The following is a 71,734-nucleotide window of genomic DNA, read 5'->3' on the forward strand; positions in this document are numbered from 1 at the left end:
TGTCAATATATACAAGGAAATTTACATCCTTTCAACCTAAATGACTTATCTATTTGTCTCTTCTTCCTTTTATTAACTGTAAAGAAAAAGAGAAAGAAAGAGAAACAACAATTGCCAGGATTGTTCGTAATCAGATTTTAGCTAGCTTGTGTACATATAAATAACCAAGTAAATATTTGACAACCCCAACAAACAAACAATGAGATAAAGTAGGAAGTTGTCATACTATATTGTACCAGCTTCCAATTTTAAATTTTACGTATATATATATAAGGAAGAAGGTAATGAACTTTAGTAGATGTTATTTTTTTTTCATTTGGTATATTCCTAACGAGTGCGACATGCATGTTAATAGTATCTGAAGAAAAACAAAAAAAAAAAGTACTTTATTGGTGCACAACAGCTTGAGCTATCATGGAGAGGAAAAGTAAGGAGGCAGGTCTGTGCCTGGATTCATAAAGTTCTCTTGCACAAGCGCCCTGCAAAGTGACGGAGGAAGGTCGGCTGACGGAACCCTGATGCAGGAAAACTCTCCCTCGAATCCGGCACACTCCGGCAGTGGCCTCTGCATCTTCCTTCCCGAGATGCAGTTCCCAGTCACATCAAACCCCACATTCCTGTACCCCAATCTCGAGCACTCCTGGCTAACCCCAGAGAAGAAATTGTAGGAGACAGTGAGGTTGAACAAGCTCTTGATCGAGCAAAGAACATCAGGGAGAAATCCAAAGAACTCATTGTGGGCAACATTGAGCACCTCAATCCCAGAGAGACAAGCCAGTGAGCTGGGCAGCTCTCCCCTCAATGAGTTGAAGCTCAAATCTAAGACCACCATCTGTGTGAAAAGCCCAACTCCTTCTGGTATGCACCCTGTGAACTCATTGTTGAAGAACAGAATCTCCCTGAGCCTTGAACCTATGTAGCCGAAATTGGTGGGCAGGCTGCCACTGAAATTGTTGTTGGCAAGATTGATGACAGAAGCAAATGAGCTCCCCAAACTCATTGGTATCTGACCAGCGAACTCATTGTCGTTGAGAAAGATTGCATCAAGACCAAGAGCGAACAGTTCATAAGGAATGGCCCCAGAAAATCGATTATACCTCAAATCTAGGAAGACCAACCTGGGGAGTCTGAGGACAACAGAGGGGAAAGGGCCTGAAAATTGATTGTTGCTGAGATCCAGTTCCGTGAGGTTGATCAAATCAGAGAAGGTGTCCGGGATTGAGCCGGAGAAGTTGTTGGAGTTGAGGTGGAGGATTGAGAGGTCTGCGAGGTAGGAGAGCTCCTGCACCAAGGTGCCCCCAAGTTGGGCATGGTTCAGATCAATGCTGAAAACAACTTGGTCAGAGGCCATGGGGATTGAGGATGAGCAGAAGACTCCTTTGTAGGTGCAGACGTTTGGGCCTACCCATGTTGTTGTGACGCCGAAAGGGTCACTGATTATTGCAGACTTCCATGACTGCAGGGCCAAGTATGCGTTCGAGGGACTTGGAGTTCGGGTGCGGAGTGCATCAGTTCTGTACTCGTAAGCAAGAAAAGGGGATAGATGGAATTGCAGGAAGACGAAGACAAGCCAGGCTTTGTTCTGCTTCTTCACCATTTTAGAGAGAGAGAGAGAGAGGGGAAGAGAGCACAAGGGACAGTGCTGGTGGGTACACGTAGATAAATTAGAACGAAAATTTCTCTTTCAGTCCGTCTATTTCCTGCTACTTTTAATTCAGTTGTTGTTCTTGAGTTCTTCTTAGGAACTGATCTCGTTGTCAAGAGAATCTCAAACTTGCTAGGGAAAAGTTGCGATATATATATAAAAGCAATCTGAAAAACTAAGTGGAAAATAAAAGCTTAACTTTGTCACTTTAATGGCACAATAAAAGTTTGATATTTTTAGTTCTTTTACATTCACTCAGAAAACCGAGTCCTTTTCCTAAAATTGCCTGACGGAGGTGCCAAACTGAAAATTTCCTGTTAGACTAGGTGGAAGCAATTGTTCGAAACTTTAAAATGGGCAGTGGCATACATGACAGTTGGGTACCACTTTTTAGGATTCCCTTTACAAATTGCATATTTATGCCTAAAATTCAGCACTTGTAGCATAGCAGAGACCAGCAAAGAGAAGATTATTTGTGTAGTTTTTGAGCAGCACCATATTGGTGGATTTAATAATTTAAAACATGTAACAAACTAAAAAATAATAAGATTCGCATTGACCAGCAGTGCATGTTATTTATTATAGCGTTTCCCTTTGTGGAATGTATAATCAATTATGACATGCTGACATGCTGCAATGGTTATTATGTTTCATCATCGCAAGTAGAATGTCATAATACTAAAGTCTGCCTTCATTAATCATAGTTTAAAGGTGGTTTCAAGCCAATCTTTCTCCACTAGCTAACTGCTCTCAGATCGAGTCAAATAAGTACTACATAAATCATAATCCAATTTCCATGTAAAAATTTAACAAGAAGGAAAAATCTCATAATCAATCCTTCAAAACGAAAATTCCTAAAGGTTGATAATAGAAAGAAAACGAAACTATTCTGCTGTAATCAAGGGAGATAGCCACTAATTCTGAATTCGTTATTCAAAAGAGAGCATTTTGAGCAATACCACTATTTAGATCCAAAGGATCCTGGATCCATGTGTGCCCTCTTGATCCTTATACTACATCCTTCTTCCCAAGTCGAATTGTATGGTGACAAGGTTGTGATATGAGCAGATTAGGGACATGGAACAGTAATAGCTTAGGGTTTTGGGAACGACTGGAGATAGAGACTCATTATGTATTATCTAAGTCCAACTTAATTAGATGGCAGTGATCTTACGATTTCCTATTGGATTAAGATTGTAACCTACAGGACCAATGACTTCATCTTATTTTGACCTAGTCTGGGTTGGGCCTAAGGGTGGTTTGTGAATCTTATGGATTATTTCTAGTTGTTTTCTGGGAATATAACTTGCTTGCTGCCCATCTAGGTTGGATCCATAGTTAATTTAATCATTTAGCCAAATGATTAATGTTCAATGTGTTTCTGTGAAAAGAGAAACCACAGTTGGGGTGAGAGATCTGACCACACTGGTTCACAATCTGATTCTCACTTCTCCAGATTTATCAAGCCTGAAGAGCATCATGCTCATGAACACATGCATGTCATAGATGCGGTTTCTTTTTCCCGTATGCTTATCATGGTGTGGAACATGATCAAGTTCAGGTACTCGGCCGATACTAATGCTTTCTTTAATGTGAAAGTTTTCTGAAACTTTGTGATAAAGCTAAATGGGACTAGATTTTCTCCCTCATTTTTCTCTATCACTCTCTCACCTTCCTTCTCTTTCTTCTCTTCTACTACACAACCACCCTCTCCAGCTTAGGTATGTTGGATCCTTATAAAATGGAAACATGAAAAACCAGTTTGACAATGGAACTAAATTTACTATATATACATGCATATGTGTGTGTGTGTGTATATATATATATGGAAGAGAGAGAGGGATGCACAAAGTAGAAGCGCGTGGCATGAGGGACTGTGACTCCTTACCACCTTTCATTCGCTACTGCTTGATACCACATAATATGTATGCCACCATGTGCTGCTTAGTGCGTTCCACTTTTCTCATTTTTTGAAGAATCCACTACATGCTTGAGATCCAAGGCTGTTCTTCCTACCTTTTTCCTATTCACGTCTTTTTCTTCTCCATTATGGTAAACCAAAGTAGTGCAATCTGCATTCGAATATGTCTCCGATACTCTTCATTCAACCTCCACCCTTATTCGATAGAATACAAGTAGCTACTTCGTTATTGACATCTAGTTAAGGGAAGAGTGTGAATCTGACCATAAGGAAAATTAGGGGGCATTTGTTTACTTTAGTTTCACAGATGTGGTAAAACATCGACGTAAAATCTATGGTTTATCAAACTAAGGAACTTCGGTTAGACCTAAGATCCACACTTGAAAATCTTATTTTACCTTTTTGCATTAAGCAAATATGGAATTTAAGATTGGAGGAAGAAGGTCTGATTTTAAATCCAAGCTTGCTTATGTAAATGAGATCTCTGTTAAATCCAATGGACTTTAAGCTTGTTTATGTAAATGAGATCTCTGTTAAATCCAACGGACCTTAAGCAAGAAGGAATGTGCTTGTGAAAAGGACACTTGTGTGTTTGAAGTTAAACGCAGTGTTCAATGTTTGCCATTTTGTCCTTACAAAGGGGATGCTTTTTCATTCTTTTACCCTTTTTCTGGTTTATAGAGGGGCTATGTAACCTTTCCAACACCCAAATTTGCTCAGTCCTGACCATTTATTCTACTTCGTTTGGGAATCTAACTTTACATAGGAACGGGGAGCAGGGGAAAAAAGAAAAGGTAGCAGTAATGGTTCAACACTTGGGCTTTCAAGAAGACAGTAGCAATTCTGAACCTTGTTTGCTTGCCATATTGCTAGAATTTTTACATCTTGAGATAAGTTGAGCTTTATTCCTCAACTTCATCCAGCTGCAGATCGTCTGTCCATGGAAAACAGCAACCTTAAACAGCAGCTCAAGCTCATCTTCAGGAATTACAGGAGCACGAATGGCTCAGATCGAGCTCGCTCACGGTAAGTTCATCCCGTGCTTACATAGCATGCCAGAGTGACTAGAATATAAGTTGTTGACAAAATGGCTTTGTAACTCAAATAAAAATGTTTTAGTTGCAGGCCACAGTATGTGTATGCATGAAAGAGTAGGGAGAGAATAGCCCTAGGCTGCAACTTTTTTGAAAGAAAGGAAGCCCTAGGCTTCAACACCTTCTTGGATGGCAAATGATGACGCTTTCCTTTGCGCACATGCATCCCATAGTTGAGCCCCTCTGGCTTGCAATGCTTTATGACAAGTCGATCCCATGATGGAGACCTACAAGAAAGCATGACCAAGTTCATTACTCCCAAGTCTGCACCACCATTCTTTATGTAATCAGACTAAAAGACCTTGAAGTTGAATGAAATCCAGAATCTCCACATTTGTGGTGCATCTCTTAGCATAATCTGGTACTGGAAAAGCCTGCCAAACCTTAAGAAGAAAAAGAAAGATATGGCAACTAGAAACCTATACTGTTTATGCTTGTTGGGTTGCATCATGGACGATTTCGAATGTGCTATCAATACATTTCTATCTATTGGCCTCTTAGGATTTGTTTGACAAAGAGAACAGTTTGTAACTATTATATAAATCTACTTCAAAGATTGAAATAGATTCATGAAACATCTTAAACTGTCCTAAATTTTAGAGTGTATTCATAGAACCATTACAAACGGTTCTCATTGCCAAACAGCCCCTTAATGAACTGAAGTCGAGTAGTCCAACATATGCAACATTACTTGGACCATGAACCACTTGGTTGCACCATAAACCGCATATTGACAAGCCTATTATACGTTCTGTGCCTACCCACACATCAAAATGGAAGAGGTCGTTTATGTTCCAGAGATGGGTGGTGGGTCCAATATATTATGTGGTCACGTCCTCTGCACTCGGGTGACTCACGCTTTACATCAGCATGTTGCTCGACACAAAAAACAAGGACGCAAAGTGTTCGAATACACATCCGGAGCTCAGTTGATTCAATTCCACTTGGCCATATTTAGTGAAGATCGTTAGGCATGGCTCAGAATGCTCAATCAGCTATCTTTTTTTTTTTCTTTTTTGCAACTATATCCAAGTAAAAGTCCAAAGCTTGTCCTTAAATAAAGGATTCTAACCCATATTGAAATTTGGCCTACCCCATTCACTTCAAAAATCAAGTCATATTAAGTATGTTTCAATTAGTTCGAACGTCCACTGCCTATATCATGAACAAGCCCTGCTTGGATAGATCCCAACTTCTGATGTGAAGCCAATTTGTACCAGGATCATGGACAAAGGTAGGGTTAGAAGCATTAAGTTATTTTTAGGGAGATACATTTGATCCTACCGTCCAGGCTGTGGGGGGTTCATAGAACCTGCTACAGAACCAATAAGTTGTCTAGAAAAGTCTAAAAACGCCGATATCACGGCGGTTGAAGGCGTGGAAAAAACATGACGCAGTATCACGATCGTGCACAGGGGATGTGTCTGTGGGCACGCGGGGGCCTGGAGAAGTGCTTGCGTGAGCTGTAATTCTATCGAATGTAATGTTTATTTGCAAAGTGTGTATGCATTGTCCATGCGTAACAAAACAACAGTAAAGTGTTACCAAAAATAACTTTAGATATGGTAAGTTACGCAAAGGTCAACAGACCAACTGTTTTATCTCACAATGCAAAATTACACCAAAAAATTAAACACACAGTTAGTCCGCAACAAGACCAATGCCCGCATGCAGACAGCTTTGAAAATAATAAGGTATACCAAAGAAATATAAAAAGGAACTACTAACCTTGCTTGAGTATCAGAAAATACAAGATTGAGAAATGAAAAGCAGTAGTAGATCTGTAATCTCGTTATGTCCTAGAACCCGTGTTCAAATGACTGACCGATTGAGAATGGTTGGTTACTGAACTTTAAGTGCCGCTTTGTGAACCATGGTTTCCTTGTGGATTTGATGACAGCTCTTTTCTACAAGATCAAGAAGCTTCTCTAAGTTTGTTGCCCACGAGTTAAGAATGTCATTGCTGTCTTTTGCAGACTGGAAGCTAACTATGCCTGCTGGTCTGTCGATCTTTGCCACAAGGGATTGGGATACAACCATTTCAGACATGTACTTTTCTGCTTCCTGAAATAATAAGGAAAAAAGGAATGATGCATTAGAATCGTATCAACGGCTATCACTTGTATGAACCATGGAGGCAGGCCATCGTTGAAGATTTGGAAAACATGAATGATGCAGGATCAGCACAGAACCAGCTCACAGTCCTGTAAGGTTTATAACCACCCATATAGCATAAGAACATTAAGCCCCAGTTCTAATTGGACTGAGACTCTTTATCACAATCAAGTGAACTTGGTCGAGTCCATATTGTTTTCTACAGGTCATTTACCAAAAAGACCACCACCAATTCCAACTACAGAGACAGAAGGCAGAATGCGTCTCATGGACCCATGACCAATAATTACTAATTAGAACGTTCCGTTCCACTTCCACTTACTCGTTAGTCCAACCTACAGTTTCTTTCATTAGTTAACTTGAGAAGCTATTGGTTGGGTTCTTGCCAAATTCACTGAGAGGCATTTTATTTATTGATAAAAGCTAAATTGACACTTTCTAGAACAGTTGTACTTTTCTAGGTGGTCACATTTTTATGCAGTCATCAAACAAGAGGAAAATGAATTATAAAAGGGAAAAAAGGCAGGGGGCAACCAGAGAAAATGAATACAGACAAAGATATAGTACATCATGCACAAACCTGTGAACTGAGGCACAACAGTTCTGCAAGCCTCTTCACAGTGATTCTCGAATAGTATTTTGAAACCACCAAAATGTTCTGCAAAAAGAGGACATTTTTTAAATAAGTGTTAGGAAGTATCAACTAGTAAATAGCATTTAGATACACAACTGTAACACCTACATGTTCAATAATCCGTTGTCTAAGATCTTCAGCTGCCTTATCCCCCAAAGGCCCACCTAGCATTTCTCTCTCCCGCTCAAATTCAACTTTGTATGTTTCCCAAAGAGTTGTCCAACGGATTACCTCCATTGTCACTAGTTGCTTTAACAGTGCACTTGATTATGAACAGATCCAAGAACAGTGAAAGGTTAGTCATGCATCAACGTAGGTGGAGTAACCAACATGGACAGTGACATAAAAAATCCAGCGGGCAGGAACTCAGCACAGCACTCACCGGAAATTAGGAATCTCAGTCAGATTCTTATCTTCCAATGTAGAGTTAAGAAGACTAGATTGCATTGGGCCATGTGGAGACAATACTAGATACCAACAAATTTTCCTCAAGACCTTCATCAATGAAATAACATAAGACAAAGAATTGCAAAACAACTGCAATTAAGATGTAAAGACAGACCACTTACTGGCATCCATTGAGTTGGGTCTTCTCTGATAGAAGGAATCTCATAGATTGCCTTGTAACTACGGCAAATCTCTAGGTAGTCATTGTGATGGAAATAGTACCTAGCAAGAGAGAAAACAACATGAAGCAAAAGTTTATTCCTCTCTTGCGGAATAAGTAAACAGAAGAAAATTTTTCAACATGCTGTTTCATCTTTCCTGCTTCAGGTTCCACAATATTTTAGCACTTCAATTTCTAAGTAAAATCAGCATAAGATAGATTTAAATACTGCAATTTCCAGAAAGAGCATGTTGTTGCAGTAGCATTTCTAAATATCCGTGAATCCTATATTATTTCCTCCAGAAATCAGAAATGCATACAATCTCCAGTAGACTTCAATGGCACCTGAACATCGCTGTCAAAGTACTTCATTATTTCTCTAGAAGCCAGAAATACATGTGATTCTGTACTAAAAAATGACATCCATAAGGAACCTGACAGCCAAAATATACGATCAAGAACCTAACTGAATAATTAAGGTCTTATGTTTTAACTATACAACCATCGTTGGCATATAAATTCAAGATGCCAAAAAAAAAAAAAAACCCTTGTGGCAACAACATGACGAAGAAACACATGAAATAAGCAAGCCATGTCATGGAACCATGTAAACTCAAGCGAGTTGTACTTCCTACCATAACAGAATCCAACAGATCATCCAATCAGTGAAATTCAGCACAAAGGCAAGATCACAAGATTATATAATGAAACTTAGAACTATGGAAGCACCTACCCCATCTGATAGTCCATGAAATACAATGTAGGTAAGCTAAGAAACCCTAAGTTCCAGGTCACATATGAAAATTGTGCCATTTACCACTCTCATAACCAAATGACTCAGTTTCATTTCCTAGGATTTTGGTTATGGTCTCTCCTGTTCGTATGATCATGAACATTCTCCCTATGCAAAGGCCTAAACTGGATCATAATACATTGAAGTGAATGGTCACATAAAATGAATGTGGTATTCAATAATATGCAGGAAGAGAATTTGGACTCAAGTGCCAAAGAATTTACAGATAGTGAAATAAATAAACAACAAACCCACCATCATATAGCATGCTAACAAGTAATGAAATGGAGATAGAAATATGGAGAAAAGTTGCAACAAAAATAAGAACAATAAACAAAATAAATCCATAAAAAAACACTGCAACATCTTGCCAGAAGCATTGGAATTACAAACTTGCATGAAAAGCAAAAGAGACCATACCGAATCATCAATTCATAGTAAATTCTCTTAAGCTCTAACAGCGAAGGTATGTCTGCAGGAGCCTCCTCAACAATGTTATCGCCTTCTTTTGGCTTCTTCTTCTCCTTTGATGTGTCAGCATCAAATACTCTAGGACTAATTTTCCTGGAGAGAATTTGTGCACGGACATAGTCTTTGCGGTCTAAGCACAAACGCACCTACAGAAACATTATTAGAATTTCAAAAAATGGTTAAAAATGATTAATAATCATTATCAGCATACATTCATAGCCAACGAGAGTTCAAAATACCTGTTCAAGTATGAAAGCTATTTTCTCTGTCTTGGCCATTGCACCAAAAGTTTCCACCTAAAATGCAGTAAGAGCAATAGAACAACAGAACAAGCATAAGGTTCATAGATATTGCAAACAGTCAAACTATCACAACTCCCCAAATAGTAAACCTGTAAGATGATATGTTTTTCTTTCTATTATATACATGAATTATGTCATTGATGAAGATAAAATGTAGCTACTCATTTCAATTCTGGAACTAAATGATGTTCAGGTCCCTACTTACAGCAATTTCTTGCATTAGATCAGCAGCTTCTGCAATAAGTCCTTGTTCTTCTTTGATTTTGGCAAGCCTTTTTATAAGCCTTGCCCTTTCAATCTCAACATAAATCTGTTTCACAGTGCAGCTAAATTTGATGACCATATACAAAGCATGCCACAGTTTATAAACTAACACATAACATCCAAGTAACAGGAGATAGGGAGACCTTTCCAGCTGAGACATTGTTCAATGTCTTGATAAGTTCAATACGAGTTTCAAGATCAGGTGTTTCATCTATATATTGCATTGCTTGCTGCACCATTGCAGTCACAGCCTGCAACCAGCAAATGAAAGCACATATGAGACAATGATGATGGTAATAGTGATGAAATGCACAACAAGATATATAAAATATTATAACCTACAAAAAAATGAGAATTTGAGAATCAAGATGGACAAGAAACAAGTGTTCTATGTAAAAGTGAACACAAATTTAACTGTAAGCATGGAAAGACAAAGTTCTGTTCATGTGTTGTTGATGCTACAACATATTGTAGTCCTCACTATCAGTCTCATCCTAATATCAGTACAGCAGGTGAATTTAACTACAGGTCCTTTTATGGAAAATCACATGGAGATTTGAAGAATACTTAGCAGCTATTCAAGTAAATAAAACCAAATTAACGTTCCAGATAAATACTACAGATGGGAATCCCCTGTACAAGTTTTAAAATTCCTGGAGATATAAAAGTTGCTGAGAACAATAAACCAAAAACATCACAGTGTAGTCATCATTTTATACAGTTGGGACATAAAAAGTGAGGACATATATGATTCTCGCATATCCTGAAAAGCAGTCTACTAGTCACCAATGGTACATGAAAAAAGAAAAATCGCATATACTAGAAAAGAAATCTATAAACCTCTCAGCAACTTCCCCCTTTTCATGACAAGGTCAAGTCAAATGTTCAAGAGAATTATACAAAGCAAATGTACATTTTCCTAGTTCATACTCACTAGGTGATTATATATTTATTCAGCTGAGCATATTTATGCAATGGTTTGGACTCTCTTCAGCAATGGGATAGCGCTAGAAAGTGACAAATCCATGCTTGAATACAATAATAACATTGATGACTAGTTATTAAGGTCAGGCAAAGAAAATAATCTAGCTTGTCTTTGTGCCACTAGTTCCTATCATATATGTCCGAAGAACTGACAAAAGTAATATGACCAACAGATTGCATCCACTAAATACATGAAGTACTTATTCACTCAAATGACAAATTAAAATATTAATATGTAAACTTTCCCTGTGGACATTTGGAAGAACAGATCTCTAGAACTTGGATCAGCTTCTCCAAAGAATTTAATGTTTCTTTTGTTTTTATTTTATTTATCTCCCTATGACAAAACCTATGTTGTCAAGGTGCCTAGGCGCTGCCTGACACCAGATCAGAACTCCAAGACTGATCAGCTTGTACTAGTTTTGTTTTTATTTTATTTATCTCCATATGGAAAATCTATGTTGTCAACGTGCCAAGGCTCTGCCTGGGTACCAGCCAGTGCCTAGGAAAAAAAGGCGGCTGATTTTTTTATTAATTTTTTAGTTATGTTAACTATTACATAATAAACCTATGTACTTAATGACTGAACTGTAAGCTTCTATTCCAGGTGTGCCTATCACCACTAACACGGACATGTGTAGTACAGAAAAGTAAAACATAAAAAACTATTTTGTTCTGTTCTAATTGAATGATTACACTTTGTAAGTAAAGCCAAAAAGTGAAACATGGAAAACTGTTCTGTTCTTGTTTACATGGCAGACTAACAGTACATTTCCAGCTTGTTTACATAATGGGAAGCTGTTCTGTTCTAGCCAATGCCTTAGTTTGATATACAAAATAAGACACGTCATTCTTGTTTACATACTGGACACGATGCTTGCATTTCTTAGATGAGATCCTGTCAGAATCCAATTCCAGACACATACCTAAAACATTCTGACTCTCAAACAACAGGTTCTGTAGATAAAGTACCGCAATAGAAAAACTAAATATGAATTCTGGAGTAACTGTATATCCTGTTATGAATTGAAATCCATTTCAAATAGGGCCTTATAGACTATTTCATTTGAATCATCACAAACAAAAATCGAACCAAATCAGCACATATAATATACATTACAACAGATTGCACATATAACATATAATATACAGTATAACAGATTGTACAAATCAGTACAAATAATATACATTATAACATATTCAACTGCAGATGGAACCACTTTAAAAATTGCTTCAGATTGTACACGTGCATATATAACACATTAATATACAACACTTAATATACATTATTTCAGATTGTACATCTAATATAACATGATACATATAATATAACCCACAGCATATATAATAAAATAACGGTACATACTTTCCCACGAACTAGGTGTGCTGGCGCCTAGTCCAGCCTAGGCACACCTAGGCACCAGCACCACATCCATTTCCCAAGTGAAGGACTTACGCAACAAGTGTGAACTGACGCCTAGGCGATGCCTTAACAACATAGGAGATAGGACAAAACCAAGTTCAAGACAGAACTATCACAACATTAATAACACCATAGACAATGTTTATGTCTTCACTAACAGGAGCAAAAGAAACTATACATAGTAGAAAATGCACATTTTATCTTCACGAGGTATAGACTATAGAGCATTAAAAAGCACTAATCAAATATACCTGCTTAACTTGGCCCCTTCTTTTTGAAAGAAGGACAATCTGATCATTAAGTGTTTTCCATGCACGAGCTTGAAAGCAGAGTTGCACAATATCAATGACTGCTTTCTTAGTTCCAGCAACATCAGCAGCAAGTCTCATCTGCTTTTCTACATTTAAAAGAGACTCTATAGATGCTTCTAGATTTCCGTCCTGTATAGTGTCGAACAAAAAGCATGTGAAAAGTGGTCAAAAGTGAACCAACTGTGAAAAGAAGCAACAAAGAGTTCAATAGGTAGAGGTGGGGAACAAGGCACACTATTTCAATGAAAGAAATACACTTATCAAGATGAATGTGAAATTAAATCCTCTACCACTTTTAACTTGTAAAGGAAAAAAGTGCAAAGCAGTAACGAGAATGTGAGAGCACAATGCCTATGACCAAGAAAAATAAACACAAACATGAAGACCATTCCTTGCAAATTCTTGCGCAGCTCTACCTCAACATGGCATAGGTCTAGTATATCACTACATGGATGCCGTGTGTAAAGAACACAAGGCAGTCCTGTGAAGACATACATACATACATACATATATATATATATATATATATATATGGCACTTCCCTCGTGAGTAGTATTGTCCCAAACGAGGGATTGAGCAACAATGGGCACTTCCTCGTGTGTAGTAGCCTGTTAAGAACGCGGAACTCAGATCCCACCTATAGGTGAAATCAATGGAGACCATTACCCCCATGAAGGTACCTCAATTTCGATAAATGTTATAAGTTGTGTTGCTGAAAGTTACAGTTCCAACACAATCGCAAAGCCCTTATCCGAAAACTATGAGTTTTGCTATGTAAGACAATGTGAAGAAGGCATGCCGAAAAACAGAAAAGAGACTTAAAGATGGTTATCCAACAAAAGAACCACGAAAACAAGAACGCAAGCAGGCAATTACCACTGGGCTTTCTATAGGTCACGAGGCAACCTCAGTACCCAAATCTCACAGGTTGGTTTCATTGTGATCGATGTCTACCTTATGTAAAAGCAAAATCCAAGTTCTACTACAAATGCATGTTGTCTCTTTTCGCTTATTTATTTGGCATTCGAATGTATTTAACGTTTCAAGCGAAGGGCCTGAGAACAAGAACAAAATCTAAAACATCAGAGCAAGTATTCCACCGAAACAAGATGCCGACTAAATCTTAACCTAACCAAATTTCCACAAGCACAACAAATGAGAAACGTATAGCATGGTCATCTATCAGAAAGACCTTTGCGTATTCCAGACACTTGTGAACCCTAGGCATTTCAAGACAACAGGAAACAACCCAACTAGCAAAACTTGTAAATGAGAAAACCCTAAAATTAAGAGTAAAACCCCAAAAATGAAGGTAGTGAAACAGGTGGAAACACTAACACCCACTGTGAGAAACCAGACATAGATCACGATAGAGGAATTTAAGCAGTAACTTAGATCCGATAAACCGCACTAAAAGGAATAATCTTTGCCTGCCGCATCAAATACAAGCAGAGAAAAGAGCGAAATGGAGTCATAACACTGACAGAAAATCAAAAATCTGAACTCACCATTTTCTCCTTTTTCCTCCTAACCCTCTTTGCTTCCCCCTTCGCCCTGCTAGAACCGAGAGAGGGACAGAGAGAGAGAGAGAGAGAGAGAGGGTTTCGTACTTTTAACGTCTTCCTTTTTCTTGCTTCCTAGTTTTCTTTATTCCTCCTTCTCCACCGCGCCTCGTGGTGCAGCGTAAGGCCGCAGGTAAGTTGACGAACGGGTTGGATTTGTTTATGACCCGATACACATGGCCCGAGTCCACATGTTCGGGAGTCTGAGCGGGTCCAACTTCGAGACTGATTTAATAGACCCGTCTAGTATCAAATCTAGAAACATCTTTGAGCGGGTTCAATTTGAATTCAGGATTTGGTTCTGTACGAGAAAGCTGATCCAGATACAAACAATGTAGGGTCACAAATTCTTGGTCCGGTTTATTATGCTTGATCTTTAATACTAAACGAGATCCGATTTAATTCAAATTGGTAACCAGCGGTTGAGGGTGTCAGTCAGCCAGCATTTTACTGGATCCATGGAGACATGGGCCTGGATCCAAATGTTAGGCGACCCTTTCACAAGGACCAAATTCTTCGACATGGGTAAATTGAATCGGATCCAAGTTAAAAATATTTGGTTCCAGTAGATCTAAATCTCGAGGTCATAAATCCCGCCAAACCAAACATGCAATTCGGATCTGAATTGACCATGCCTAGAGGGGTTGTTTTCTATTCGAATTCGTTTAAATCAATATTTTAAGTCGAATCCAATCTAATAACTTTTTTAATCGTAGATCCGACTTTGTTGGCAAGTAGCCGTTCCAAATTTCTCAAATATGAACCAGGTTCGATTTCTTAATTGAATTTTTTTTTTGTTTTTTCACATCTGATTTTTTGGACATCTGATCCAAACGGGATCTATTGATGTACCTAACTGACAAACACAATCTAATTGGATGCAAACGTCTTCTCCCTTCATCTCTCGATAGGAACACGCTACAATGTTTTTTCAATCGATTTCAAAACATTTGCAGGGATTCTAAAAGCCATCGACCGGCATTCAACTATATATGATTGAGGACATGCGGCATTTACGATGAAGCACATATTCCCCTCATAAAAATAACTTTGCTCTTCCAATCTTTGATCAACTTTCATGTACAATTATTTTTCATGAGCAGTTTTGGATTTTCAATAAAAAAAATGAGAGGACCCAAACTAGTAGTAGGCAGACTTCCTTGGACCCAATCCATTGAGTGGAAAAACTGGGGGCGATAGGGCCAGGAGGGGAAATGGCGCGGGTTTCCCGTAACGCTAGAAAAATTTACCCATTCGTAAAAAGTGGGACTCCCTGGGAAAATTTAACTTGGCCAAGGGACCCGTTGAAGACGGTTCGTGAGTCGGGAGTGCTCTCCATCGACGTCGCTTCGGCCTGAGCAGCGCCTTCCATCGAACGTCCGGTGACAGGTAACTCCAACATTCTCCTTCTCAGTGATCATCTTCATCATTGATTTCATGAAATCACGGTGCCGGTCTCTCGACCGCTTCACTGCGCGAAGCTCTCCTTCACCTTCTCGTTGAACGCCCGAAACCGTGCATCCACGCCGGAGAGATGGCGGCGCGGCCGGTGCCGCGGCGGGACCTGGCGGGCTTCTGCCTCCCCGACGACCTATTGATCCTGCAAGGTGGCTCCTGATTCCCGAGTTGTCAAGAGGTCGTTCTGGAAGAAGTAGGACGAGTCGGAGGACAAGCGTCTCTGTTTCATCTATCTTAACTCCTCGAGGAAGCCTTGCGCCTCTGGCCTATGCCCTGGGTCCTCGCCTTTCTCTCGTGGGCCAGAAAGTAGGAGTTATGCAAGACGCCGTGGAAGCCGGAGGGCGGACGTCGCCCTTGTCGGACAGGGAGAAAATGGTTTGATGGCGAAAGTGTTTGTCGGGTTGATGAGCACAGGAAGAGCTTGGGTGTTTCATGTTTACTGCTTGTGCTCGATGTGTCAGATAAGGCAAGCTTGCCATGAGTTGGTGAGAATCACGGCATCCTAGAAGACGAGCAGGTGCGGATGAATTTCACGTCGGGCCTGCCTCTCGGCTTTCCGGCGGCTTTGCATTGGTAGACCCCAAAGCATGTAGCTTCACGTCATTTTGTTATTTCTCTTCTCCGGAATCTGTATACCTAGGGGTTAGGGTAAACAATACACATGCACAACAATCACCGTATATATTAATTTTCGATTTTGATATATCAGTAATTCCTGAATTTATTAATCAAGTAATGGTTTGGATTTCTTATATACTAATTTTCGATTTCGATATATAAACCATGGGCTGCACCAAAATAAAAAAAATCAGTCATCTGTGTTCGATTTTTTTTATTTCATTTAAAGTTATCAAACAAAATTTGTGTGATTATCGTTTGCCAATGTAAATAAATAAAAATGTTTTGGTTGGTTATTTACAACTGTTTTTATTCTATTTTTTTCTTTTAACCATCAAACCCGTAGAAATTTACCAAAGTGATTCATCAAACATACCTCATTTTAGAATGAGGTGAAATTTCTCTTCTTCCATTCGTACCAGGAAATTTTTCCTGTGAAATTTCCCCTCTAAATCGAAATCAAGGGAAAAAATTTCTACCTAGAGGCGGTATAAAAGGGTAACCGAGTGTTTCTCACGCGCGTTGGGTTTGTGCGTAAACCTGGGCGGGGCAGAACTGATCTTTGTAAAACCTTTTTATCGAGAATCAAGACGCTTGCTGCTCTTGTTCGCTCCCACTTCTCGGTCGGCCGCCACCGCCGAAGAGGAAAGCTTTCCCGCGAAAAAGGACGAAATTCCGGCACCTGTTCTTTATATTACTCTGACTGGATCTCCTCCCTCCGTGACATATTCTGGGAAGTAAACGTTAAATTTTGGAAGAGCCCCGATTACCTCCGGTTGCATCCAAAGGTGTTTTGGTGACTGAGCGCACTTTGAATCCATCCGGCAGCGTTAGGAGGATGGAAAGGAAAGAGCCTTTGATTTTCCGGCGATGAGCTACCAGCAACAGAAGGAAAAGGATCGACACGAAGAGGTGCCTGATCGCGTGGCTGGCGCGCTAGGGCTTAGCAACAAGGGACCACGACGAGCACGCTACTGTTTGGGGTGAGTTTTGTTATATGCACGTTAAAATGTGGCCAGCACCGACGGGTAGGCGAAGCATTTGACGATTGTCTGAAAGAAAACTGGTTAAGACAGTGAAGGGGAGAGCATGCAGCTTTCCGAGCGCTGAGAATTTGGTAGAACGACCGGGCACGACTGATGTTTCGAGTAGCATTGACGGACCCAATTAGCTAACCAGATGGACATTTTCCTCTTCGAGAAACAAACAGGATTCCTCTTCAATAAAGTAAAATATTTTGGTTGATTTCGGAAGCAAGCAGTGGAAGGGAAAATTAAACCTCTCTCGTTGTGCTCTTTCTCTCTAAAAGCTCAATGTTCTCCAATCTGCTTGATTCTGGGGTTTCTGATTGGTTTTTCTAATGGCCAATATGTTTGTCTGATATCGGTTACGAACAGCAGATGCTTGTTGGTCAAATATTTCGATTATGTGCATCATTTTCAGTTGAGGTGCAATATTCAGGTAAATTTTGACGATGAGCACGTAAGACTTAAAAATTCTGACAATGAAAACGTATAATTTCAGTTTAAACTCTTAAAAGGTGTGGAATCTGAAGCAGGTTCCGTGTGACATTTGAAATCCATCAACTGCCACCTGTTCTTTCTTTTGCATTTTCAGTAGGAGAGGTTGAGATCATTGTGTTCTCAAAACATTAAGTCTTTCGAATAAGTAATATTCTAAGTTCGTCCACGCCCTAACTTTCACATTGTGGGAAATCCAGTCCTACTTCATCAATATGATCTTTGTGCTTATTACCAGCTTTGGAATATTAAATAATCTGATGATTTGCAAGCCGGTGGGACAGAATGCATGTCATGGCAATTTCTATATGCTAGCTAAAGACCTGCAAAGAAGTTTACAAGAGCCATCTGACTTTGCGTTCCAGTTGTTACTTGTGAGTTAATGTAACATGGTTACGTGACAAGAGGCTGGCGTACCCTCTGGGTACAACTGTTTTTTGGCATAGGTTGCCATAATATTTGGGTACTTTTTGGGTTGGGTTTGGGTCATACTTGACTAGGTCCAAAATTTTAAGCCAAAGGCTTTGACCTTTCACTTTATTTTGTCACTGTTTTTAAGTTTAATTAATGTGATTATATGTACAAATTATTGAACTTGTAAACTATGTTATCTGATGCATTATATATGAACTTTGAACTTTTTTGGCAATTTTGTGGATCATACATGATTATTTATATGTATGTGTGTGTGTGTGTGTGTGTATACATACACATATACATATACATATACATAATTTGCATCTTCTGGTACCCACATCTTTTAACAGTGCCATGTCCAAACCCATGCCACTGCATCTGTATCCTTACCCATGTGGATTACTGTGACAGAGATTTTTGTGCCTGTAGATTCTGTTTGTTAGGTAGATTTTTGGAAATTCCATACTTAAAATTGCATGTTATCAGTTTCATTGTGTTTTTCCAACCTGGTAGGTACGTATATCAGTTGTGATGGGGTGTTCTTCCTTTGGCCCATGGGACACAATTTCCTAACTTGATGCCATAATCCTTCATTTGCACAGTTTGCTGTCTGTGGAAGCTTGTAAAATACAAAGTCAGTGAATGTAAGAGGAGTAGAATGGAGAATTGTAATGCAGCTATAGCATTACAAGTGTGAATAAAAAAAAAAACTAAGGATCAATTCAATTGTGTTGATTTTTTTTTTGTCTAAGAGTGCATTTGGCTCATAATTATGGGGCACAACCAAGAGGGCACATCCACAAAACTCAAGGGCTCTATAAATGTGAGAATATTTACATAAATCTGCTAGTGGCCTGTAGACACTAAAAGACCACGACTCTATATTAAGCTCAGTAACTAACAACAAACACATAGTTTTCGAAAGAACCACCAGAGTGTTTCTTTGAGGAGGAGAGAAAGCTGCTTGACATAACAGTTTGCCTCGGACAACTTTTTTTTTTTTTTTCCTTTTTCAAGGTTCCCAAACAGCTCTTCTAGGAGTAAAAAAATTTAGCTTTCAGGTGATTTCGTTTTGTCTCTGTTGCTCGTTCTCAGTTTGATAATCATTTTTTTGTAATGGTGTCCAGAATTATTGGAAATGGCTTCTACTGTTACCATGCGAGCAAAGTACAAGAGTGCAGTGAAGGATCCAGGAATTCCAGGAGTCCTTGTTATGGTACTTGTTTTATTACTTCTTACTCTGTATTATTGATCTTAATGATGGTTCATTTGTGAATCCTAACCTTGATGTGCGCTGTTTGTTCCTCTTTGTATTAAGGAAACATCAAGGAGAAACACATTATTAATTCTTTTTTAAATAACCAATGTGATGACAAGATGGTCAGAAACTCCTTGTATGAGCAAAAGAGCTTTCATTACAATTACTGGAGCCATTATGTGAAATATACATATGGCATTCAAATAGAGTTGAGCTTGTAATATGCCTATGTGAAGTTGAAAGCCTTCATTTCATTTAACAGAATCAAGACATGTTTATTGAGGTTCTTAGTCTTTGTTGTTTACGAGCATAGATCTTGAAAGGGACCATGCACCATTTAGCTTATTAGACATCATATGCATATGGTTCTGTCTTTCAGATGTTACTGGAGTACAAATTTATACCTGATGTTTGCCCCTTTTACCAAAAGACAGATTTAAAGTGGACCCGTTATCTGCTCTTTCTCAAAGTAGGATAAGGGCATCTTCTTTAAGTTTGGTTTTCTGGTAATATCACCCAAAAAGTTTGGTTCTTGAAATCAGTGTTTCTAGGTGCTTCCGGCTGCTGGAAGATGACTTGCTTAGAATGAACTGATGCATACAGTCTAGAGACTCTGGGTTCTTTCTGCTTCATTCAAATGCTTTTGTTCTGGTTCTTCTTGTATATGCAGTATGCTAACTGGCTGTTGGTGAGACATGCATTATTGAACTTGTGAAGTATGTCAGTTGTCATGGTTGTGTTAGTGCATTAATCAGGAAAAAGTCATGTTCTGGAAAGCCTCCATTGATATTTATTTGCTCTAAATATGATATGCAGTTGGATCCAGTGGTCCTTTCTATTAGAAGAGATAAATTTCTTGCTTCTCAGTATGAGCTGCTGACCATATTATTGACAAAATGCAGACTGAAGACAAAATTGTGTTTACATCGAATGATCGGAGGTCAACTATCAATGAAGAGTTTAGAAATATTAAAGGTAATATACCCCATTAAGCATGAGTTCATTAGTCCATCATACTATTCTATCCGCACATATACTATTATGGCACTATCCCTGCTATTGAACCTCAAGAATTTTCCTACTGGATTATATATATTTCAGTGAATATTTGTTAGGGATGTCTGTTAAATTGTATGTTTTTCCTGTTTCTTTTGCACATGGAATTCTGAAGCCATAGAAATCTGTCCTTCATTATGGAACTCTTTATTTTTTTTCCTGTGCATATTTGTTAATGTTTCTTAAAGGGTTTCTTAAAGGGTACATAGATTGGACCTTTCACAAAGCGTAATTTTTTAATGTCACATAGGTACGGGTACGGGTACGGACCATTTTCAAAAAACTTGGGTGAGGGTGTACAACCGTTTATATATATATATATATATATATATATATAAAACTTACTAAGAAATGGTAAACAAGTAAACAACATAAAAAACATATATCAACATAAACAAGTAAACAACGCACACGATATATACCAATGGCTCTTGCAACAGTGTGTTTAAGAAACCTATGAAAAACTTTAAGCATATAGACAAAATACATATCAATATCAAAGTCATCTACTGCACATATTGCAAAATTGCAATTGGATGAGGAAAATCATTTACCAAACAACTAACCAGGCCCTTAGACAGTCAAATACTTAGCATTGTGGAACTGGAATCTAAGTGCTAAATGCTGAAATGGAACGGGTCAGTTTCAGAAAATAAAATATGAAGCGTCAACAAAAAATGCCCAAATCAGTCAACGGAGAAGTCGCTGAACAGCAGCAGCTGTGTCGCCCTTTGCTGGAGACGTTGCCTCTCGCCGGAAACTGCCGGAAACCGGTTGACGGAGCAGGCAACGTCGCCGGAGAACTCCACATGTGCTGCTGCTGTGGGTACTACATAGAGTCCTTGACAAAATCGAGGGGTTCTTCGTTTTGTTTAAAAGTAAAAAAGAAAAAAAGCAGCCCTAATTTAAAGACGGTTTTGGACTTGGTCAACTTTGACCGAGTCCAAAAATGCCAGATACGTACCCAGCTACGTTGACTTTTCCTGGTACGGTTAAACAAGTACCCGACCCGCACCCAAGTGCGTACCGGTACCCATACCGGTATCGCACCAGCATGGTACTGGTATGTGATTTCAGGATTTCATTTTTCATCGGAATTGGTCGTGTAATTGCTGTCTCATACATGATCCATGATTTTAGATTTAAGATTTTCATGTTCTATGGTTCAGGTCACAAGTTCAGCAAAGAGGGCTCCAAGCAAGCACTTCTAAATCTTACTCAAGATCCAGAAAAGGTGCTTCTCCATCAAGTATCTTATCTTGTGTATGAGGATATGATGCTTTACTTCTTATATATAATTTTGTTCTTGTGATAGGAGTTCTGGCTGTATTTAGTAGATTGTTAGTTCCTGTATAGAGTGGCAGAGATATGTGCCTACAAAAATTTCACCAGTTCATTTTAGGTATCTCATTGATCTTGTTGGTGTTTAGGGTGGAGGATACATTTTTGAGTTTGAAAAGTTTCAAGACAGAGATACCTGTCGAGATTTTGTTGGTAAGCCTCTATAAATAGTACATAGCTTGCTTGTTATATACGTTTTTTTTTCTCTTCATTAGAACAAGTTCCCTTCTTTACCTCTTTAAGGTTTCCTTTGTTTCTTAGCTTCTCGATTTAGGTTATTTCAGGATTCATATTGTGGTTTCTCTAGTGGCTGTTTGGAGAAATTCAATCCCGTTCAAGATACTTTTACTGCAGCTTTTAGATATGCGGTTAGTTGTCCTCTTTGAACAATCACGTAGTTACTTTCACTGCTGCATTTCTTGCATCTTGATGGACTAGTTGTATTTGAAACCACTAAACGATTAGGTTATATTTAAGTAAACTGTGGTTTACATATGATGGCCAGTTACTCTTGAAGCACATGCATGATAGTTAAATGCTGGCATCTAGTATCTAAAGGTGATAATGACATTGGGCAGCTGTTTTCTAGATGCTGTAAAGATAGTCATGGTTTGTGTTCTGATGAGTTTGTTTTCAGCTATAGCATAGAGCTATGAGTGGCAACCATGCATGACAAGAGCTTGGAAGTCAGCATCATATGGGTTTATAGACTTGTAGTGCCTTTGTTCATGGTCGTGTTGGAGCGAGGGCTCCTGCCTATAGCCAATGTGGAAAATGTGCAATTGACGACTGCAAAACAGATAGACAACATCAGGAGGAGAGAGCCCAAAAAAAAAACCGAACGAGCCTAAGCTAGCTTTCTTGTGCTTTGCGAAGCTTTGCTTAAGCTCAAGCTGGGTTTACATAACCGTGCATGTGTCAAGATTCATCTTTGGTCTAGTTTATTGGACAATGTGAATCAAGCCAGGCTTTTGCCAAGCCAAACAACATTCTTGGTCAATGGTTTGGTTTAGAATCTTAAATGCTGCCAAGATAATGAAATTCCTTGTGAAGCGATGCTGGAGAATGCATAGATTGCTGTGTAGACTTATCATATCCTTGGATATAAAAGTGCCCCATCACGATGGTCTTCGATATGTCAAAATATCCTGCATATTTTGACTAGATGGTGATCTTGGGGAATAGCATAGTAGGTCGACTAGTTTCTACATTGACAACAAAGTGCTGTACAATTTTTTAATTAATTTTTAAATGTTCTTTTGTGTACATTTTTTTGATCATTGTGATTCTTGCGTAATTTTTCTGTCATGGTTTGTACACATGAAGCTGCTGTGCTTTTCTCGTAAGGCTTGCAATGGAAGAAAATTTTATGGGAAAACACAGAAAATGGCGAAGAAAAATACTATGTTGAAACTTAAAAGATATTTTTAATCTTCTGAGCAGAGGACTATCATGTCATTACAGCTTAAATGAAATGACTCTTTTATTATTTATAAGGCACAGTATGAAATATATATACTTCTTTACATTTTTCATGAAAAAAGGCTGATTATCGGGTGATCCTTTTTGTTATACTTTGTCTATATTTTTTATTTAATAACTCCACATTTTTCTCAAGAAAATTCTCTAGAAAAACATCACATAGGAACTGTGAGTGCCAGTTCTATGTTTAACAGGTTCTACTTTGTCACATTCTGGGCAGATGATTAGCATGTCAGTCTAGCTCCGAAATGAAGTTCTTTTCTCAATACAGTTAGCATGATTGTCAATTTGAAAATTGTACATATTCTCATCTTGTAGTTCTAAACAGAACTTTTAGGGTGTCTTAATATAACTTATAGATCATGTATCAGATTGTAAGGTAGGTTTCTGTTCTCTTTTTTTCCCTCCACTTTGATGAAATTGTTCCGGACAAACATCACAGTTTACCTGCTTTCTGCTGCTTGAAACTGGAATCCTTCTGAAAAAATTTACGATTCTGGCTTCTGCCCTTCATTCCTGTTAATTTTATTTTTATGGTAACAATCTAAAGACTGTCCGTCTTGGAAGTCATTCTGTTAATCATCATCTCTAAAAATGACTTTGCATACTTTCTGACGTTTATGATAACCTGTTAAAGACATTGATCTCTAGTTGGTCATTGATGGATTTCCTAGTCAAGACAGTTTATTATCCTCATCCAGCCATAGGTTCTAATCTGAGTCTCTGACAACCAAAGAAGGGCTGGATTGCAGAAGTTATAAATAATATGTAAAGCACATTGCTGGTGAAAATGAACATGACGAGAACTCCATTGAGTGGTTGGTTTCTGTTGTCAAATTTGGATGCTAGAAGCAGGTTGGTCAGGGCTTGAAAAAGTAGTTGGGACTAGTCGGTTGACTAAATTAAAATCATTATATACATATAATATATAATATTGGGCATAAACATATGCATGCATGTATGCAAATAATAGTCAAATATATACAGATGTGGGAAAATTAAAAAAAAAAGAAGATGAAACACCTGGACACACATATATGTAAGCAGGAAAGTAAAGTTATCCATGCCATCCAGATAGTCTCAGTTAAACAATATATATAACTTATAACAACAGTGTATATATATACATATCCACAAGTAAATCAAAAGAGATATATATGCAGAACTACATTGTAAGATATATACACATGGAAAATATGTGCACATAAGAGAGAGGGGCAACAGTTAGCTGTTTTTATGGCAGAGACAAGTTTCCGAAATCCTCAAGAATAAAGGGAAAAGTTTCACCCAAATGTGATTGCTGGTGAGTACCTGGGATACATTAATTATTGATCAGTTATCCTTTTGGCCAACTAGTACCTGGTGACTTTGAGGCCAAGGACTAGCTGCTGACCAGCGACTGGGCAGATTGGGGGGCCTAGTCAGACTGATTATTTGCTAATTTGAGAACAAATGAAATTACTTTTGCCTAAAGCTTTATCTGATTGGCAGAAATTTTGTACCCAATCATGGTAGACTTGAGATGATTAATAATTTAATAACGAAGAAATGCAGAAATATGTAGTATTCTACGTTATTGGAAATATAAGGATGTAGAAGTTTCCATTTTGATACTTGCAATTGGGCAGGTAAAACTCTTGGGAAGATCCAATCTGCAGCTGCAAGTGGGCAGGGGGCTAATGCTGTTTCTGAAAGATCTGCTGTTGCAGTCCAGGATGAGCAACTTAGCGCAGAAGAGATGGAGCATAGGATGAAACTACTTAGAGACAACATGTTAGTTATTCAACAAACATGCATTTTCCGAACATTATTGTATGATGTATGGATTTGTGAATTGGAATTTGCTTACTCTCCAGCTTTCCTATCTTTTCCATTTACATTGCAATGCATGAACTCTTCTGTCAATCTTGTTAAGTTGTTGAAAATTTATGTTGCTTCTGGCAGCTTCTTTTAAGGACCTGTTCCTCCTCCTTGCAAAAGATTCTCATTGTCGATAGTTCATGACAAACTTGATTAAGCTAAATAGTGGGTGGTTGTATTATCTGCCTGTTGTAAAGCTAGTGTGAATGTGCGTATAGATGATAGACCAAATAATTTTCATGCTCTTTCTGTTAGGTACTCCTGGTTCATAAGGGCTTTCGCTCATACTGTAAAATTGAGCCTTATGGAAGCCTTCTGCCATTCCAAAGGGCACATAATCAGGTTTAGTTCCTGTGGTAAGTTGTTATGCTAGCTGCCATGCTTGGGTACTATTGCCATAGAACAAATAATCATTACAGTACTGACATGGAAGGGAATACTGAAAAACATGGATACCAAAATAATTTGGCCATTGATTTGCAGAATGACTGTCAGAAAGTTTAGCTGCTAAAATTGATGAGGTGGGAAGTATTTTATAATTTTATTTTCTTTTGGGTCTATTTCTGCAAACCATGGTCAAAACTATTGTTCTAGATTTTTTATCGGTGATACTTTTCTCATGTCATCAAAAAGTTTGTTTCTCTCAAGAAAATCAGAGGAATTCAAAATTTGAAATATGAAAATAAAAAATTATGAAAGTTTGAGTCTTTTACTAATACACATACAAAAACATAGGTAAAGATTCAAAATAGTTACTAAAACGTTTGAACTTTGAACCCTCAAAAACTTGAAATATAAAAAACAAAATTTTCCTGAAAAACACAAAAAATCATAATAATGACCTCTGTTTTGCTTTGGAAATAATTTCATATGTCATTCTTGTTGACTTTTTTCATTTCCCTTATTTCTTCTTCTTTGACGTTATATTTTGAGAAAAAATGCAATGTTTGTGATAATGTTTTGAACTAGTATTTTTTTTAAATTCAAAAGTTTGTTTTTCTTGAGAAAATCTTGGGATATCAAAAACTTAAAAATGTAAAATAAAAATTATGAAAACTTAAAACTTTTCCTATTTCTTACAAAAACATTTTTTTTTAATTTTAAGTACTTATTAAAATGCTAAAAACCTAGAACACTTAAAGTTAAAATATGAAAATTAAAAATTTCTTGAGAAAATGCTAAAATATCACCATAAAATCTGATATTTCTTTTTGGAAATATTTTCAATTATCATTATTTTTGACTTTTTTCCTTTTTCCTTATTATTTATTTTTAACATTATAGTTTGAGAAAAATAACAATATTTTTGACAATGATATATATATATATATATATATATATATATATATATATATATATATATATATATTATGCATGTATGCCTATATGTATATACTATTTATAGATATATTGATCTTCCGAATATGCTATGTCATGCAGGTACTCCTCTTAAGGAGGAGTACCCGTATGGTACGGGTATGGCCCTGGTGCGGTCAACACAGTATCGGGTACGGTCAACGTACCCGGGATCATTTTTGTCCATTCTTGGACTCGGTCAACTTTGACCAGGTCCAAAGTTGCCCAGTTTTTGAGTTGAAAATTAAAAATCCCCCTCTCTTTTCTTGTTTCCTTTTTCACTCTAAACCTTTCTTTTTCATAGTTCATCCCAATTTTTCATTTAAAATCTTCCATACAATGTTTCGAAAATCAATTCCTTTTCTATAACTTGACTCTTCGATAATAGTGTGAGCCATAACCACAGCGATGTCAATATATCTTAAAAGTGTGACCTGTTGCTCTTTCTAATCTTGATGATGCGACGGAGAATCAAGAAAGCTGATATATTTGTATGTTAATTACTTCCATACTGTGTTTTGTGAGTATGTTATTCATTTTGAAATTTTTTGACATACATATATATATATATATGTCTGCGTGTGTGTACGGCCGTACCCCCGCACTCAAATTTTTTGAAAATGGTCCGTACCCGTACCCGCACCCGTATTCGTACCTATGTGACACAGCTAATATGTTTTCTTGTGTACTGAACTAATAATAGGAGACAGTTTTACTACAGAACTTTAACAGACAAGTTTGACTAGGTTGAGGATAATGAGCTTTTGATGTAGTACTTTTGGGTTTTTGTTTATTGTTTTGGGTTTTAGAAATTAAAATTAGAGATCTAAAGTTGGTGTTTAGGAAGTTAGAGTATTTTTTATGCTCTATGACATTGACAACAGTAATCTTAATTGGTGAATCAACCTTTAAACTTGAAAACTACCTCATGAAATTCAATCATTCAATCTTTTGGTTATGTTTAATGTGTTTGTGTTACCGTGCATTTCAATTGTTTTGTTGTTATAAGTTGATAGTCATATAATTTTGATTGAGGACTGTTGCAGTTTTGTTGTCAGTTTGAACAATCAATATTTCATATTATTGGTTCCTTTTTCGTTCTGGGATCACTTAATGCACCTAATCCTGCTTAGTCCTACTCCTGCCTAGCATCTAGGCTGTACTTGTTGTCTAGGCTGCAGTTAGTTCTTGTAGAACATAGTTCAGGATGCATAGCTATATGTTATTTTTGTCTTTTAACAGCTTTTACTCCAAGGTAATTTCTAATTTGATTTCTTTAAATATTTCACAATGAACTCTCACATGGCCCTGTCTGCTTCTTTTGTCAGTTGTCACTATTAGAGGACCTGAGTTTTGTTATTCTATGAAATGGAAAATTACTTACTACACAGATATATGTTTAACTGAACAAATGATCTGTCCAATCATATATAGTAAAAGTTGCTTATTTTGAGTGAGAGAAATTTTGATAGTGCAATTGAGTTTATCCTTTTCTGCAACCAGAGATGGACTTGAGGTATAGGACTGTTTATTTGTGTGTTTTTTTTTAAGGTGTACATTGTGGAGACTTTGGCTTGAACTTGTCTTTTCTCATGTCTGATTTTTCTTCCTATCATCATTTTACAGTGAGCTACAGAAGCTGCATAAACAATTCGTCATTGCTGGTGTTCTGACAGAGGCTGAGTTCTGGGCTACTAGAAAGGTTTAATTTATTTGATCAAGTTACACATTTCTGACTTGGAGAATGTATTGATAATAAATATACCATGGTCCTTTTCTTTTGCTGGTTCCTATTTGTGCAGAATTTGCTTGATCGTGGAACCTATCGGCAACCGAAGCAACGCACTGGTTTTAAAAGTGCCATGCTTGCAGATATTAGGCCATCTACTGATGGTCGGGTACATCTCTTTTTCTTTAAGCAGTTTTGTTATTTTCTTCATTAGTATGCTTCTCTTATGCAGTTGTATATTAATTTAGCTACATTTAGGAAGAAAAGAAATTTTGAAGGTTCCGACTTTTTGAATTTTTTTGCTACGAGTAGGACTTTCAAATGGCTAGGGAATCTGTTTGTATTTTCTTTTCAAAATTCAAGGTCTAAAATTTTTATTTGAAGCTGCCAACAAAATAGTTTTGTCACCATTTCTATGGTTGAAATTTTTATTGAGGCTTTATGGCATTCAAATTACACATATTACTTTGAAGGCTGATGAAGGGGGTGTTTTATATAATGAGCAGAATGAAGAAATTGAGTTTCTAACTTTGCCAATCAGAATTGTTGTTGGTGCAATAGTTGCTAAAAGTGCATGTCTAATAAACTTGTCTGACTAACTTTTCCAGTATGGAGTCGTGTCACAAAAAACACACAAAAAAAACACGATAAATAAAATTGGCGTTTAAAACTAAAAAAAACGTTAAAAATGAAAAAACACTTTTTTTTCATTTTTTTCATATTAATGTCTAACAGTTTTTTCATTTTCTATTTTATTTTTGTTGCAAATCTACTTAATTTTAATGTTTGCATTATTAGTTTCTCACTTATTTTATTTTCCCCTCATTTTTAGTTTTTTTTTTTTAAATTTTTAAAAATTTACCGTATTTTTTCCCTTTTCTTCAAGCTTGCCATATTATACCCGAGAAAAACCTTACCGTTTAAAACTCCAAAACGTTATTTGTGGCTATGGTATGGGCTGAATGCTTAGTATATCTAATGTATGAATTAATGTACCCTAAAATTGTGCATTTTCTCCTGGTCATTTTTGTTTTCCAACTCCTTTATGTTGCCTTTTCAGACAAATAAAGTGACGTTCAACTTGACTGCAGAAATAATTCATCAGGTATTTTTTCATTTAAAGCATTTCTTCACCAGCCATCATTTGGTTATTGATTTTCTATATGGGTTGATTTTGTGTGTTATAGTTATTGTTTCATTTGTTGCTTTGGTTTCTAGCTTTTGGTTCTTAATGCTTAAGGAAAGAAGCAATGCCCAATGTATGAACTTGCATGGAAGATTGTGTTATATTCCTTTTCATAATGTGAGGATTTGTTCTGTTCTTTCACAAACTTATTTATAAAATGTTTGTTTGAATGAAGCAGTCAGATGAATATCCACATCATTAACGTAGACATTATTTTAGTTCTTTCAGCGGGAAACAGTCTCATACCGCTCTAGACCAATCAGTACAAGTAATGACATTTTGACAAAAAGATTTTTTCTTTTGAGGTATATCATCATGGCAGTATTTGGACAAAGGAAATTGTGTTAGAACATGTTCATTTCTAATACATTGATCGTATCGTATCAATTTAATTGCTAAAGAATGTGGCTATTCAGATTTACATGAAATGTGAAATGTAAGAAAAATACGAACTGAATGTATTATCTGAATTTAGATGTCCCTCAATGTCATACAAAGGAAAATGTTATTCTAGTTGCCAGAGACATGATTAACAGGGAACAAGGAACATAAGATTATACACTGCATTGTATGACAATGCAATGCTAAATTTAAGTAGGTTGTAATTTGAAACATTGTGAGAAGGAAAGACTGAGGTCCCTTTGATGCAGACAGATAAATTTGTTATTTTTTCTGAAGATGAAAGCTTGAAGTGATTGCTCCTCTTTCCTCTTTTTTTCCCCCAAATTTACTGTGGCATTTAATGAATTAGTGTTTAATATTTACTGCGCTGTTTTGGCATGCAAAGAAAGTGTTATCTTTGCTGTGGATCTGATGGATCAGCACTCTTTTCAATTTTACAATGTGAAGTTGTGCCTTCTCTTCCTAATTTTGCTTTAACTTGATTTCATGGAAATTGTACAGATCTTCGCTGAAAAACCAGCTGTACATCGGGCTTTTCTAAATTTAGTACCAGGCAAGGTATTGTAACAGTTTCTTGTTGCTTGATGTCATGTAAACTGGATGGCACCACACCCCTGAAGCAAAAGACTACATCTTGTCCGTTTCTTCAATTGGTCGAAGTAGAACTCATTGCATGTGATTTGGCTCATGCTGTTGGTCCAACATATGCTTTTTTTCAGCCAATGAGCTTTACATCTCTCAATGGATTCATAAAACGATGTTTTGTGCTTAACAGATGACAGAAAAAGATTTCTGGACAAAATATTGCAGAGCGGAGTATCTTAATAAAACGAGAAATTCTGTAGCAGCTGCAGCAGAGGCTGCTGAAGATGAGGAGCTTGCTGTCTTCTTGAAGCATGATGATATATTGGCCAATGAAGCTCGTCGGAAGGTGCTTACAATTGTGAAAGAGGATTAATGTTGCCAATCAGTTTTGAAGATATCTTGCGCTATGTTTGTTCTTCTCTCTTAGTCATCAATATAAGTTTGACTAGCATTGAAATTGATGTTTTTGAGGACCACTTCATCTCAGGTTCTTACAGGCCATAATGGTATGAAAATTACAAAATACTTTTTGGGAACCTGGTTGGTTTGCCAAACGAGTACTTGGTCATGGTTTTGGAAATAGGCCTACATGTCTTCATCGTTTTCTGAACCTTTGGCCAATCCTGGTTCTTAGTCTATGTCACATGGGTGTTCCTAAAGAGCTGCTGCACCTGCGTTGACAGAATCAGGTGCTAGTGCTGGTGCAGCTCTGACATGGCACGTCTGCTGCAGTCAAACAGACTAGGCTAAAACTGACCATTTTAGATGCACACCTCACTAAATTATCCCTAGAACAAATGTTTATAGTGACTAAAATGTAAATATAGATAAATGAGGCTATTGAACAGTTACCTGACTAGATAATAGATTTTATATATATATATATATATATCCTTGCTGCACCCACACCTAATTTTTTTTTAAAATTGTCACACCCTCTCATCCGCACCTTCACCTGCACCTCCCAGCCATGTGACATAGTTGTTAGTCCTTCAGTCCCTTGGATGCAACAAATGAACAAAGACTAACATGTTCTCAGGGTCTGACTCGTCCAGCATTTATTCTCCCTAGCTAAGGGTAGAGGTTTCTTGCCAGCATCAATGACTTCAGTTTTCACTCATTAAGTTTCACAGCACGAAATGCTTTGAAGTCTGTTATGATTGACAACCATCTCTTCCAAATATTGGATACGTTTTCCATCTATAGTTATGCAAATCAATGCCATCTGAAACATGCATTTAACTTATTTAAGTCACTGATTTTTGTATATTTCAACCGCTACCACTAAATTCAAGAATGATGAACGATTCTATGGTGCTCATGGATTTTGCTAACAGTGCGATCCTTCATTGCACTAGATCTCTAACTTCTTGGAAAACTTAATGACTTCCTGATCTCTGTGTGTTTCTTCATAATTTAATTTTGGTTCATGTAAAAGATGAATTTCCTTGGACTGTATGATCAGTGAAGAGAATGTAATACATTTCTCTATTGCTACTTATAATTATAAGATGCTGGTACAGTGGTACTCTTCTCTATTTGCTTCACTGTATGTTTGTGGCCCAGATTCGAAGGGTTGATCCAACAGTGGACATGGAAGCTGATATTGGAGATGATTACATGCATCTGCCGGTAATTACAAATTTTTTTCCTACTTTTTCACGTGAAACAGCATATCTTGATATTGTTAATCATTTTGTCCTAATGATGGTAGTAATCAACCACTTCGTGGTTAATGAATAGACGATGAAGCAAACTTTGATTTTGTAAAAGCAGTTTGTCGTTCCTTTATTGAAATTCTTGAATTTCTGTTCAAGTTGGAGAATGGTGGGTTTGGCAGGCTGCTTAGAGCTTGCATTTTTGTGGCTTTTGTTTGTAGTGCCAGAGGTGCCCTCGTTTCTCTTTTTTCCTGTTTGCTGGGGATAAAGAAAAGAGGAAAGAGGATGGGATGGGAGGGACCTTCTGAGGACCAGATTGTTTTGTGGGCCTGCTCGGTGAGAGGTAAACCTCAGGTGAACCCCAGGGACTACACCTAACGAGGATGCCATGGATGGCTCTAGGTTCTCAGTGTCAGTGCAGTCCCACTAATACTGATTCAAGATGCTTTAGAAGTTATTCTCATTCTCTTGTGATAGCTTTGTGTTATTTTCCATGACTGGCAATCTGAATTGGAAAAGGGAAAAATAGCAGATCCAGAAATTTTCACAGCTTAACTTTGTAGCTTTACCCTTTTATGAAGTTCAATTTTTTGCATGTAAGTAGAGGTTTGTAGGTGTTGGGACAGCCAATTAGATAGAGCATACAAGAGTAAGTTTGCATGTGTGTATGTTGCTGTCGCCATCAGTATGTTATTTTGACATATAATTGTTAAAAGCTGCAAGTTAGGCATTTAGAAAGTCATGTTTTTACCATATTTTCATAGTAACCTATGAAAAACTGTGAACAAAAAACTATTACTGCAGCATGAATTACATTTATATGAATCTTTAGGAACTTCTGTTGTGATGTACTTATTGAGTGCAATATTTGCATTTCATTGTAGCTTCTCTAGTACACAGCCACTATTAGAATTCTGTGGGGGATGGACAGTAAAAGGTTCAGCCACGAGCCATTTGTTTTTCTAGTACCATAATTTTTAACATGTCTTGAGGTGTGAAGAAGGTTTAAGTTTGTATATTGTTGAACTTTCTATTGTTAAGGTTCTTAATTTAGACTAATATAAGAATTTTAAGTGAATGATTTAATTCCAAGGGAATATGTGGACATTGTGATTTGCACGTTGGTTGTGTCCTGGTAAGATTTTGCTTGTTTTTGTCTTAACTCTTAAGTAATGTCATCCTGATTTTACTACTGAGATGAAAATGAGGTTAATCATTAATACCTTGCTTTTAAAAATGATTGGACATGACTAGAATATGCCAAGAATATATGAGGCTCTTGGGTGGACGAGATTGTTTTCTTTTTCCGCCTCTGAATCCGCACAATTTGGTTTTCATGTGGTTTGCATTTTAAGAGTTGCATGTTTTTCTGTGACAAGTATTTCTGTTTTCCATGCACAATACTGCAGCAAATTATTGTATCGTATATTTTGATCTTTGCTTGACATATCGTTTTATTCTCCTTGGCCTACAGGGTCATGGGATTCTTCATGATGGCATGGATAACATTGATGGTGCAAATGAATTCTCGAGGACATTACTACAAGACCTTAATCGGCATGCATCTGTTGTACTTGAAGGAAGAATGTTGGGTAGGTTGGTTCAGTTTGTCGGCAATGCAGTCTCATGCTCACTTATTTTTTTTCATGCCTCAAGGCTTAAACTTCTTCCAGCTTCGGGCCATGTCACCTTTTGGAGCCTCTTCTATTTTATGAAGTTGCCTCTGGAAATTGTAGTTGCTATGGGAATGAAAAAACTAAATATATTTTGTCAACTACTTTTAACTATTTTTTGGTCTACACTTTTCAATCGAAGGTGTCTGGAAGTCAGATACAGGTAGCTCAAGACCTCAAAAGGACTAGACTGGACTAGTCAATCCAAGTACACACACAAGCAAACATATGTAGGGATTAGTGAGCTGATCAATGACTAAGCTGACTAATTTGACTAGACTGACAAGTTAGTTACTTATTTGATAAGACAACTTGGTTGAAAATTGACTGAACGACTAGTTGGCAAACTAATCGAGATTTTAACCAAGTTTGCAACTGATCTCGAGGTCTTTGAAAAGTAAATGACCTGACATTGTTAATTGGTTCTGCAAAAGAACTACAGAAAGTAGTTCTTAGGAGAGGGAATTTTGTTCTATACTTCTATTTACCCTTTTCAATAGATTAGAAATAATGGACTTGAGATGCTAACTTGACTTCATATTTTGGTTGATAATGGCTGATGTGTCTTTGTAATTACATCCTTCCACATGTTTCAGCTTTTCAATTTTGGGTGGATATATTCATTGTCTTCTTGTATGTAATGTGTATGTCACTGCAGATGTGGAGCTAAGAGATACAAGGACCGTTGCAGAAGCACTTGCAAGGTCCAAACAGGGTTAGCAGCTTTTTTGTTTTATCTCGTCTAATTCATACCATTCAGAGCAAGAGTGGCTCTTCTCACCTGATGACTCTTTTGCAGCTGAAGTTGCTAATGAAATATCGGAGGAGGAAGCAAACCAAAAACGATTAGAGAGAGTGTTCCAAATGACTGAAATGGATGACCTTCAGGCACCTCATCAACTTCCTTTTGCACCTCTTTGCATCAAGGTGGTGAATAACTGGCAGGTTGTTGGCATGCCTATTTTACAGTAGGGTTTCTAACTCTTATTATTTTAGGACCCACGTGAGTACTTTGAATCTCAACAAGCCAGCACCCTTAAAGCGTTAGGAGAAAGTGGTGCTGATGCCAAAACAAGTGCTTGCAATCTGAGGACAGAGGAAGTCTATGATTCTTTTAGGAAGCATATTTCCCATATGCGAACTGTGGGATTGAAAAATCCAGTTATTCAGCTTGATGTTGCTGCCAAGGTAAGATCCTAAAGAGTAAAGAGAGATTTTTGTGACATGACAACTAAAAATAAAAGTGTATTGGAAAGTGTTGCTGTGTCCTGTGAATCAGTGGCTATCAACTTATGGTAGTATGTATTATCAGGATCTATCTGATCTTATTTCTGAGCCCATTGAAATATGTGATCAGTGAAGTTGCTGTACTGGGATCCCCTTTACAGCACAATTCCACCAAATTTATTTCTTATTACATGGTTTTGAGTTATTTGTTGATTGCATGATGAACTTGATGGCCTATTGCAATTGAACATTCTGTGTTTGCTTATTGTGATGGTTTTCAAATCTTACCATGTAAAGCAAAGAAGGTAATCAATCTGTTCTTTTTTTGGTTTTATAAGTGGGTTTTCTGTTCTCTGAAAATAAGGCTGATAACAGCCAAAAACATATTCCCTCAAAAAGCATCAAAGCCACCACAGAAATATGTAACGAATCAGAACATAATAGCAGTGTCCTCCATCGGGAGATCATCCCTTATTTATATACATCAAAACATAATAAAGAGGGAAGAAAGGCCAAACGAGCTCCAACGGTTCAAAAAGGAACCGTTGGAGCTAATCCAACAGTCAGCTCAAATCTGGTCAAGGTACATTCTTGTCCAGATTGAGGCAGAATAAAAAATACAAAAAAGGACAAAAGAATACAACAGATAGAAGAGCTTCCTTCATAACTCCCGAAACTTCTTTGTAGTGGCTCCCTTCTATGCTATGTTACACGGGTGCGGATGCAGGTTTGGGGTAACGACAATTTTCAAAAAAAGATTTAGGTTTGGGTGCAGTGAGAATTATATATATTTATATTATTTTATATAATTAATTGATTGTTTGATAGCCTTATTTATCTATATTTACATTTAAATCGTTATAAACGTTTTGTATTAGGGCTAGTTTAGTCAAGTACACATTTAACATGGTCAGTTTTGGCCTGCTTCAGCTTACTGCACTGGACGTGCTGTGTCGGATAAGCACAAGCACCAGCACCAGCTGCCCAGCATTGACACTAATGCAGCTGCTGTTCAGGGCCTCAGGCGCACCCGTGTGACATAGATTCCATCCCTCATTTCATACTGAACCTCAAAGGAGCTCTTTGTTAGCACATTCTATCCATATCCAATTCCATTCGTTTCTCTTTATTTGGTTTGAATGTCATTCTGTTAGGTTCTGAACCTGAACAGTCTTATTAGAATAGTATAGGGCACAGGAATAAGGTGTGGGTCGGGTCTTAGGAGCAGGCGACCCATTTTCCCTCTTATATTAAAGGACTGATACTGTATTAGGATGAGGATGTTAGTGACATGGATCTTCTCTTGTGTTGGGAGAGTTTTTTGGCCCTAATTAAGAGGTGAATTAGGTCGAGTGTGTTGTGTGTGAGTTTTATCGCAGCTCTGTTAGCTGGTGGCTAACACATTCAATCAAAGAACATGGTCCTTTGGCACAAGAGATATCATTTCTAGTACGGTCGTACTTCTTTAGTCACAATCTGATTGCCACGACCAGCTATGTACCAACCTGATTTTGGCAAGAAACAAAAACAAGGTATCATATTTTGACTATTTTGGATATCACAGCCGTGAAGAAAGAAAATGACTCTCCTTGGATTTCAGTTCCAATTTCAGAACTGACTTTTGATTTCAGAGTACTCTAGTTCTGATTTCAGGTAATAAAAACCAGCAATAGTTACCAGAGAAGACTGAATCTAATCAGAGAAAGCAAAAACTGATCAGAAAAGTAGAAACTGATCAGATAAAGCACTAAACCCTAATTCGTTAAAATGGAATCTGATGAGATGGAAGACAGGATAGAATATTTTAATCTGTAGAGAGATTAGGTAAAACAAGGTCTGATCTAGTAAAGAGAGAAAAAAGACTAAGATCTGACGTCACAAAAAAAGGATTCTGATTTGGCATCAGGGATTAGGGAATATTAGGTTTCATGGTATGAAATATTTTAAGAAGAAAGAAAAAAACAAGAAGTAAGAAGAATATCTCTCTAGATTAAACTGGAGAAAAATGAGGAGGATTTCAGAAAAGCATCTTCAGCAAGCAACATAGGTATCAATTCTATGATTTCTTTACTGCTGGCTGCTCTAAATGAGCTGCTATAATCTAATACAATCTTTCCCCTATTTGCATTTACTGATTCCTATGAATTTATGTGGGAAAAAAGTGATTTGTCTATGGTAACTGTTATGATACGTTAGGTGGATATTGTTGCATGACCCAGGTAATTAGCGGCTTGACTCAGCATCTTTCAAATACCAAGTATCATCTTGGGAAGAATCCACAAGAGAGCTTCCTTGATCGGCTACCTTGCAGAACCAAAGAGGAATTGTTGCTTGTGAGTTGGCTTAGTATTTTTCTGATACTTCATGTGGCATACCTGATCATTGTTTCTTCCTATATTTTCTGGTTTTTGTTGGTTAACATATGATACTTTTGGTGTCCCAACCCTCTCTCTCTTCCTCAGCATTGGACATCCATTCAGGAATTATTGCAGCATTTTTGGTCATCTTATCCAGTTACAAGTGCATACCTTTATGCCAAGGTAATTCATGATATGATATGTGTAGTTATGTGGACTTTTATAAATTTTGTTGATTTCAACAATTACCTTTTTATGGAATGCATATTCTTCAACTGGGGAATTGTGTTTGTTTATAACTTATAGGGACTGTGAGTAACTTGAAGATGCATGTATGATAAACTTGCTTATGTTAAGAGGGTATAGATGATGATCAAATCATTATGGTTTATCTGGTTATCTTGATTATTCATGTTAATTCTTCCATAGCTCAAGCTGTAGAAGATGTAAATGTTCTGAACCAAAGACATTTGTCGTGTGCACTTTACAGAATCTGTAGAGAACTTCCTGGAAGTTGATTAGTGCGACATGTAAAGAACTGCATAATGTTTGAAGAATGTTATTCTATAGTGAATATTTTTGTATGGGAATATAACAATACAACACCAAATTTGTAAGATGGAAGATTCTTAACCTTTTTTCTTTCCTAGAATAGGAGTAGAGCTGGTTTTTGAAGGAGAAACTGTTTTTGGTGCATCTTTTGTCTTCCGGGAGGATGAGTGTATAGGTAGATGATCAAATATTGAATCTATAAATTAGAAGCTCACTGGAGGAAGTGGTCATCAATAACAAATCCTATTGCAAGCCTTAGTCTTAGGGGTAACCTGTAGTCTTGGGGATAGCAGGTTACTAGGAGTCCATCAGACTGGAAACATGTCCTGCAGGCGATATTGAATTTCATTTTACTGCAAGTAGGTTAGCCATTTGTAAAACACTAGAACTGCAGATTGGGCATTAATCTGCCACTTGTAATCCCTGTTCTGTAGTTGAATTCATTTGCTCACCTTGATTAGCTAGTAGGGATGCAAATTGATGACGGATTATGTTAAAATACAGATCCTGAGTTTTAGATGCTGAGGCCACCTCTAAGTTTTTCTAAATGCAAGCATAACTAAAAACCTAGATTTTTAAAAAACAAAAGGAAGAAAAATGGTGGCAATTCCAATCAACAAGTGGAATGACAGGAGAAAGAACATAAAGCAAAAACTGAAGTGGAAGAAGAAAATTATGAATTAGGGGAATTTAGCGGAGAAAAAAGTCAAAAACACAAATATGTCCTTATATCCTAGCTAAATAAAAAATTTTGAAGTCATGAACATATATGCCAAGTGAAATTCTGTCATGGATTGTAAAATGTGAAGGTTCTATATATTGACTTGTCAAAGTTAATAATGTGACGTAGATTTATAAAATTTTAAGGTTCCATTAAGTTGACACCACAAATGAATGTAAGAGTAATGTCTTGTCTTTTCTGGAGTTTCAAAGTGGCTGAGCATGCTACTAAGGTGGTATGCTGGTTCTGCAACATGGAGCTATAGCACTTGGGCTGCGCCAGTGTTTTTTTTATACATCATTTCTTCTGGAATCGAGATGTTTGTTGAAATAGCTTTCTATATTTAGTATGTTACAAGGAGATGGTTCTCCAAGAAGAAGTCTGTGAATATGTCCATCTAAGCATTCCTATTTCTACAGGTTAACAGATTAAAAGATGCTATGACACAAATATATCCAAAACTTCAGGTACCCTTCTTGAAACTATTATTCTAAAGCTTGTCTGTGTTCAAAGATCGACTGTTATGATGTATCAAAGATACCTTTCCTTTGTCCCCTTTATGAATGTAAGCATTGTGATGGCTTTCTGGAAGTTGTCAAGGTGCACCAAGCAACTTGGGATGTGATATGTAAAACTAAGAAGCGTGGGAAGCTGTTGTTGCACAAAGAGTTGGGTGTAAAAGAAAGGTGTTGCTCGTCTAATTATCTAAAACAGAATGAGACTATACATTTGATAATTTGGCATGATGTAGACATTGTTCAGCTTTAATGTAAAATGGGAATGTGGGGCCCATGTTCTTATTGGTAATCGCAACTGGTTGATGATGCTGGAGAAAACTGGAAAAATGGAAAAAAGTGGTTGATTGGTTATTTAGCACCTGAAAATCTGTCGATGACTGTTATCCCTTCAAAGTGCTTTTTCTTGGAAAATATCCTGAAAATCTCATAAAATTTAAACCTTGAATAGGAAAAAAGTTAAAAAATAATAGGTTTTATGACATTTTTTTTGCAAAAATATAAAGTAGAAAACCTTTTGAAGGCATGGAAGAAACAACGAATAATGCATGAGTTATGTTGATGATAGCTTGTCAGTTAGTTGGACCTCTTCACAGCATGGCATTAATGGCCCTTGAAAAACCTGATGTGTCAGTACTTTGGTAGGACCTGAATGGCGATAGTCGGATCACCATTGGAGAGGCAATTGCTAGACTTGAAATGCATGAGTTATGTTTCACTTGCATCTATTGGTTTTGTAAGCAGTAGGGAAAACTGCTTGTATTGAAAGGTTATGTTTAAGCCCCTTCAGTTAGAGCCTTGCACGTCTTGTCGAGGTATATTCATTTACATAATAAAAGTTGTCTATATTAGGTGTTCCACTTGTACTAGCCTTTGCAAGAAAATGATCTGTTCTCTTGTTGGGAAGGCCTCTGCTTTGGACTCTCGTTTGACACCCAAGTCTTGGTGCTTCGCAATTCTGAAGAGAAATTTCTAATTATTTCCATGCTTGAGAAATCCACACCCCTTTGTGACATTGGTGTGGATCTGGAAGTATATGTTTGAAAATATCAATTTTAAAGAATTTGGGTAGGAGGCATGATAGGTTATATGCATTCATTTATGATCCACAAAATTGACGCAAAAAACTCATTAGTTTATAGTTTATACATAATGCATCCAACAACATAGTTTATAAATTTAATAGTTCATAACTTCATACATATAATCTCGTTAACTTAAATTTAGAAAACCTTGTTTACAATAAAAAGATCATCATAATAAATGGGCATTGTTGTTTAAATTTTGGATCAAACTTGGTCTGAGCCAAATCCAGTGCAAAACATACCTATGTCCAAAACTGCCATACTTACACAGGTAAGCAAGCCATTCCGATATACCCAAGTTACATAGTCGCACACCGTTTTGGGTGAGACAATGTTTGACATGTAGACAGGCTTTGACATGGTTGCTAATCTGGTATTTAGAAGAGTCAGCTATCTTATTGTCAATGTGGACTATTGGGAAAGGATGATGCAATCAACTACTTGACAAAACTATAAATACATACTCTAGGAATGATATCATGATTGGGTGCTTGCTTGGAGGAACTCAAGGAGTTGCTTGTAACTGTGAAAATGTTATAAGCCAAAATGACCATCACCATCAGCAAGTCTGGAGTTCATTTGGGTGAAAGTGCCAGAAATGAAGGCACTCACCATAATTTGCAATTACAAATACTTGGAAAACTTATTGTAGTATATGAAGTGGTTCTTTTTGGTTGCAGACACCAGGGGTGAGTACAAGTATTGCAAGTATTTTGTTGAATGAAGACTCCAAACTTTGGTGACATGCTAAGTTGGAAGACAGTACCAACACTCATCAATAGACCATTGTTGTCTGGGGCATATGGATAAACTTTGAGGCTTATTTTATATTTTTCAGTATTACATGGATCGCTCATAAATCATAGTGGTGCCTTTTGCAAACTGGAATTGTGCACAAATATATCAAGCCTTTCTGTTAGAAGTTAGATCTGTTTGATGAAGCTAAATTCTTCAGTCCATGAGTTACTTGGTTCCATGGGTAAGAGCAAAGGGCCACATTCTGCAAAAGATTGCCCTTATCGACGACAATCAGGTGATGAACTTTCTCCATCATGCTGGATATGACCGAGCTAGTGATGGCGGCAGTTGTTAAGTTAGCTTGCAGGAATGCCTTGCGGCTTTGAAATACTTTTCAGAAGATAGTCCATGCTTAGTGTGCATACTTGTTTGCATCCATGTGTACATGATGGTTACAGACTCATAGAGTCCACAAACGCCACTGCTGCTTTGTTGGTTGAGAAATGTGGATCGAAACTGAGTCCAAAACCTTGCCAAGTAGAGGTCATTAAGATGTTCGCTGCCATTAATGTCCATCATTGATTCTCAAGTACAGATCGTTCCTGAAAAAGGTTTCTAGTTTGATGATGTGTACTCTTTATAACTATAACATCATCCTTGAGATTGAGTTCGTCACCTAAGCAAAGGCTATGGTAGTATTGCACCTAGAGTCCTTCAAGATAGTGGGTGACATAGCCTCATGGATGGTCTATTGATAGTGAAAAATAGTGGGAATTTCTGTTTCCTTGCAAGACAGCTAGTTTTATGGTGAAGCAACATATTCTGACCGCTCCTTGTGAAGTCTGGATGGACAAGGGTGTGAAAATGGATGACGTCGATGCAAATTTAATGTTATCGAAGCCCTGCCTAGGCGCCCAGTTCCTAGGTGACTTGCCATTTGAAATGTCTAGAATATTTTCTAGCAATTAGTTGTCAATATCCTAGACCTTTCTATTTGACATTCTAAATTTTTAGTTTTTTTTTGTCCCTTATTCCTCTTTTTTCTTCTTCTGGAACATTTTTTTAATTTTCTTCTTATGTTTTTGTGCAGCTATTTTTACCTTTATTTTTGCATGCGACTTTGTATTAAAAGGGAGAGAGTGTGTGTTGCACGTGTATAATACCTATTGTCTTTTTATACTTTTTCTTGTTTATTGGAAATATGATAGTAGACAGTTTAATGTTAGTATGAACATTGTGATGATAATGAGGATTTATGTGAATTTAATTAGATTAATGATTTAAGTTTTGTTTTATGATTCTAATTTTAGAAATTAGAGATTTAGCTGTTGGCATTTAGGAAATGGTAATGAAAAAACATTAATATGTACTTGTAAGCCTCTTTTATTTTTTATGCTATATAAATTGTGTAATTGTTTAACTTCATTAAATATGACATTTCAAACTCTTAATTATGTTTATTATTATGTAATGGAATTTTTAATGTATTTGTGTTATTGTGCATTTTAATTGTTTTATCATTATAAGTTGATATTGTATGTTTTGTCATTAAATGCTTCAGTTTGATTGTTGATCTTTACAATTGGTTTTCAATTTTATTAGTTTCCCTTTTTTGAGGGCACCACTTAAAGTGCCTAGACCCAAGCAGTGTCCAAACGTGGCCTGAACTTGATAAGGTCGGATCAATCCCAACCTAAGGTGTAGTTGATCCTAGTTGGACTCGGTTGAACCCGACTTTTTAAGAATGTATTCATTACCTGATCCAGCCCAGCCCAGTTGGTAACTGATCTTGCAGCAGCAGCCCCCTCCCTCACCCAGTGTTTTCTAATCTCGAACTGTGCAACATTTGTCCAGAGTTGTAAACCCAGAGAGAGAGAGAGAGAGAGAGACTCTGTGACAATGCAGAGGACGTTTCAACATCCTTCCCCAATCTTCTCCCATGAAGGAAGAGATAGAGAGATGCAACAATGGGAAGGATGTCTCAAGTTCCCTCCCCTATATTCTTTCATTCTGGAATAATCATAAAGGTTAATGAATTCTATTGCTTTTGAAATGTAAACTAAAAGCTTCTATTTAAGATGGTATTACCATTACACTAAGTCTAAAAATTTTATGGGTTTATTTTATTTGGAATTAATTGGGAAATTCTGGCCAAAATCAAAGAATGGATCCAACCAATTACTCCAGGTTGGATCATGGATCTTTGAATGAGTTTGTCTTGAAATTTTACGTACCGATGCTGGGGTGAGCCATGAGGTCAATACTGGCATCAGTCTGGCGCTTAAGCGGGTGCTGCACAGCCTCCCTCTTAGCCTGGCCAGGCTCAAGATTATATGTGGCACTGGCCAGCCAAATTGACTAGTACCTGTCTGATTCAAGTTAAATGGATTAGGTCCAGGTCTAACTTTGAACTTTTTTGTTTAACGACTTTGCATTTTCTTCCTTGCTATAATTTATTTTCTAGTTATCCATTTAATTGTAATAGTTTTAAGAAAATGCAACATGTTCAGCATATATCCAGACCACTATATATTTTACGATATGATGATTGATAATCTTAATAATTTTTAAGTTACTCCTACTGGGCTCGTGATTTGACCCACCCTGGCCCATTAAGTAGATTGGTTATGCTAGGCCCGGGTTTTGGTGAGCCTGAGGGTCACAACTTTGACCCAAGCCTGGCCCAGCCTGGACGTAGAGCCCATTGCCTGTCTTTAGTCCCACTAGGCTCTAGGCTAATTGACTATCTAGGTTGTGCCTTAATGCTTTTGACAACATAGTCTACATATATATAAAACTACATATGTGTCTATATCTGTGACTATATTTGACACTTAGTGTTGCATTTTATTATCTCTCTCTCTCTCTCTCTCTCTCTCTCTATATATATATATATATATATATATATATACACACATATATATTCCCCCCTTGTATGCTTAAAGTTAGTCCAGCCTATGCGCATCTAGACTTCAGTCTCTACATCACTTACCTCTGCCTAACACTTCTTAACAACATAGACACAAAATCCACTCGAAGTATGAAGAGGTACTTGATGAAACAGCCAAGGAGTTGAATTCTAGGACTCTTGTTTTCAGTTCTCTAATTGTGAGTAGCAGATTTTCGGGTGTGCGAGAGGCTTATCTCATTGCTCGAGCTAAAGATGAAGCCCCTTCCTTCTCCTTGTCCCCAGGGTCCAGATCTGTGTCAGTACCAGGTTGCGAGATATATACCTCTCGGTCATGAAGTTGCGGATTGGAAAATGGATAATAAAAAGGAGGCTAGGAGAGGCCTTCAACATGGTGCCCACATGGGTCATCAGCGGCAGCAAAGTGGACAGGGAAGAAGAATAAGATGTGTGTGTGTGTGTGTGTGAAGCAGGGAGAGAGAGAGAGAGTTCCAAAAAGATTATAATTCAAGTGGGATTCACTGTGAAGAACAGGGCAACTAAAGGGAATGTAGAGATAAAGAAGATGAAGTCAAACCAACCTGTGCTGTACATTCAAGCCAAGTTGTTCATCTTCCTTTTCTGTGTATGAACTTTGAAGTCATCTATCATATCTATGTTGGGGAGCTGTTCTGTCCATTGGCTTGTATTTATATGTTTATTTATGTTTTTTTTATGTTGAGTTGTATTTATAATTTTATTTTTTTATTATTTACAGGAGGCTAAAGAAACGGTGCAGTCAGAGTTCCGGCATCAGGTTTCTCTTTTAGTGCAACCAATGCTTCAGGTACATAAAAAACTTGCGTTTGTCTTGCACATTGGGGGAATGATATTTTTCACCTGATATGGTTTTTTTAATGGGTACCTTTTTGCTTTTCTGTTTGTCCTTTTGGCTAAAAAATACATGATTTTCCATGTCAGTAGAGAATACTACCATGCAAACATGGGAATTTTGTTTATTTATTCAGTATTTCACTTGCCTTTCATGGGCTTGGGTAGCACAATTTTGGTCTTGCCGGTCTAGTGCACTTCTCATCAATTGTTTTGATACAGGTGTTCTCTGCACTCTCGTTTTAATGAGTGGTGACTACTAGGTCGTGTTTTATGAAGAAAGATGTTTAATTTAGAGATACTGAAAAAAGGAAAAATGTTTACTTGGTTTTTAAGAAAGCCGATTTGTTAAAAAGGCCTGTTCAAGGTTGGTTCTACATAAGTTGTCCCTTTAGATCACACCTGCGTAGTTTTAAAAAGAAAATTGAACACCCTAGGAAGTCATGACACCTTATTTCTCTGTTCCTGCTCTTGGCTTGACGAGTTTGTCAATGACATTTGAGTAAAGTTTCTCCAGAAATCTGAATTATTGGGTGTCGTGAACAGTCTTTGGATGCTGCTTTTGCACACTACGAAGCTGAGTTGCAGAAAACCATGAAAAAGAATGAGAGGTCAAATGGGTTTCTTTAATGGAGGTTTGCCTGCTTTCTGTTTCTGCTTGAAGATGCTTTTCATTTCACCATTATTATTCATGTACTGAGAGAAACGAGTTTTGATATCTGCACCTAAATGCGAACATTTTGTTCCTATGCTCGCCGCAGGTGTTGCCTCAACGATTCTTTTCAGATAAAGTAAATTTCATTTACATGTTTCCGATGAAGTAATATAAACATGGCATGCTTGCATGGCCCAGTAGATTGACAATTGCTGCCGATTTTTTGACAACATTGACATCGAGTTGTCAATCATCGATGGAGCCCGTTCTTACTTTAAGGCGGCTATGAGTGTTATTTTCCACAGGCTTTGTACGTCCAAGCTAACGTTGATTACGCAAATTATGGATAGAAGCTGGCAGGAAGAGGCTTCTAGACGATAGAGCGTCCTATTCATGTCTATTACAAGGAAACAGAATCACGGTTTTATGATGAGGCATCTCATAGTTATATTCATAGTTACCATGCCTCATCTAAAGAGGGAAGAGCACTGGTGGGAAAAGGAAACCACAGTTGAGCATCAAAAAATGTTTGGATTAGTGAATAAGAGAAACGCTTTGTGGAGAAACACCTTTGTGTCTTGCTTGTAGCTTTGGCTTGCCATAAATTCGGACTGATTTAGGAGTTCGTGACTGTTACCTTGTGAGTGGGACGTTAACAACCTACTGCTCATAAAAAAAAGTTGCTTTTCATTTTCCTTGTTTTTGGGGTTTTATTGTTTTTGGGGTTTTAGGTTGCATTGGAACCTAAGTGGTGTATGGTACGCTTGCAGTTAGAGTATTATGATCCGGTTATAGTATAAGGAGTAGTACCTTCACGAATCAAGTCAATGACGTCTTGACCAGCTATACTACTCTCTTTAGGGCAAAGATCAGGACGGTTTAAGTTATTCGGTGCTGCTGCAAAAAAAAAATTTGTTGATTTGAGTTGGCTTAATACTAAAGGTCTAGGGTTGAATTTCTCTCAAATGTGGGATCTTTGGTGCAAGTTTGAAACAATTGTAAGGGCGCCACCTTTCCTATAAGGGTTTGGTAGTGAGAAACAACTAGTACAACGCTAAGTAAATTTATACTTTTTTATCAAGAAAGTTTAATATTATATTAAAAAATATTCAGTAGTTTCCCCTGCTTGAAGGAAAGCAAAAAGAAAGCTTGACAGGGTGAGTAACTATGTGTCGTCTGAGTAGTGGGAGCTTCTTTGGCTGACTCTTGAGGCGGCATAAGGATTGGACCCTTTTGGAGTCGATGCAGGGTCGTGCCCATTTTCATGATTTTATCGGACCCTTCTAGAGTCGATGCAGGGTTGTGCCCATTTTCATGATTTTAATGGACCAGAAATTTTTGTTTTAAGGGACACAGCGTAGTTGGTTGGCTAGAGGTTTGTAAAAAGTAGGTTTTAGTTCGATTCTTGTGGGTGCTATATTTTTGTGTCTTAAGGCGGTAGGACACGACATTTAAGTTGAAGGGTGTTTCGTTTTATTACTGACATTGACGCAGCTCAGGATCTCGGAGGCAGGGGGAATGAGGGGTATTCGGGTTTCGCTTCGGGTGGTGGGATTGACTTTTTCGCTCACTCGAACGGACAATAAATTTCTTACTATATATTTGAGAATTTTCTTGTGGTTAGAATTCCGAACGTCAAATAAGGGTTTCATACTTTATGAGTTACGTCTTCCTCTTTGTGGCAACTACGAGAAGGAGCCATTTTATAAATAATGTGATGTTGAAACACGTCAAAGGTCTATACAATCTCCCCACTTTTTATAAAAAAGGACATTATTATCATTTTTTTATTATTCATCATTTTTTTGTATTAAACTTAAAAGGTCAATGGTAAAAATAGATCAATATTTAAAGGGTATCATTAAAATTCTCGTACCAGAAAAACAAAACAAAACGTAAGGCCCTTATTGAAAGCTATAGTCCATTTTTTTTTCTTTTCTAGAAAATTGTAAAAGATGAAGATTGAACTTTGTTCAAAAGGTTGAAGCTTTAGAAGTCTTTTCAACTAGCTTTGTGTATAAGAGTTTATTTCTCTATTGGTTGTCTTCAGTCTTCCTCTCCCTCACAACCTTGTGTGTCTCTCCCTCTTTCTTAACCTTGTGTTAAAATTGTCTGTGGCTTGATTTCCTACAAAGGAGATCATATCTATTAATTTAATGAATCACTGTATGCGAAAAGACGAACGAAGATGGCCTGCCCGACACGTAAGGAGAGTAATTTGGTCACAAGGGATCACCTTAGGAGTTGTTCACGTCCACCGTTCTCTCTTTCTCTAAAATACATTATCATGTTCATTATGAGTACCAACGACGCTTTCTTGACAATTATGATCAGTATTACGTCATACGAGTATGAATGACGTACTCTTGATAAGCCTCACTTATTTCTGCATTCAAAAGATAGAAACGAGACCAGATACTAATAAAAAATGAATTTCCCTTTTTTCAATATAAGTGGGCAACCAATAGTTACGACGTCTATGCAAAAAATCACTTTGAAGAAACATTGGGTAGATGACCAAATTCTCTTTGTTGTGTTATCCTGTTATAGGGCCACGTTTCAGGGCAAGAGGCACCAAATCTTCTTGTTTCATACAGAGCATGATCATATACCAGTCTAGTGCTGACAATTTCAATACTAGAAACAGATATTTTTATTAAAATGCTATTCAACAAGCACGGTTTCATTAATAGCATAATGAAGAAAGGAGATGAATAGAGGCTAGAGATTTGTAATATCTTTGCCATGCCCTTCATAGATTTATAGAGTGTCCCCAGGTGCACAGGATAACTGGTCGAGCTGGTGAGCCTAAAAGCTCGGCCATTAATTCGATTCTCGTGGACAGTATTCTTTTGGTGACTAAAAAACTGTAAGTTCATCTGGTTTCAAAGTAGTCCTAAACACCAGGAGCATGTGGAAGGGGAGAAGGGCTTCACCATCTCTGGAGTGTCCCCACTTTGGATTTATAGAGTCATTTGGGCATGCATTAATATATTTTTCAAAAAAAGTGGGGATGATTCTGTAATCACATGCAAAGAAAGGATTTTTACAAACTTAAAACACTTCTTGGAGCTGAGACGCCACTGAACTAGCATGCAAATTATTGAATTTTCTCCACTAATGTATTGCACCATTTAAATAATAATTTTCAATCTTTCAACTGCTTCTTAAATACGGAAAGCTAGATCTAACTATATCCAGTCTGTTAGATAATTAAAAAACCCCTTTTAAGAAGACCAAATATGGTTGGAGCTTGCACCAGGCAAACTATCATCCTAACTTTTCTAACATTTTCTATCAAGTGGAGAATGGCTAGAAGACTCTTTTAAAACACGACATTCTTTCAAATGTGTCTGCAAAAGTAAGAGTGGAGTGTGAGGCCGCCACCACAGCAGACTATCATTTTACTAAATGTCGAGATTTCCATTGCTAGATTGATCTTATACATTTGTGCACGGTTTGTGGCTGTGATCTATGATTTACAAGGGGAATTAATTAGCCTTAATCCATTCACACCCTCATAAGCAAAGTTGATATCCTATGCATGGGAAGCATGGCAATTACGAATCTTTGAGTCCACTGCCCTGATCTCTCATTAATTTTGTCTCACATTTTTGAGTGCAATACATTTCATTTGAGTGTTGACTGCTTTCATAAGATTTTTAAACGATGGTTACCTTTCGCTAAGAGTAAAAGAGCCTTAACCCCCCTCTTTTTTCTTTCTTTTCAGTGTTTCTTGGGTCCAGGACAGTGTCGGTGCTTAGGGTAAAATTAATGCACCTTCAACCCGGTGTTGCACTTTACCTCCACAAGGCGTGGAGGAGTAGCACTTACGAAAATGGAACTGAACGTCCTATGTCATTCTTTTGGCCGAGTCAAACAATTATTTGGTCTAGAAAAATTATTTGGCAGAGAAAAATTTAAAAATTGTTTATTATCTTCTGCAGCTGTGTCATCTGAGGACGTGCTCTCCTTCAAGTCTTGAGTTACGAAGAATACTTTTTCATGTTTTTTCACATATCATGTTTTGTAACGCCTGAGAAGTTTAGTCTTGTATCTAAAATTATGAAAATGTTGAAGAAGCATACAAAGAGAGTAGTTAATAGTTGGTTGTTTTGGTACTTATGTTTTTTGAAGCTGAAATTGAAGCTCTAGGAGGTGGGTTGGTATCCGCCAAACCAATGCCCAAGCCTGGTGTGGAAGTGGGCTGAGACATCGCAATGGTATTTAGGTAGTCTTCCACAAAAAAGTTTGGTCTCATAAAGATTATGAAGACTCTTAAAAGACTTTCAAATAAGGTTGTTAGGTGATTAATTGTCCAGTTTTCTAATGTTTTTGGAGCTGAAACTGAAACTGATAGGGAGCCACTTGGGATCTATTACACTGTGACCTAAGCCAAACATTACAATGTTTGTGTTTACTAAGTGGCCTATTTCTTCTAAGAGTTAAATAACCAATCTCCAGTTACAGCAATACCAGCAGTACTTTAACCAAAGTAATCGATCAACGTGTTTTCTACTTGGTAGATGAATCAAAACAAGTCCACATATACAAACAAACAACTTGTTTGACTCTATGGTCTTGAATCCATATATTTGTCTCCTTTTCCTAAGCCAATTTCCTCGGCAGTTTCATCTTACTATGAGAAAATTACATTAATTTGTTTCTCAATTTGCTTTGACCATTTTGGCTTGGAAAACTAATCTGAGCAATAAGGCTACAATGGCGAACTGGTTAAGTATGTGCATGCACATGGATGTGTAATGACTAAAATGCCCTCGATAAAGTTTTTTAAAAAAATTCAAGTTGATAGAAAGGAGATTATGAAAATGTTAAATCTAAAATGTGCTTACCTTTATTAAAAAAAAATTCTAAACTACCCCGACCCCCCTTCGTGCTCCCTACCACTCAACAACCTATCAAACGGACCTTTTTTTCACAATTAGCCAAGCATAGCCATATGACTGAGAACATGTAATTTCTCTGAAGTATGTTGTTGAGTTAGACATATGATTCCAGTATTCCAGCGGCTAATTAGCAGTGGGCTATGTCATCACTCATAATCTTCACTCAACCTTACATGGAGGATTGTGACTATATTATTTTATATATCTTTGATCGAATCAAAGCTGGTTATATGCACAGGTGTATAACTTTTTAGAACAGTGGCATAACTGGTTGGTGTGGGCAGTTGCCTACACAAGCCTCACAAAATTAGTTTAATATATATGTTAATATTTTGATATTTTTTATTGTTATATATATAAGTGCTCCAAAAAAATTATAGGTATTAAATGAGTGTCCCATCAAATTTTTTTTTTGACTCCGCTAGTAATTTAGAAGTGCGCCAAAGAGACACATGTTGCACATCAAAGGCTGTGACCGTTCGTCCGGACTTTGGCTAAGCATTGACTCGAGTCTTCAATGGCCTAGTTTCCTCATCGTAGTTGTGTACGTTTTAAATGGAAAATTCGTGGTCTTCCTCAACACCAATAATTCCTAAGCAATTTGCTTATCTTGGTCAAGTAAAAGTGTTGCATCGTCTGCTCCGTCAAGCTACACAAAGTCGGTCCACAATAATGATGTTTCATCAATTTATTTAATTTAGTGACCCCATAGAAGTTCTTATCAAGAATAAAATGAAAATGTATAGTAAAATTTGAGGACAAAAAATTTCATAAATAAAAAACAAATCGCAAAAGCAAAATAAAAGAACGAAATATATTAGTAACACAATAAAACAAAATCAGATGAGTGAGAAGAGAGTGGATAGATAGGGCAACAAGTCACCAAGCATCAAACAAAAGATGATATCGTAGCCGAATAGCAAAGTAGACATCTCCCTACACAAGACATGCCGTAGAATTCGATAATAAGAAGGTGTTGGCATGCCGTACAATTTGATGATGAGAAGGTGTTCCTGAGGACTCTCTTGTTGTGCTCCTCTCAAATAGATGTGTGTTGTGTGTGTGTGAGAGAATGAGAGAACTGGTTGAAGAAATTCAAAAAATAATTCAATACCAAGTCTCAGGCCAAATCAAGATATATCAAACCCAAGAGACCAAAAAAAAAAGTGCGTATTTTTTTTCTTGTCTGGATGTATCTACATGGGTGTAAAATCACCCAAATTACAAACAGATAGAGATTGTAAGAAGAACTCTGGGTAATCGTTAAGGCAGAACGTTCGAGCAGGAACGATCAGGGATGCCTGTGTGAAGGAATGGGTGGTTTGGTGCCTGCAAAACTGTTCCTCCTGACCATGGACGACGAGCATGAAGAGCCCGTCCTTGCTGCAGCAGTGGTTGACCTCTTGGAGATGGTCTTGGAGATGGAGGTAATTCCCCTCGGTGGGTATGACCGGAACTGACAGTCCAGCAGGTTTCCGCCATAGCTCCTGCTCGACTTCAGCCTCTTGTTGTATGGATTCTCCGGCTTCGCGAGGTCGGCCAAGCACTTCACATCCGCCAGCGATGTAAACGACTGCGACTTCCCATCGTAGTGCCTGGAAAGCCCTCTCCTGCATGCCACTGCGTCTCAGTACGCGAGAGAGGAAGAGAAATTGAGGGAGAGAAAGAGACAGAGAGCGCTTACTTGAAGGGGAGCTCCGCCATGATAGATGACATCTCAAACAAAGATCCCCCTCCCTCTGCAAGCTGATTCGAGGAGGCAGAGGCCGATATAGGCGGCGAAAACGACGAAGACGACGAGCAGGTCTCGTCCTCTATGAAATCCGACTCCTCCTCCTCCAGGTCGGATCCCGTCGAGTCGTCCGACGACGAGGCGGAGTCCGAGAACAGCTCTTCGTCGCCGGCCTCCCGGTGGCCGCCGACGCCTCCCTCCATGTTGCCGATGTTACCGAACCTTGGATTATTTGCGCCCCTGCAATCGACCGCAGCTTCTTCCATTCGCTACCAAAATTGCTGCAAACAATCAATACAGAGCGACCTCTTCCTCTCCCCAACAACCAACCATACGCCTCTCTCTCTCTCTCAAAAGGAGAGAGAATGAATGCTGATCACATGAACAAGGGGAACAAGCATGGGGATTTAAAAAGAAGAATTATATGTGCCTAATGGATTTGGATTTGTGAATGAAACATATATATAGGAAAATAGAATGATGAATGTAGCTTTATTTAATCCTGTCTGATTTAATATAATGGATTGCTAAGAGAAAAAAAAAAAGTTAAAACCACTTTTATTATTTAATATTAATTTATATATATATATATATATATTATTTTTCTTTCAACCATAAATAGTTTATTAAAAAGTTTTTTTGCCGTACAGAGACTTAATTATATATATCTATGAAGGTGATGGGTGCGTTGGAGGCATGTCAAAGTGGAGAAGAAGGTCGTCAAGGATAAGATGGGTAATGTTTGAAATACTTTTAGATTCGATATTATCTTTTGATGGTTTGGTTTGTCTCCCCATTGTACCGTGCGAAAGAGGCAGGGGATAAGGCTTGGACTACAAATTCATCCATATCCTTCCTTTCTCTCTCACTAAACAATTCATTTCTTTTATTCAGAGGGGTCTATGTCACTGAGAATTTGGTATAAAAGAATATTTCATTTGGGGTCCAAAGTTTTGCATGTATTGTAAGAAGTGAGCTCAAAACTTTTGCGGTTCCTTGATGCGAGTACTTGGTTTCAAAGCAGTATGTTATTATGTGTAAGAAAGGACAAACATAAAAAACTAGCCCTAGATTTATTGTAATAAAAGATTGTTACTTGAAAGATCTCAAATTATAAGTAAAACTTTAATGGGCTGTTTGGTAATAATAACACAATTCTACCATATCATGAACTTGTTTCAAACAATAAGGTAGATTTGTCACAATTTTACACACACACACATATATATATATATATATATATATATATATATATATATATATATATATATATATATATATATATATATATATATATATATAGGCTCATGATATAGTAACATATATTATTGTTGCCAAATGACTCCAAAAGGTCTATTGTTATGTCATATTGACTACTAAAATCGAGAAACAAAGAATACTTTCAATGTTATGTAATTCCACTGTCACAGGTGGACTGTACAAAACAATTCACCACCAGTCTTTAATTATTTTGTGTATTTCACCTGCAACGATAGAATGATGGTTAGTTGTCTTGCGCATTAGAATGTCATGACAAACAATATCTAAATTTAAGCTTATTATTATTATCATTATTATTAGTATATCAACAAACATGAGCATGCTTTCACAAAATTTTTCAAATTTATGGTCCACGTCAAGCATTTCAGAGAAACAAACTAATTCAAGCGAGAAAAATTGGACCCCAGATGAAACTTTTCTGCTGAATATATATATATATATATATATATATATATATAAAGGGCGAACCTCTTTTTCGTGGTGTGGACGGCAAATGGGCAGCTAAGATTTCTTGGCAGCCTTTGTCTTTCAATTCCTCAGGATGTTGTTACCTAATTCTGGATCCTCCCCAGCTTATTTTAAAACGGGTCCCACCGGAAAGAACATATCCAATTGCGAGTCCTGCGGTGCACATGAAGTTTGAAGATTTCAGAGACAAAGACAATCTCCAAGCATTTAGTGGGACGACCACTAATTTCCAAGACTATATATATAATATTATGTCACTCTACCGTCCCTTATTGAATCCGGTTCAGAGAAAACTCGCCGATTCAATTTATGGCCCGACTCGGTTTTTTCAACCCTACCAGCCGGCACCCATGAACAAGAGTGAGCACTACTCAGCCCGGCTCGGCTCGACTCGACTCGACTCAGACTCAACTCATAAAACTGCTTGATGCGGAAATTAAGCTGTACTGATTAGTTCGCGTTAGGATGAGTCAATGCGTGCAAAGGGCTGCTTGGCTCTTGTTTACTAATGCATGTAAGCTCGAAAACTTGACATGCATAAATTATATCTACTAGCAAGGTGGTGACTTTTTTTTATGATAATTTTTTAAATTGTACACATTCCAACATCCGACTGATGCTGCACTTGAGCCGAGCAGCTTGAGCTAGAGTTCCATGAAACAGAGTCCAGCTTGACTTGAAGATACAATGTCGAGCTCGACTTGCTTATTTAACTCGTTTATATTAATTTAATACCTCTTATTTCTTTTAACTCATTGAACTGGTTTTTTTAATTAATTCAACTATAAGCACTCGTCTAAGGGTTAACGCTAGTGGAGCTGATTTTAAATGGATCTAGTTCTTACAACTCGAACTCGATCTTTGAGTATAAATTTAAGCTTGAGTTCAACTCGTTTCAAGTCGAGCTTTTACGACCGAGTTCGAGTCAAGCCCAAGTTGATTTTGACTCGCACATCCGGCATCCGACTGAATGACACCCTTAAAGAACATATGCTTCTGCTATTCATATAAATAGTTTTTTGGTAGGAGGATGACATGAAGTTTTACAAAAGGAGTTTAAAATGCAAAACGAAAAAAAAAAAAAAAGATTATGTAAGAACTGAGATTATGAACCGGGTTGTATCGGACCGGTTGACTGGGTCGATCCGGCTCAGGTCTTAACTGGGGTCAAGTTAACATTATTTTTGGGGTCCCACCAGGCGGTGATCGATGAGCATCATCATCCCATCTCTATCTGAAACTCATCCTTATCCGGTTCACCGTGATCTATGGGGGTTCAGTCGTGTCCCCCTGACCCTGCCTCCCACCGACGTAGCCGTTCGATTCAGAGGATGTAGGGCCCAGACGTAATGAGAGGAGCTCTCAGCTCACACGGCACTTAAACTAAAAAGAAAACCCTAACCAAAAACACCATAAATTTCTTGTGCAAGTTTATGTAGCAGAAAGTTTTTTAGTGGCAGAAAGTTTTTTTAGTGACAGATTTTTAATTTTCAAATTATCCAGGAACATTACCGTATAAGCTGTTGGATTCCTCTATCCATCGGTCCATTTGGATCTCTCATACTTACGGTCTGATGCAACATATCGAGTTCTGTGTGTAGGAGGCCGGACGATTTTAGCTTTGATATATATACTTATTTATTGAAATCAACCGGTTATTAAATCTTGTCAAATAATTAAATATTTAAAATCTACTGCTAAAAGCATAATGAGTCCAACAATTAAAACATCACAAACAGTCTTAATATATAGGAGAGATCAAATTCTTTCAACAACATCCTTTTTTTTTTAACCACTTAGGAACGCACCTATCAAATAGATTTGAGTCCTTTAATATATATATATATATATATATGTATAATAAAATTGAATAGTGACTTGCTTTTTAGAGTCAACAGACAGCCTGCACCAACATAATAAATGATTAAAAGAAAAATAAAGAAAAAAATGTAATGAGTATATGGTTAATTTAATTGATCAAAAGTAGACACTTGGTCAAGGATAAAAGCCAAACCTTTTAATTTTTTGCTAAAAATTTATTTAAAAAATGTAAAGCATCCTAATATATTTATAAAAACTATTTTGGTATAAAATATGCATTGAATCAAGCTGTTTTGATGAAAAATGTTGATTTTTCTATTATCAAAGTGTTGATGCTATGGGTGCCATCCATTTTTGCCTATTTTAAAAACTATTAAAACTCAAAAGATGATCAACTTAATGCATATTATCCATCATATTAGTAAGGTTAAATTTCAAATACAACACTTTAAATATCATATTTGAAGGGTCTCATATTTTTGGTCCATACATACAAATTTTTAGAATGCCCCGACTTCCCATACCTTTTTTCATGTCATGTTCTTGACATACTACGTGCTAAAACAGGAATATGCCTCTTTATTTAACTATTCTCCCACTCGTAAGATCTGGTCAATGAAATTTCATGTGCTTGACCGGGACAATGGTGTTTATATATATATATATATATATCAACCCCTCCTAATTTTCAAACATTTTTCTTTCTCACTTTCAGGCACTTCACTTCCACTCTCCTTCTCTTCTCTCTCTCTCTCTCTCTCTCTCTCTCTCTCTCTCTATATATATATATATATATATATATATATATATTCTCCTTTTTCATTTTTCTTTTTGGTGACCCTCTTTTCCACCTGAGATTGGCGGATCTTAAAAAAGAAAAGGAATAAGCAGTGTAGGATGCACTAGGCTAAAACTAGTGAGATGACCACAGAGGATGCCAGCTAAAAAAGATCACTGTTTGAATGGAAAAATTTGAGGAATATATGTTGATTCTGAAGAATAAAGATTGACAGTCTAGAAAAATGCAACTGTCATTATTTTAAGTTGTTTTGCACAAATTTGCTAGCGGTGAGCTACTAGATCATATTAATCAGACAGCTCAAATTTTTGTTCATATGCAAAACACACAGGCACGCGTTAGAATGCATCGGAGAGATGATTGGATTTGCTATCCCGGAAAATTTTTTACCAGACAACGGTGAACAGGGGCAAGAGTTTTTATGGAGTCGCAACCTTTAGGTGACCTAACTTGAGGCGATATATATTGACTCTTCAAGTCAATTTTTTGGGGAACTCAGAGGTGCTAAAGTCAAGAGCCAAATTGAGCAATCTCTGCCTGCTTTTATGAAGGCAATGCTTTAATTAATAGCTGTGTTTCTATTAGTCCACCAAGTTGGCCAATTGCTAGTCAATCTCTCTCTCTCTCTCTCTCTCTCTATATATATATATATATATATATATATATATATATATATATAACATTGTCAATTGCACCCCAAGTTTATGAATTTCGCCTCTCTTGTTGGGTGACAAAATGAAATCCTCCTCCTACTCACCCAACAATTATGTCCCAAGTTCGTTGCATAAGGTGTGCTTCTAGAATATGTCGCTGTCCAAATCAAACAGATAAAAAAAAATGCGGAAAACAAAATGACCATATATAAAATTATACGAACAAGCAAACACGAACACACCCATAGTTGAACATGTTAAACTATAAAATGAAGAAAATAAATGAAAAAAAAAAATCAAATTTAAGTGTGTTTTTGTATGTCATCAAATTTTTGAGTGCCTTAACAAAAATATGTTAATGATCGTAAAATTAAAATAATATTAAAATGTCCAACTTCTTCAGGGGCTTGTAAGTTGTTGTTTTAGCGGCCACTAGGGCTGTGCTGTCCTGACTTGGCTTGTTATTTAGACCAATTCAAATCCGCCACTGGGCTCGATCTCATTTGTAATTTGGATCCAATATTCAAATTCATTCTCATCAGAATGCTATGAGATCATTCAATATGGAGAAGATCGTATTCTTGAATGACATACTAAAAAAAAAAAAAAAGAATTTATATTCTTGATTAACGTCTAAATATATAACCGTACTCAATCATCGGATTTGGTTCTTCCGATGAAATCCGGACCTAGAATCCAGATCCAACTGCCTTTAAACCCAATCTTTACACTTTACAACGTAACCTGACTGGATCCTTGTTGAATCTCTGACCCGCTCCAAAACCAGAGTTTCAGGTCCATACAGCCATTAACACCGGTCCAAAATCAATATCTGGGTCCGGTTTCCTTTTCCCGAGTCCGAACCGCTGACGTCAACTCTATGGGCGAGCGGCAAATTTTCACGTGTGGGTCCCACGCGAAAGCGCGTTACGGCGCTCCCTGCTCCTCGCTCTGCCGAAAGCCAGCGTTGTTTGAATCGGATATGTTCGAGCTTCCTTTTAAGAAAAAATAAATCCGATTATTAATTGGATTCCGATTCAGATTTCGAGTCTATTATCCAACTACAATTAGGTAAAGGTGGAACCGACGATATATATAAATTCCGGACCCTACGTTACTTTGATATGAAATCAGTGCAGAAAATAAAGGTCTGGATTGCATTCTTATTCAGCTTCCATCCCATAAAAGCTAAGATAACTCAAATTAGAAGCGTTCATCTCTCCCCTTGTCTCGAAAAGGGGTTAGCACAACAGACAGAACATGTGTTAGTATGCCGTCAATATTAGCACAACAGACGGAACATGTGTTAGTACGCCGTCAATATCCGTTTTGAATTCTTAAAGCACCAACTTCTTATACCGTAAAAAAATTGACGCTAATATGCAAGTTGAAGAATAAGGAGTTTTGAATAAGCATGCTTATTACTTTGAGGTAGCGGCAGTCGAGTCTGGTGGAGACCGGTAGGGACCTATGACCCCCACTCCCCTCTTCAAAATATAGAAAGTTCGCTACATGTTCTTGTTCACCAGATTTAATAGGAAGCACTAATAATTTTTTTTCAATAATACGATATAGAGTATTTAAACTTTCAATAGTTACCAGTTGAATTTTTATAAAGCTTCTAAAGACAAAGGGAAGAAAAATACTGCATACATACCTTTTGCAACTCTACTATTAAATTGTCAAATCATAAAGCTTGTTAGCAATTCATATTATCTGCCCACATCCTTTCAATTGAAATGATGAGCCAATTTTTGTTTTTGTTTGTTACGTTGCTTTAGGGATTTGAAGTTTTTTTTACCAATAGCCATGAACAAAAAGTAGGGGAAGAACAAGCAACAATGAACACCCTATTTTAAAAAAAAATGATGCCATGCCAATTGGGTATTGGGTTGGGCTGCTGCCGAGTATTCAGTATTCTATCTGTGTGAGCTCGATAAGCTCAATGTAGGCTTGATATTTTTTTTTTAATTTTTATTAATATATATATATATATATGATATTTTTGTTATAATTAATTATATTTATATAAGCCCATGCATGTCAGATCCTACTTGTAAATAGCTCTTTTAATTTTTTGAATAATTATAAATTACAAATTTATCGCCGTCTTATTGAAATGAGCCATGCAACTAGATTGGCCTCTTGAGGTGATGTGACTCGTTGGAAAACCCATACGAGACGATGTCTTATTGACCTTGACATGGGTTGTCGAGTCGTTTCTTTTCCTTCACATGGACCTGTCCTTCCTAACAGCAGCTTATTTGTTGGCAAAAAAAAGAAAAAGATATTATCAATTTACCGGTTTTCAAATTGAACTGGTGTCAAAAGGGAATTTAGTAGTTCGATTTAAATTAAAATTGTTTTTTAATATAAAAAAAACTGAGGAAGATTGAAGAACATATAAAAAATTAATAAGAAAATGATAATGCAAAGCATGTTGCATGTTCGTAGTTGTAGAAAAAGGTAGAATTTGGACTCTGAATTATTTGGCTGAGAGCTCAAGTTGGATCTTCTCACAAAGCAGGATACATGGTTTCAAAACTATAAGCAATGGGATTGGAAAAGATCCTTTATGATGGATAAGGGTCGAGCTTACAGTGGCCAGGTGAGTCAAAGGACCTCATCAATCTGGTCTGTTGAGCATATTTCATGAAATAGAATATCTATGAGCTATCTTTACAAGCCAACAATGGGTCAAATAGCAAGCATCTAGATTGGTAGAGCTACATGTAATGTTATGAATGACCTGTTTGACTGATCCCAACCTGCATTTCAACTTAAAAAAATGGTAGGAATCATGACTACTAATTACTTAACAAATTGATTTATAAGTGCCCCAATATTTTTCATAAATTTGGATAGAAGACAAAAGTTTTGGGTTTTACAATCCACCCCTCCTAAAAGCACATGCATTCATGCTTGTAGAACCCTAAATGAGAGTATTAAATCGTGCTCTGATACTATTGTAACAACCAATTGATGAATTTCAACATAACTTGTAGCTGTTTTGGTTTCAATCTAAAAAAGGTTAGGAACCATGATTGCCAATTACTTAATAACCTCTTTTATAATTCTTCTACGACGATACTAAACTTTTGGGAGTCACACTATATGTGAGAGCCCCACAAAATTATATTTAACTTTATGCTACTACTTTGAAATATTGGATTATTTATATATAAATACCCCAAAAATCACAGAAAATTTTGAATTAGTCTCCCTTCAACCAAAAATTGTGGCTTTGCCGGTGGCTTGTATCCCATTGCTTTAAACTACTGTTGTGCGGACTTTGAATTGATAACGCATATCTAGTGACACAAATGTGTTTGCCTTGATAAGATACTCCATCAGTTCTTCCTCTATGGTGATGAAGACACTTACTTCTTTTAGGGTTTATAGTCTATGGTAGTGTCTCAATCCAACTCTACTACATAGCCAACCACCTTCCCCTGGCACCCCTAGGCATCGGGATAACTGAGAAATCTACTTGTCATGTGTTTATTTGCATAATATGTAGATTTTGTAACTATTGACAGTAGCAACTGTATATATATATATATATATAGAGAGAGAGAGAGAGAAAGAGAGAGAGAGAGAGACAAGAGCTGGTTCACTTGGCCTCATCATGACACATTTAATTTTAAGATTAACACTACTTTTCAATACCATAAGGATAACACCCTTCAAGAATCGAAGGGAAGATGTGGCTACAGCACGCCACTCAACCCGACCGGTTGCAGTACCCATTACTTGGTGTGAGAAAGAGAGAAAAAGATAGATGAATAGATAGATAGATATCTAGATAGATAGATAGATAGATGGGGACAGAGAAAACCACTACCCTCGTCACTTGATAGATGAGGATACAGAAAACCACTACCCTCGTCACTTGAGCCACTAAATATAAACCCCTCAGCCTAACTCTCAATGCTATCCAGAGGGTAGCACTTTTGGAAAATAAACTCGAGTCATGCTTATTAACACACCTCGAGCCTAATCAGTTACACGACATTCACTACAGACACACACCAGAGAGAGAGAGAGAGAGAGAGATCATGAAAATGCACATCCTCATAATCATCAGCCACATGTGGACACTTAGAACAAACAAATCCATTGTTGGAGCATCTGAAAAAGCAACACTATCTGGAGGGGGCAGAAGTTAGGGTAAGTTCATGCATTTCGGGAAAAAGTAGACGCTTTTAGGAGCCTTCTTAATCCCACCCTCCTAATCTTGCACATTTGTGGACTAGAACCCACCAAATTCCTTAAATTGGCGGTGCCGTCTCCACAAAAATGTAACTCATGAGTACAGATAAAAATAAACGTCTCAAACACTTTTCAATTTCCATGGAACTCCCTTCTCAATGCCGTCCAAACAATTACCACCATCCAAGTAGCTTCACCAAATCTGAGATCTGAGATTGCTAGTAGTTAAATACATTGGATTCGGTTCAGATGTGATGCAACCAAGAAGGCTAAAATTCTGATCAAGCCTCTAGAGCATGCATCATGGATGCAGCCATCAGGTCTCAAAACCAGCTTTAGCTCTGCATCATTGGTCTAAAATTTGCAGCTGTTGGGAGGACAGCAACTGGGTTGGATCTGAGTCAGCTGTACGCGTTAGGGTTCACGTTGGATTTGAATCCTGCACCGTAGCAATGACCGAATTCTCGAACCATGTTTGTTCCATTCTTGCAACCTAACAAGCAGGAATGTGTCCCAATTTAAAACTGTAGGTGTAGTTGGTATGAAGGACACTTTGTAAGTGTCTTATAAATCTATTCCAAACATTAGAACAGGTTCATGGGACACTCACAAAGTGTTACTACCAAACGCCCTTCTACTGACTAATTGGGCTGGGAATCTGATCTAAGTATACACCTAAGCTTAGAAAACAAATTAAGCACCAAATCCGCATTCAAATTCAATTGAGAATCAATTTTCCTTTGGCCATTTTTAATGAATGGGATATGACCCAGATAAACATCATCAACTATGGTTGGACTAACTGTAGTTGCGCGAACCAGATGAGTTGACTTTGGAATCACCTCCAATTCGATTCAGATCACCAATTAAGGGATTAGGTCGAGAAATAAGTTAATTATTCAAATTCAACTGTTTCCTAGGGGTTTATTTGGCAAACGAGTATGTAACTGTTCTATGAATATGGCTTAAAGATTGAGACAGATTTATGGAACAGTATGCAAAATGGGTTCTAGAGGATTTGCGTCCGGATTGGCCGATCTCGTTTGGGCTCTTTTAGACTTTAGACTATTCCATTCAACATTTGCACTACCAAATGTCACTAGGAAATGAACTATAGTTGCTTATTAGCACATCTAAACATGTTTGCCGCATATGCATAGAAGGAAGCCCGTTTCACTTCCGATTCATTACAAGGAGAAAGAGTTGAACCGTAGTCTTGTATCTTCCAAAGCTTTTCTTCACCTGATTTAGATGCCTTGCTTTTCCCAACACCAGAAGCCAGGAATTTTATCAAGGAATGGCAGTCAATAGGATGTTGATCTGTGAGATAAAGATGTGCCCGTGATCGAAAGTGACAGAAATAAATTGTCCTACACGTTTAGAACTAGCAGGCCCCATCATCACAGCCAAGGGTATGGCATCCTCAGCCTGATCAATGGCCGAGTAACGACACATAGATGTGTCAAATCAGTGGCGATGTATTACCTGTTGCTTATTTCACTGGGCCCCTAAGACCAATTCCCATGGACCCATTCTAATGCGATGGGCTCATAGATTTGTTTCGTTCACAGCTGTGGCCCAATGCCATCCAACCAGACTTCTACCCTCCCTTTGAATCGATTCCTCTCCTTGTTCTTCCAGATTTCTAGAAAGAAATGTTAGATCAGTTAGTCTTGGAAAGCATGCATGAAGATGGGGAAAAATGTCATCAAACGGTAATTTCATGCCCCCCTCTTGAATGAGGACTTCACCCACAATTTCTCACATGAAAACTTATATGGGGTGTTTGATGACCTAAAATTCTGGAAACAAAACTCTACCTCAAACTAGAATTAGAATGGAAATTCCAGTTCGAGTTTCCCTTTGTGCTAGATAGCCTGAAATTTTGATTCTAGAATCGAAACTGACGTGTTTGATAAAGTAGGAATTAAAAATTTTATAATTGATGAACTAAAACCATCGTGACCTGTATCTCAAAAAATTTTGGGATCATAATTACACCTCTTAAGGTAAAATTCCAGAATTTTGATTCAAGAATGACTTTATAATTTCAGAATGGAAACTCTTTGTTTGATAACACAATTCCCATTTCCTCATCTAATTCTAGAATTCCACACAGGAACAAGATATATAACTTAAAAGATGTAGGAGATATACCTAAGGGCTAAGGCTTTTTACTCTTCTGATGAGAAGAGACTTCGGGGTTGGGTTCCTCTGGACCCGTGAAAACATCTGCTGATGCCACCAAAAGAAGAAAAATAAGAAAAAGCCAAGGACCATATCGAGGCACTGATCCGGGTAGCTACCTTGCTAATAAGGACACAACAATGAAACCATTCAGCACGTTTATGAAGAAAATAATGAGCCCAGGTTATACATAGTCCAAAAGCCTCAGTCTCCATCATTTCCTGCCACCAGTTGTACAAGACTAATAGAATTTTAAAGCCTAACAAGTGTTTCAGGAGAAGAAAAGAAGACAGCGCCACAAATGTATACAGCTGTCAATATTTGTCTCTAGAAACGCACATTTAACTCAGGAAAGTGATCTCTTTTCACCCAAATCTCGACACCTTATCTCCGAATCTAGATCATCTCATTTTTCTTTTCCAACCAAAAGTGCCACAAAGGAAGACTTTGGATTCTTTCCATCTTTTTATGGCTTTTGGAAACAACATTTCTTTTTCTCCCGTTCTTCTAATGAAAGCACTGCTCAACGTTGATTTGAATAAAAAAGAGAAGGTATTGACTTGAGGGGCTAAGTTAGGTAGTAGAACATGAGCTTCCACATACCGCTAGTACCTTCGGAACAGGCTTGAACTTTGGGGGACGATGGATCTAAATTGAGATGGTTAACGGGAGATCCTCGGAATGAAAGGGTTAAAATGCATGCGAGCGTCTGAAGAAAGGGCAACCAGGCTGAAACTTGTGCGATTTTCCAGGTTAAATGGAAGTCATATGTGAAATTGGGACGTCAGCTTAGTCGTGAACAGGACAATTTCTTTCCGAGCACTTGTTGCCATTGCCCATGATTCAACTCATTGCTTAAGCACACATGAAAAATAAGAACCATTAATAAAATGATCAGACGCATATGAGAGAGAGGGAGAGACAGAGGTCCAAAGTGGATCTTAGTCAATGCCATCATATAGGTAAAGCAAACTGAGAACGTGACAATAACGTACATAGACATTCAAGTATAGTCTGCGATTTTCACACACGAAGAAATTTGCTAAATCTGGGGAGACTTCTTGTTTCCACAACTTGAGCCGTCCCTGGCAAGATTTCCGAAAATAGCTTTTGAACCTGATTTCTTCCCTTGTCAACTAAAACTTTCCTTCTCTCCTCTTCCTCATTTGAATAGACCAAATGAGGGTTCTCCGCCAGCAGCATGGTATTGCATTTTTCCTCTATACGGGATAAACGAAGTGCCAGAATCTTCTTACCCATCAGGTTCTGTCATTTTTCCCTTTCCATGGAGTGTTGTTGCACACCACAGCAGTAACAAGTTACCTGGGGAAATTTGTTGGTGCTTCCAAGGTTGCAACAAGAATGCCAAAATCAATGTCTTGGTTCTCGAACTTTTTTATGAATGGGTGGCTCTGAAAAGGAGCAAGGAGGTCAACAAATAATCAAAATTCAAGTAATTTTTAGTAGTATGAAAAAAAGATGCATCCACTGATCTGGCAAGATACCATGGTAAAAGAATTCACCATGGTCATAGATTAATGCACTTGAGTTTATGGACAGCTCAGCAGTAACGGAACTAGTCAGAAACCTGACCCAGTCCAACAAGAAGAGCCCTTTCACTCCACGCATTGTTCATTAAAGCAATGTAACAACAGTGAAAAGTTTGTCAAGGATTTAGATACCAACCAGCAGCTCCACAGCTGAAAGTCTTTTCTGAGGATCTTTCTGAATACTGCAAGTTTGAAGAGGAAAACAAGAGCGTGGTCAGGATACAACTAAAGAAACAAGTGCTAAAGGTTGCACCATGACAAGAAGTTGAGGATAAATACAAGTTGCAAAACATTAACAATGAGTGCACGGACCTTCCTTCTTACAAGTTACAACTTATAAACTATTTCCAGTATGTATGACAAGTTGACAACTAAAAACTTGACACAAGCAGAGACTAGTTTACCCAGCACGTTTCATAGGCTAAGCCACTAGATTAAACAATTCCATGAGGAGCTTATGCATATAATTTAGCCTGTCACTGACTAATTTAGTTGCTTCCAGTACGATGAGGAACCCGGTGAAGTTAAAAAAGCAGCAGACAGATTTGTCAAACCACTAGAAAAAGCTACACTCCATTCACAGATGGCATGTTAATGAGGAAAGCCAGCATAAATTCCTCTGAATTTGCTCTATTAAGTGACAACTGATAGAAGCTAAAATAATCATTCCTAGAAATCCATTTTGAACATAAAGTCTCAGTCAAAGGAAGACTAAGACATACTACAGGATAGCCCTTTGCAGTCAAGGTAACCCTGTCAAGATAACGGCCATACCTTCCCCCAGGCCATCAACAGAGCAAGATCCATATGTCAGCCACAATATTTTGATTGTTGTTTTGTGGATTCACTATGGGTGCAGATCTTCATGATGTTATTGGGTGAAGATCTTCATGATGTTATTGGGACCATTGTCACATATATCGTTTACAGGTATTATACGGCGATGAATTTCTTGGGTATAATACGACAAAGTTGTATATCTCGCGAAAATATTGGCAAATTGTAAAAAAATTTAAAAGATCTTGAAAATTATATAAAAATAAAATAATGAGAATAAAAAACGCAAAAAAAAAAAACGTATTATATCCATTTTTTCGTGTTAAAAAAAACGTGTCTTATTGCCATTGTATTCAGCTGACTTGTTTTTGGCGTATTTATCACGTTTTTTTCAATTAATAGGCAATATTTGATTTGGTACATCCAATCAAGGTGACCATAAGAGAGACATATGTTCCACTCAGTCACAATCCTTTCAACTAGTTCTTCTCCTCCCCCTCTCATCTCCTCCCCACCCCACGTCCCACCACCAAACACACACACACACACACACACACACACACAAAACAATACCCAAAAAAACAACAAAAACAAAAGTTATCACATCCTGCAGGGGGTAAAAGAAACTAATGAGGCCTCTTAAAAATATGTGTGTGTATGCATGTGCACATGCAATTGTAAATGGCATAAATGTATTTATCGGGACAATAACTTAGATGCATATCATAACTTATCATAAAAAACGTAATTCTATTAATGTTAAAAAAGTCAAAATATAAACAAAACATTGGAGAAAAATCAGGAAAAATAAGAAAAAGTATGTTTCTATAAAAAATGTCACACATCAATACAGCAATGGATATTCAACAATATAACATCATAACACGACAAGAAATAAGTTTACAGCTTTATACATCACAAAATCAACTCGTTCAATGCAAATAATAAACGAAGGTATGATTTTACACCATTTATGGTAAAAATCAAAACTCTTTCTTGAACCGCAAAGCGATCTCTCACAAAAAAATCTAGCTTCAAATTGATGTTTTCTCCCAAAAAGTGGCAAGATCTCTCTCTCACTCAACTCATAAGAGTGTCTAGCCCAAAACATAAGATTAGGTATCGGCTGCCCCATTTCACTGCTGCCACCGCATTGTACAATATAGAGTGTCTCATCATATTGCACAATACAGAACCATATAATGTGACACAGTCCAATACAGCTGTGTTAAGCCCCTATAACAGCTTACAGAAGTCCTACATTACATATCACCATAACAAAAAGTTAAAAACAAATATCATACAATCAGGCCCTTTATTATACAATATATACAACACTTCACACATGTTTTCAGTTTTGACAAGTGCATGTGCAAGTGATAGCATTCAAGACAGAAAGATAAAAAAACATTCAGGTCTTTATTGGTATGGGCAATTTCTCTTAGAAATTTTCATTTAGTACATGAAATTTATCCTAGTGGCTAGCGACTATTTTTGTTCTTTGTACTGTATCATTGTCATTTCATTCAGAATTCAACATTCAAAAGTCTCAGATCTACCAAGTAAACTGAGCAACACTCATTCCTATAGCAAAATATGCTGATTTTCATTTTATTTGACTTTTTAGACTACGATACACTAAAAATAATGCAATAACTGAAAGAAGACAAGAAAAAATAATTATAAACATACTGCTACTCGAATGAATAAACTGAAAAAAAGGTAGTCCGAAGCAAATGCAGGCATTCATAGCTCTTAGCAAAATCATAACTCATAAGCAATATACTATGTGCAGAGCAGGTCAACATAAAATCTAACATTTTGCAGCTCTAAATTTGCATTAGCAGTAACAGCCACATTGCAGTCTTTTCCCATATTCTCAAACACACCCTCATGTCTCCATGCAACTACCCGAAACTATGACCCTCTCAAAGAGAATATTCAGGTGATGGATGAGCACTCAAAGGGGATGAGAAACCCAGTAAAAGAATGATGCCTAAACACTGAGAAACACATAATCAACTAACTTCATATTTTTCAAATAATGCACATAAGCATACACACCATGATGATATGAAAGAACAAAATTCGGGTGAGAACTGATCAGGTGGAGCAGAAGGTGCTGGCTGGTCCACAATAGCCTCCAGCAGTTCGTAGAAACTCAAATTTCCCTCCTCTTGGTCGGGCCGTGAATATGGAAAACTGCCTATTGCACACTCAAGTATGACCATGCCCAAACTCCATATATCGCTCTTGTAGTCATAAGACTTTCCATTTATCCTCTCAGGCTGAAGCAAAAAATTTTGCCATTAATGTCTGCACTTTAAATGGTGGAACATTTCTGAACATGCTTATTTCAAGAGAGTAATCCAGAAAAAGCAAAGCGAGGAACCAGAGATGCCTCCACATGATAAAACTACAAAAGTCAGGCTTTGGCAAAACTTTGTGATGGGTGCACAACATACCGCCATATAGTTATAAGTTCCAACAAAAGTATCGCGCTGTCCCATGGAGCTTGCAACTGCACTCACACCAAAATCAGTTATTTTTACCTCACCTTTCTGATTAACTAACAAATTTGATGGTTTTATGTCCCTATGGATTACACGTCTTTCATTGTGCAGATGTACTAAACCTTGAAGCACCTGACATGTAAAGAACAAAGACTTACTATACAAAGAATATAGATCAATTGTCTACTAATATCAGATCCATACCTGCTTACAAACAACTGCAAGATACGGCTCCAGTATGGTTTTGACTTGTTTTACAACATCTGTGAGAGATCCACGGTCCATGTATTCTAAAACAAGAGATATGATCCCATTATGATAAAGTGAGTGGTGACAAACAACAATATATGGGGATTGTGATCCTTGATTTATTTTGAGCTCTTGGACTATTTGCTTCCGAATTGTTTCTTGAATATTCATCTGAATAGCCTGAAGAAAAACACATCAAAATTTGTCAGATTATCAGTCAAGTTAATATGGTCTCACAAGAAGATTAAATTATTGAAACACTTCAGAAAGTTTTTCCATCCATCTCATATCAAACTAATAATAGTTTGCTTGCTGTGTCATGTGCATCCCGTTCTGTATTGGTCCACCCTCATATGAAAATTGTATCCAAAACTTAAAAATGGACGTATCCATACATCATTAGCCATATGCATTTGATGTAGCTTGCATGTTTCATGCCACGAGGATATGCTAGAAAAACAATCAGTGGATAGCTACATGACTACTGTTGTATGTGATTAAGGAGTTCTGCTCTACTCAGTTTTCTAATTTAACATATATGTTGCACCACATTGATTCACATGAAAGTAACATAAAGGGCTTACTAATATCTTAAATGAGGACAACCAGCTCCTAGGAGTACTAAAAGCATTAATGTGGTAAACGTTGATCTCAATCCATCCTTTTAGTTGTGACTTCTTATACATGATGCCACAGAATTCCGGTGTCGTACCGGCACCGTGCGGGTACTCCTCCTTAAGAGGAGTACCCGTGTGACATAGGACTCATCAAACACTCTGAATTAATTTCATAAATGCAAAAGTGATGATCAATTGACTATAGTGTGTCCCACCATTTTTACTTCTTGTGGTTAATTCGCACAAGCCACAAGTCCTAAATATCCAATTCTCTAAAACAGCCGAACAAATTCCTTCCAAATCACAATCTTGCATAACAGGACAGTACTAAAATTAGGATGATCTGGTTCAACCTTACAAAAATGATTATTCATGTCCAAGTTTAGCATAATAAAAACATTATTGGAATATATGTATACACACATATATATACACACACACACGCAAACAAGAACAGAGAAACCACTCTTGAGGTGGGAGATTTGGCTGTACTGGTTCAACCTGATGCATCTAAGGTCACCGGCCCAACATCTCACTCTCTTTGTACATACTTATATACATACAATTTATATATATATATATATATATATATATATATATATATATATATAGCACCTCAAGTGCTTTTATTCAAATAAAAAAATATTTTTCCAAGAAAAACTCTCCGCACCTCTGCTTCATAGGCTGCTAGGTTACGTTTAGAAGCAAAGATTTTTCATAGATCTAGAAACATGGCCAACAACTTCTGGATTTCTGAATTTCAATCATATTTTTAGATGTTGAAGTTTCATTAAAAAATTACCAAGATTTGGTAGGACTTTATCTAGGAAAAGGAGGACTTTATCTAGGAAAAGGGTCGATGAAAGAAGCATAAGATGATTGGCCTACATTTTGAAGTTTGAACTAAAACTTACCTTTAATGCATATAATTGCCCAGTCCATTTGTGGCGAACAAGTTGAACAACACCACCACTTCCTTTGCCAATAACTCTTATGGTTTCAAAGTCTGCCAGTGAGAACTCAGAATCGAATTCTTTGGTCTCTGATGGCTGCAATGTATAACTTCGACTATCAGTCTCCAAGATAATATTGAGAAAATGAAGAACAAAGAAAACCAACACAAATACACTCAAAAACTGTATTTTGTAAGATGTACAAAAGTGAACAGGAAGGACCATGGCATAAACTTTAGATGTGAAGTGAAGACTGTGAAGGAGACAAAGTTTCTCTTAAAAACATTAAAGAACACACATAGACCGATTTTCAGATGTAATTGATATCGGGGTTCAGTGAATCATATTTGCACTGGACCCAGGAAGGTTCCTAACCTGGATTCACATGTAAGGTATAAAATTATAAATATCGTGCCTCAATCAAGGTCCAGTTGGACATATCAAGCAGGTAAGCAGGCTCAGGCTCTACACAGGACCATGCAACCTAGATCCAGTCTAAAGAACATAACAATTTTTATCAAGAAAAAATGAAATATCCATTACAATTTACAATCACAAATGTTAACTTCTTATCAAGCAAACATGAAATATCCAGTATAATTACAAGTCAAACAAATCATCCAGAGTAACTAAAGCTAGCATTAGTAACAGCAATGAAATCCATAGGAGAAGATTTTAAGTAACTTGGAAGTATAGCCTTTGGTTCTCTTTATACAATTTGATATCATGGAGCATAATGTAGAAATAAGTTATGGAACTACTAGCTACTGGTGAAGGAAAACATCTTGATTGTTCATCCAAAAATCTTTAAGCAACATCTTCCAACAGCAAATCAGCTGCATGCATGCATAGACCAAGGATTTCCTCAAGCAAGTATTTGCAATCGTTAGATTAATTCCCACAATGTAAAGTGACTTTATAATATTGCAGATATTGGTCGCTAAATTGGCTTCAGATAAGTCCACTTCTATTCTATTTCTTCTTCTTGCAAATTCACACACAAATAATACAAAATAAAGCTACCGCTTTCCAAGCAATGTGCTGCCACACTCCAATCAGCCAAGTGTTTGAACTTTGCAGAAAAACTAATATTCAGAAAATTGTCGCAAACTTGTCAAATTCAAATGATTCTATCTGATTTTACAAAAACATCGCTTTCATACTTGTATTCAATCATAAAATGATCACCAACTTTATACGCCACACTGCTTGCCTGGCTTAGGAACTTTCCAATACTATCAATACCAAAAAAAGATCACACCAAAATAAGCAGGAAAAGAAATCTCCAAATTTCGGTTACAGAGTTCATTCGAGAAAGCACAACTAAGAACCTACCTGACTTTGCTTTTCTTCTGAAAGCAGCCGCAGGCCTTTCTGGTTCAAGAGAAGATCGCCATCCTGAAATGTACCACTTGCAGTCCTAGAAAATAAACAAGTCATACCGAATGACATCCCAAGAAATTACCATAATGCTCACTAATCTCATTCAAGAAAGAGCTAAGATATATTAAATACAGCAAATTTGCACAGAAAACAAATTATGGTATTTGAAAATGAAACTCAATTACGACAGATGAAACATTTCTCTATGGTTCGCAACTCAACAAAAATGAACTCAAGAAAATTCAAGGAAACAGCATGCATGAATTGCAGACTAAGATA

General features: G+C 37.2%; 5 protein-coding genes across 9 annotated transcripts in view; 1 reads left to right on the top strand and 4 right to left on the bottom strand.

Annotated features, from left to right (window-relative positions):
- Positions 1-364: 364 nt before the first annotated feature.
- Positions 365-1,620, bottom strand: LOC116256320 (leucine-rich repeat extensin-like protein 4). The gene has a single exon (XM_031632659.2). It carries the CDS (start codon positions 1,595-1,597, stop codon positions 413-415), a length of 1,185 nt encoding a protein of 394 aa, XP_031488519.1. The 5' UTR covers positions 1,598-1,620; the 3' UTR covers positions 365-412.
- A 4,579-nt stretch (positions 1,621-6,199) lies between these two features.
- Positions 6,200-14,234, bottom strand: LOC116255674 (26S proteasome non-ATPase regulatory subunit 12 homolog A-like). The gene is made up of 11 exons (XM_031631580.2): positions 14,073-14,234; positions 12,505-12,693; positions 9,990-10,097; positions 9,788-9,892; positions 9,520-9,576; positions 9,230-9,426; positions 7,979-8,078; positions 7,792-7,904; positions 7,518-7,671; positions 7,356-7,433; positions 6,200-6,724 (listed from the first exon to the last, which is right to left on the bottom strand). The coding sequence occupies exons 1-11, from the start codon at positions 14,073-14,075 to the stop codon at positions 6,503-6,505; spliced, it is 1,326 nt and encodes a 441-aa protein (XP_031487440.1). The 5' UTR covers positions 14,076-14,234; the 3' UTR covers positions 6,200-6,502.
- A 1,168-nt stretch (positions 14,235-15,402) lies between these two features.
- On the top strand, positions 15,403-45,931 carry LOC116255673 (general transcription and DNA repair factor IIH subunit TFB1-1-like). 5 transcript variants are annotated; one of them, XM_031631577.2, is made up of 22 exons: positions 17,221-17,663; positions 19,267-19,355; positions 20,300-20,372; positions 21,623-21,687; positions 21,884-21,947; positions 24,905-25,049; positions 28,119-28,194; positions 28,295-28,390; positions 29,282-29,326; positions 30,311-30,367; positions 30,585-30,740; positions 31,961-32,026; positions 33,527-33,644; positions 34,384-34,440; positions 34,525-34,652; positions 34,722-34,913; positions 37,172-37,285; positions 37,415-37,492; positions 39,002-39,049; positions 44,586-44,654; positions 45,245-45,332; positions 45,513-45,931. In XM_031631577.2, exons 1-21 carry the CDS (start codon positions 17,603-17,605, stop codon positions 45,326-45,328), a joined length of 1,881 nt encoding a protein of 626 aa, XP_031487437.1. In that variant the 5' UTR covers positions 17,221-17,602; the 3' UTR covers positions 45,329-45,332; positions 45,513-45,931. The 5 variants fall into 5 exon arrangements, with proteins under 5 accessions (XP_031487439.1, XP_031487438.1, XP_031487437.1 ...); XM_031631575.2 differs by lacking the exon at positions 45,513-45,931 and adding an exon at positions 45,460-45,511 and having other exon boundaries at positions 45,245-45,333; XM_031631579.2 differs by lacking the exons at positions 17,221-17,663; positions 45,513-45,931 and adding an exon at positions 15,403-15,515 and having other exon boundaries at positions 45,245-45,511.
- Positions 45,932-51,411: 5,480 nt separating this feature from the next.
- Positions 51,412-52,431, bottom strand: LOC116256253 (protein OXIDATIVE STRESS 3-like). The gene is made up of 2 exons (XM_031632558.2): positions 51,945-52,431; positions 51,412-51,870 (listed from the first exon to the last, which is right to left on the bottom strand). Exons 1-2 carry the CDS (start codon positions 52,256-52,258, stop codon positions 51,552-51,554), a joined length of 633 nt encoding a protein of 210 aa, XP_031488418.1. The 5' UTR covers positions 52,259-52,431; the 3' UTR covers positions 51,412-51,551.
- Positions 52,432-64,348: 11,917 nt separating this feature from the next.
- LOC116256456 (mitogen-activated protein kinase kinase 6) overlaps positions 64,349-71,734 on the bottom strand; it is a 7,865-nt gene continuing 479 nt past the window's right edge. Inside the window, exons 2-8 of the mRNA XM_031632826.2 lie at positions 71,408-71,492; positions 70,034-70,168; positions 68,458-68,682; positions 68,206-68,385; positions 67,805-68,028; positions 65,100-65,145; positions 64,349-64,825 (exon numbers count right to left, since the gene is read on the bottom strand). Coding sequence (XP_031488686.1) covers positions 64,733-64,825; positions 65,100-65,145; positions 67,805-68,028; positions 68,206-68,385; positions 68,458-68,682; positions 70,034-70,168; positions 71,408-71,492 — 988 coding nt within the window. The 3' untranslated portion in view covers positions 64,349-64,732. The remainder of the gene's footprint in view (positions 64,826-65,099; positions 65,146-67,804; positions 68,029-68,205; positions 68,386-68,457; positions 68,683-70,033; positions 70,169-71,407; positions 71,493-71,734) is intronic.

The sequence above is a fragment of the Nymphaea colorata genome, chromosome 6 (assembly GCF_008831285.2).
Source record: "Nymphaea colorata isolate Beijing-Zhang1983 chromosome 6, ASM883128v2, whole genome shotgun sequence".
Classification (NCBI taxonomy): domain Eukaryota; kingdom Viridiplantae; phylum Streptophyta; class Magnoliopsida; order Nymphaeales; family Nymphaeaceae; genus Nymphaea; species Nymphaea colorata.

What these genes read in the sequence shown, in the direction of transcription:
- LOC116256320 (XM_031632659.2), bottom strand. Translation starts at nt 1,597, where the DNA reads ATGGTGAAGAAGCAGAACAAAGCCTGGCTTGTCTTCGTCTTCCTGCAA.
- LOC116256253 (XM_031632558.2), bottom strand. Translation starts at nt 52,258, where the DNA reads ATGGAAGAAGCTGCGGTCGATTGCAGGGGCGCAAATAATCCAAGGTTC. An exon ending in ATGGCGGAGCTCCCCTTCAA is followed by an intron (nt 51,871 to 51,944) that starts GTAAGCGCTCTC and finishes AGTGGCATGCAG; the next exon opens with GAGAGGGCTTTCCAGGCACT.
- LOC116255674 (XM_031631580.2), bottom strand. An exon ending in ACAATGTCTCAGCTGGAAAG is followed by an intron (nt 9,893 to 9,989) that starts GTCTCCCTATCT and finishes ACTGTGAAACAG; the next exon opens with ATTTATGTTGAGATTGAAAG. An exon ending in TAGCTTTCATACTTGAACAG is followed by an intron (nt 9,427 to 9,519) that starts GTATTTTGAACT and finishes ATGTTTCTGTAG; the next exon opens with GTGCGTTTGTGCTTAGACCG.
- LOC116255673 (XM_031631577.2), top strand. Translation starts at nt 17,603, where the DNA reads ATGCTTGTTGGTCAAATATTTCGATTATGTGCATCATTTTCAGTTGAG. An exon ending in CCAATGAAGCTCGTCGGAAG is followed by an intron (nt 30,741 to 31,960) that starts GTGCTTACAATT and finishes TTTGTGGCCCAG; the next exon opens with ATTCGAAGGGTTGATCCAAC. An exon ending in AGCTTGATGTTGCTGCCAAG is followed by an intron (nt 34,914 to 37,171) that starts GTAAGATCCTAA and finishes TGCATGACCCAG; the next exon opens with GTAATTAGCGGCTTGACTCA.